Source organism: Numenius arquata, chromosome 1, assembly GCF_964106895.1.
Source record: "Numenius arquata chromosome 1, bNumArq3.hap1.1, whole genome shotgun sequence".
NCBI lineage: Eukaryota > Metazoa > Chordata > Aves > Charadriiformes > Scolopacidae > Numenius > Numenius arquata.
The window spans coordinates 21678002-21750090 of record NC_133576.1 but is presented as its reverse complement, the minus strand read 5'-3'; the positions used below and the strand labels follow the sequence as shown (position 1 = coordinate 21750090).

Genomic DNA, 72089 nt, shown 5'->3' with positions numbered 1-72089 from the left:
CCATCTTAAAAATAAGTACCACCCTGTATTGACTCAATAAATCCATTCCTTACACTTATTGATTGCGAACAAAGCAACTAACAAACTCGAGTATTTAAAACTTCCATCTTACAGATTGAGAAATCAAAAGGCACAGAAGAGTCAAGAAACTTAATCTTCATTGTCCTTTGGGCAAACAGAGTCCAGAGCCCCAGTCTGAACTGCCTCAAGGGCATGTTCTTGCACATGCAGCTCAGTTCTTGAGTCACTGTACATGAGAACGGATTAGCATTCAGATTGCAAACCATACTGAGCTGCTCCAGTGACATGGCATCAATCTGGTGCTCAGCCCTTCCCAAGCGCAAGCTAGGCATGGGAAATAAAACAAAGAGATGATGATTTGTCAATTCTTTCCAATAGGCCAAAAATGCATAGCATGAAGCAGCAAGCATTAAATTTAAGCATGAAAGAGTCTGCACATTCAAAGAAAAAAAAATTAGGGGACTGCTAATCAGCTGGCAGCTCTTACAGGGTAACAGACAATGGCTGCTCTGTTTTGGTTTCGTTTCTTTCATCTGACAAAGACTGGAAGCTTCAAGGAAAGCAGTCAGATCCCATCAGGAAAGCAGTCACATCCCATCAGATGCCCAGATATTTAACCATCAAAGGCTATGATATGGTTAGAACTGTATTAAAGAGATCTTCCAGATGCCAGACTGTTAAAGTGATGGATAGTCCTCTTAATTTTATCCCACAAGTGCAACAGTGGATTAATTTTTATTCATATCTTTAAGCCTCTTTTTATTCTCCTTACACTAATTTCTCAAGTTAATTGTATGTTAAATAGATCGCTTCTCAATTCAATTTGTATGTTAAATAGATTGTATTTCACTGTTCAGGATGACTTTTTTGTTGAAGCCTTTGTACTAATTGTTAGAAAGCAGCCTTTTATCATCACATCTGCAGCAAAGTCTAGCTTTCTAGTGTGTCTATTTGTCATGCTACTTAGTCACAGATAGTCAAATTAACCCATGTTGTAGCTCAAACAAATGACACTAATCAACAGAATGTTATTAAGCCTCAAATTTCAACAATTACTAGCTATATCGCTTTGTATTATCTTTTGTTTCCACATCAGTACTTCCTCCATATACAGTTGCAGCACAGGGATAGGGATCAGCATCATCTCACCAATCCTGGTGTCCCTTTACAAGCTTGTAAATTTATCTTCACAGGATGATAAAAGTATGTCTATATGGCATACAAAGTGCAGAGATCTTCCAACATAGAACACATTTGTGCATTGCCACTTACTTGAAAACATAACAAGAACTCCTGTTTTTTCAGATACAAGCACATCTACAGTTATATCACTGGTCTCCCTGGTTGCAAGGCTGTGGACTTGTCAGAAGTAGCAGTTAAAGACACGTTCTGCAGAAGTCTGTCTAATCAAGAAATGGGCAGGTGAGTGCCTGTTTGCACTGTCAGTACGTTTAGCTAGATCAGACTAATTTGTCTCATCTAATCTTCACAGTAATGGAATATTAACAGGATGAAAAAAGCAACAAAACCTCTTCTGTTATGTTAAACATTCATAAAAAGAAAGGTCAACATACTGTACCAACCCCCTAAAAGCATTAAAGGGTCATTTATGGACAAAGAATCACCCTAGCTGTAGTGACGCTAAACTTCTTAGAGTAAGCTTTGCTCACTACGCAAAGTACATTCCCCATATATTACTAAACGCCACACACAACACAGCATAGCAAGCATAACATTGCCAAGACATCTAGGAGCACAGTAATCACGTTCCAAAAGCATAGGATGCAAGTGCTAGCAAGTTAAGGCTGCCCCACAAATGCTCTTCTAAACCAAGTGTCCTGTGTGTGCCAGAACTGAGGGAAAAATGGGATAAACAAAAGTGTCTCTCAAAGCTCCGAAGTCCTCAGGATTCAGGTCATTAACAATCCAGATTTTCTGATCAGAAGATTAACATCGTAAAAGCTCTTCACTAATGAAAAGTGAGCCAAATAGTTCATATTAACTTGCCCAGCAAAAGGAGGAGAGGCAGGAATAACACACATCCTATTGATAATTATCTAAAACTATTGAGGTATTTGTATTTTAATAAAATCCTAAAAGAATCCTTTAGATATTCTTAATGCAGTCTCATTAGGGAGGACAAAGCCTAGAACAGACCAAATCCTCTTAGGAAAACTTCTTCTCCCTATCAAAGAATTACCCTGATTTCCCCCACTGCCCCTTTCTGGGTGGGAGGTGGAGTGGAAATAAAAGAGGTACAGAGAGAAAGGGAATGCTTATAACTGTCTCAGACACAGTATCACATGGTAGTTCACTTTTCTTTCCAGCCAGGAGAAATCTGTTTGGCACTGGCTGGAGTTATTGCCATTAAGGATTTTTGTGTGATTTAGCAATGAGTTCCCATTTACCAGCAACCTGATTTTTTTTTTTTTCCTGTTTCTGTTACAGAGTTCTTTTCCTTCTTTTCACATCTTTTCTGGAAGAGCGGGCAAACTGGAACTTTCACACAACACAGAAGAACAACCACCATTTAAATCATAGAATCACAGAACTGTCTATGTTGGAAGGAACCTTTAAGATCATCTAGTCCAACCATCAACCTAATTCTGATAAAAAAACATTGCTAAACCATGTCACTAAGCACTATTTCAACCCATCTTTTAAATACCTCCAGGGATTGTGCCTTAACCACTTCCCTGGGCAGCCCATTCCAATGCTTAATAACCCTTTCAGGGTAAGGCTCCTTCAGCCTCTCCTCATAAGACTTATTCTCCAGACCCCTCACCAGCTTCGTTGCCCTTCTCTGGACCCGCTCCAGGTTTTCTGTTTGAAGTATGTTCTGCACTCATTTACCAGGCAGTGAAGTGACTCTTGAGGGCACACAGATTTTAATAAAGGAAAAAAGTTTTTCCTGATGAAAAAATGAGAATCTTCATATGCTGTCTTAAGAAAACTTTGTGACATTTCCAGAACAAGTCAGTTTTGGCTAAACAGATGCATAGTCCTTTATAAAGGAGAATCCCTAAGATCTGAGGCTAGTTTTTCAGTAGAACTCTTGCATAGACCCAGTACAGTTACTTCACTGTCTACCCCACCAGCTTCTCACATAGGGATGTATAAAGGCAACACTTTGTTACTTGGGAAATAGTGGAACAACTTTCCATAGATATTCTCATCAGCACAGTGATGCAGATAATTTAATAGCTCCTCTATCAAGGGTTGATATTTGCTGCTACAATGAAGTAGACGACCAACATAGTAAATTGTCCTTTCAAGAAAAGTTCATCCTGAAAATTCTGCATTTACAAATTGTATCCAACATCACCATACTTACGCACATGTTTTCTTCTAATGGTTATTACCTCATAGATTGGTAGATGCCAATTAAATTGTGATGGAAAATAAAGCTTGGTCAATCAGGAAGTTAATCTTAGATATTTACTCCCTTTGAGCTTTAACCCAACAGATGGCCAGTTTAGCTGACTCAATGATCCTTTTAATTAGGACTCCAAAGAAGTGCTGTTTGGAAGGAGGATGCAGTCCCAAGCTCACTGCCGCTTCTCCCCTCAGGAGCCACGTCCATAGTACACACCAGCCCATGAACAAAGAAAGAAGAAAACCACAGCATTAGCAAGTTCAGCAGCTCACCTCAGGGTCATGCAGGCAAAAAAAAAAAAATCAAGTCCAATAAAGATACTAGTGCCTAGTTCTTAATTGGACAGGACTGCTGCTTCTTTTAAGAACCATTTCAGTTCTGCTTGGCCAAGTAAAAGGCAAGCAGCCCATATGGCTTTTGGTGAACAGTTGCACTGACAGGACAGCAGAGCTGACCAGTGCTGGTGGGTGGGGAGATGCACAGGGACCCACCAGCTCCAGGTGTTCCTGTGTGACTAGGACATGAGCAGAGCAAGCACCCAGCAGTAACCCACAGCAGCTTGTCATCACAGGACACACGCCCCTCCATGCTCTATATTCCCCCTTCAGCCTTAGCTACAGGCTTGGCTGGTAGGGCTGCTCCTCATTAAGATTGCCTGCTAGCTGTATGCATAAAACTGTTTTCCAGGGCTGGTCATTTTGTAGTACTTTGATCATTTAGAACAAAAGCATTAGGTTTCTCCCTCAGCTTTTTTTGGGTGACCTTCTCAGTGAAGGGTGGATACCGTGGCACATTGCAGTACAGAAAGTTTCAGCCAGTCTTACTGAATCTCCCATGAACAAATTATGGAAAGTTATTCAATTAAAAGCTAAAGAAAAACATGTGTTGTAGGAGGGAAAAATCAGGCAGCTTGACCAGTGCCGTAGTTTGGAGCAGAAGACCAACATCTACTATTTTAGAAGGCCAAGGAAACATCTATCCTCAGAGATCAGTGAAAAAAAAAACACCAACAAAGTTAAGACGAAATTTCAACAATTATTTCAACTCTTCATTATAGTTTTATTTTAGCCATAACTGAGCTAAGATTATTTTCTGTTAAAAATGCCTCTGGAACTGTAACACTTCAACTTTTTCATCAGCTCTGGCTACCTATAAACTAGCATCCCACAAGCTGCTCCCCACCAATAATTCATCCTGATGCAGGCAGGAACAAGCACCACATCGCAGTTGTTCTGCATTGCTTCAAAGTGAGATCCTGGCCATCCCTCCACATTTCAGAGGAGAGAGCTAAGACACAAGGTGGGATCAACAGAAGAAGACAGAAAAGGCTCCATGGACCACCGGAAGAGTCATGACTGAGGAGCTGCCCTACGTTTCCCCAGAGATGCAGGCTGCCCACATTCTCCACACCAGCAAAGCACTCTGCCTAGCTTTACATAATGTACTGGTTTCTGAAAAAAATGACTTTTGGTGGTGAAAACTTTTTTAGTATATCAAATCAGCCTTTAATGTACAAAATTTTACCTACAACACCAACGTTTATGTTTTAAGATTAAAAATGAAAACTTACAATCTGGGATGCAAACATTGTTATTAACTGTCTTTTTTTTTTTAATATCACCTTTCAAAGTACTGAACTAAAACACTTTTTCTAATTTACTATTTTTCAGCTCTCTTCTCCAAAGACTCAACTGAAATAGAATCTGAAGTAAATTCAAATTAATTGGTTCCCAACTAAGCTTAATTCTTTCCTCAATAGCAGGTTCACCAAAGCTATGTGAAAGAAAATATAATCCCCCATGTTCTCCAAATACAGCCATTTGACATCTTTCCTGCCTACATTTGCAGGACCATGACACATCAGGTTAACCTTCACGCTCCCTCAGGACAGCCGCACACTCCATCGCCCACCCTAGGGTTTGCTTAAACCCATGGACTGTTGTTTCAGGAAGCTTTTTTGGCAGGAACCACTTCTCAAAAAAACCCCCTCTAAACAATCATCATCAACACTGAAAAGCTTTCTATCAGGTTAGCTTGCTGAATGTGGTCGTTCATACTTGGAGTGGAGGAGAGAAAACAGGGGACAGAAGAGGTATTTGATTAGCTTACTTATATTACAAAATGGCACCCATAACTATTGTGGGTGCTCCTGCAAAAAAGGGCTTGTTTACCCTCCAATATAGCAGTGGATCCCTACCTAAGCGACCACAAATTTCCTCTAGAAGACGAGGAAAAAGTCAGCACTGGGGAAACACTCACACTAAGCAGCCTGACCAGAAAGGGAACCAATCTAGGAATACAGTTTGATCAAAAAATTACAAGTACGCCTACCTGTTTCGTCACAGCTCTTAATTATCAAAAGATGGAATAACCCAGACAGCATTAAGTAAATGCGTTATTACCAAGACCCAAAGGAAAACAGAACTGCCTACTCTTCTGCACATCTCATTCACCCAGAACTTTGGAGTCTGGACTAATAATGCACTCTATAAGCACTGATAGTTGGCAGTGAACATCCGCCAGACTGCTTTGCTGTCTCAAGACAACAGGCACAAGCTTATGATCTCAGGAAGTGGATCTTGAGATAGAAAAAGTGTTTCACCTGTCCTAGTACAAGTAATCACGTATAAACTTGAACTGGAAGATGGTGCTGTATCTTCAGAAGCAGAGAGACTTCGACTAGCACCTAGTTAATTGTGATACTGCAAAAATTACTTCGAAAGGCAAATACTCAAAATGAAACACTACAAATTGGACATACCACAATGTTATGAATTATCAACATGTAAGTACAAGCAAGAAACAGGTTAGGCTTCTCCAGCAAATTCCTTAAATAGCTGATTTACTTTGAAAGCAGACTAGAGACAATGCTGCAGCTTTTTCTCATGTTCCATTTCTCAGGGGGAAATTACAAAACCAACAGATGCAGATTAAGAGATGACCAAAGAAAATAGTGTCACAGATGTACATGATTTCATAAAATTGTTTAGAGTAAAACAGCTTGAGATTAAACACATACTATAATATGCAATATATTACCCTGCCAAGGGTCACGTTCACAATCAAAATGTTTAAGCGTTCATTTTTAAACCCACATTCAAAGAGGATTAGTCTGCAGCATAATCAAGAGAAAACCCTCTAGAGTTTCACACAAGGTCACCACTTGGAAGGTGGTTAATTTTGTTGACTACATTGTATGCATGTAAGTTGATGACATTTTAGTTACTTGATATTTGCCAATTTCTCATTGCAAGAGATTCCTTCTCTCATGACATTGCACAGGAAACCTCATCTCTTTTCCTTAGACAAAGCTATGCTCGTTTAGAATTTCATCTAGTTTTTCCAATAGAAACAACAGAAAAGGCTGAGCTGTACAAGTGATCGCACCCAAGCCCTGGAGGATGACCCCAAACTTCTCAGTCTCTCAGTTTTGAGCACAAAGTTAAATCCACATGTAAACACCAAACTGGCGTACCTCATGAAATACCTGTCTTAAACATCATGCATTATCAGTTCTAAGGATTGAACCAACAACGAGTTTGTGATATCTAGTAGCATGCTTCACATCGCATTTAATAGCTCAGGGAATCATAGGATAATTTAGGTTAAAGAGAACCCCAGAAGTCATAGCTACCTCTTAAAGATGATGAAAACTAACAGCTCCAAAAGCAGAACCATTCACAACAGATAAAGAAGTAGAACTCTGTACAGATATCCTTATCTTCGTAAGAGAGTTATTAAACTTCCCCACTCACAATACCATACAATGAATTAGATCCAAGCAGTTTATTTTCTGTGTATGCTATCAATTCTTTCACTTTAAATAGCCCTATAATGCCAACATTTTATCCCTTCTGTTTAAAAATAAGTATAATCTTTTATTCTTCAAATGCTGCATTTCTGAAAAGTGCAACAAAGTAAAAAAAAAAATCCAAAAATCAACCAAACAAAACCAAATAACAGTTTCAAGATTTTGAGTGCCGACTTAAAAGTTAAACCAAGTTTTAGGGTTTCAACTGTTCCAGCACCTTCACTAGAGTTACATCTCTGCTCCTATGCTCAAAAGGGAGGGAGCAGGAAGGGGAAAAGAAACAAAACCAAAGCCCAGTTGAATCCATCACTCCAGCAGTGAAAACAAATGCACCCAGAGATGGACAAAAGCAGGCCATGCTTGTCATATCCATACACAGGTATAAAGCATAGACCAAAATGCTTCTCTGACCTGAAGCCTACCTTTCACCTCCCTTGAAGACAGCATTGGCTTTCATTGCTATTCAGCATCTGTATACACATGCCTCAACTGCAACCTGTTTTGTACAATTCTTTCCTTGCACCCTGCTACTAATATCTCCTTGGCTCCCCAAAAGGTTGCTTTGTGAAGCACCACACCAAACATCCACTTCAACAAAATAATCATTGGATTAAAATCTAAAAGAAAAAATAAATTCTCAAAACATCTATCCAAAATGTTTTTTTTTTCCTGCTAACAGATTGCATGAGGTACATGCAAGAAAGGCATAAGAAAGCACACTAACTTTGACCACAAATAAACAATGCAAGCATTTTCAATAAAAAAACCTCATTTTAAAAGCAGCATGACATTGCTGAAACAACTACTCATTTCCTTGGTTTCTCTCCTACAAACAACATGCAACCAGTATTTTAAGTGACAGTCAGTGGCAACACACCTAACAATCTACATCATAAAGGTCTGTGAAACTTTGCAGAATATAAGTTGTTACAGCAACAAAAAGTTGATTTACTACTGTTTGCTAAAACAGAGAAGGATTTATTTACCAGAAGTTTAAAAACCTGCAGCTGCCTGAATTTTCTACGAACACTGAACTTCCTTTCTGTCCCCCTTCCCTGTTCAAATGAACAGAGTTATATAAAAAGTTTTTTCTACTTTTGGGGGGAAGGATGCTACTTCTAATGAAAACATTGCATTTCAACTGTTCTGCTTCAGATAATACAGCAATGAGTGCTATGGTACCCCCACAGGAGGTGTATAGCCCCTTCTCTATGTGCTTCAAGTGTCCTTTGGTTATCTCTTCCGACACAAAAGAGTCAAGTTACTCTGTTTCTAGGGAAGTGTCTCCACATGTCCTCTATATAACACATACCCAGAGTTGTGACAAGCTAAGGCACTACCACAAAAATCAAGTCTGTACTACTAATGACCAGAGTCTAACATCCAGTAGTAGAACGAGCTGCTACAGTACTTGCCCCTAAAATCTTCTCTCTTGACATCTACAAGAGATACTAGATTATTTTTTGTTCTTTACAGAAGGAAAGTCAGCCAGTTCCTAATTAACTCTAGGGTCATCTACTGTTTGCCTTGTTTGTCAGTTTATCAATCTGTGACCCAGAAATGATGACACCTATGCTTGGCAATTGCTTAAGTTAAAAGCTCTGCATAGGAGCTAGGAGTTACGTTATTTTAAGTTCAGGTGGAAAGGCGCTTATAAAAATTTTATAAGCAATTGTGGTATTACAGTGTCTACAGTGCAACATCACACACTGGAAAATTTCATAACCACGCTGTACTTCTTTTTCCCACTAACATGCCATACATAGGTTCCACCATAAAAGACATTTCCATTTAACGGCCCTCCAGCTGTTAGGTTTGTTTACATTAAATCTTTCTCCTGACCTACCTTCACCCTTGCTTAAACAACCTGAAAAACCTCAGAGAGGATCTCAGGATGTCACAGCTACCTGTTTTAAAGACAGTGAAAAGAAGTAGATCAACCAGCTACAGACTCACAGCTGCGTTTCCTGGAGGTTAAGCTCTGCCTCCTCTCCCGCCAGGGACGGGGTCCATGTTAGTCACAAACAGGTGCTCGGGCCCAACCGGGCGCTGACGCCCGAAGGCAAGGCTTCCCACACGGCTGCGACACTTCAAGCAAACACCGAACTGTACGGACAGAGATGCCTCAGGGCTCAGCCGACAGCCAGAGCACCGGTAAGGACTTCACTAAGGGCGAGGGGGGGCGGGACACGACACGGGGACGCGACGCCGCCAGGAGATTCCCCTCAGCAGCGCCAGGCCCCGCAGGCCCTGCCGGCGGGGACAGGCCCCGGTGGTTCCGGCACCCAAACCACCCCACTCTTCCCCTTCCCTGCCCGCCGCCTTACCCGGGATGGCCAGGTTGGAGAGCGGGTAGGAGCGCAGCGCCGCCGGCAGAGAGCCCATCCAGTCCGCGTTGCTCTCCGCCATGGCCCCCGCGGCCCACCGCCGCCGCCGCCGGCGGCCGCCCTCCCTCCCGGCCGGTGGCTTCATCCCCGGCCTAGGAGAGCCGCGTAGGGCCGCAGCGGCGGGAGCGGGGTCGGGGCCGGGGCCAGTGGCGGCCGCCCGGCCCCCTTATGTAACAGGTGCGGCCCGGCCGGGCGCGGTGCCGTCACAGCGCTCCGGCGGCCAACCATTGGCTGTCCGCTGTTGGCCCCGCCTCTCTCCCCGCCCCGGCCGTTGCCGGGGGTGTGTCCGTGAGGGCGGCGGGGGGAGCCGCCGCTCCGTCACCTTGCGACGGCTGAAAGCGTGGCCGTCGCCCGCCCACCTGACAGCCGCGCAGCGTCCGTCCGGGTCGGAGCAGGGGGAGAGCAACCACGCGGCCTGGGGCTGGAGAAACGCCAGCTGGGGGCCTGCGGGTCCTCCCGCGGCGGGTGGCGCCGCGCGGGGCTCCGGCAGTCCCACTCGGCCGCAGTTCCAAACCCCACGGGCCAGCTGACCCTGCCTTGGCTGCTGAGGGCACCAGCTGTGAAGCTTGCAGATGCCCATGACTTCCTACCAACGCGTGGTGCGGAGACACGCTGCTGCATGGCACACGCTTGGGGACACGGACTCGGCTAACCCATGTAGGCCAGGAAATGGCTGGGAGCTACAGTTCCGATATTCACCCTACAGATTCCGATACTCACCCTACAGATTCCAGTACTCACCCTACAGATTCCGATATTCACCCTACAGTTCCGATATTCACCCTACAGATTCCAATATTCACCCTACAAGATTCCGATATTCACCCTACAGTTCCAATATTCACCCTACGGATTCTGATACTCACCCTACGGATTCTGATACTCACCCTACAAATTCTGATATTCACCCTACACATTCCAATACTCACCCTACACATTCCGATATTCACCCTACAGTTCCGATATTCACCCTACACATTCCGATACTCACCCTACAGATTCTGATATTCACCCTACAGTTCTGATACTCACCCTACATATTCCGATACTCACCCTACAGATTCCGATATTCACCCTACAGTTCCGATATTCACCCTACACATTCCGATACTCACCCTACAGATTCCAATATTCACCCTACAAGATTCCGATATTCACCCTACAGTTCCCATATTCACCCTACAGATTCTGATACTCACCCTACGGATTCCGATATTCACCCTACAGTTCCAATACTCACCCTACCGTTCCGATATTCACCCTACACATTCCGATACTCACCCTACAGATTCTGATACTCACCCTACAAATTCTGATATTCACCCTACCGTTCCGATATTCACCCTACACATTCCGATACTCACCCTACGGATTCTGATACTCACCCTACAAATTCTGATATTCACCGTACAGATTCCGATATTCACCCTACAGTTCCGATACCCTACAGATTCCAATATTCACCCTACAGATTCCGATATTCACCCTACAAGATTCCGATACTCACCTGTTCTAGCCCCAGAGAAGCTGCCCTCGACGTAGAGGGCCAACGCCACGGTCTTACAATGTCCAGTCGTCAATCAGTGCATTAGCTGGAGCAACTCACACCCTGCACGTGACAGGAGTCAGCACCGCAGTGGAAGACTTTATGATCGAGATGGGGCAGCCTCGATCCCTTCCGCCTGCTCCTTCAGCAATTCCCTCTCCCTGGCAGTCTCACACTCTGCCTTACGCTGCATTTAGCTGTCGGGTAAAGCACTTTGTCCCAAACAGTTTCTGGGTTTGCTGTGACACATGAAATGAATCCTCTAAGATTTTTTTTTTTCTCCCTTGCATTACTACATGTCTTTGAAGGATAACGCTTTGTGAGCAAGTTCTCTTCTTAACTGCTTCCTACAAATACATACAAACATATTTTTTCCATACTCTTCACACAGGACACAGAGATGACTAGGTATACAACACTGGAGTCTACTCCATTATGCGGTAGTGGAAAAAACAATATTGCTCTGAAAGATAATTTTCTACTGTCAAATGACTAAAGGCTCAATATTAAATAGTAAGGGTATATATTTCATGAAGCCCCTCTTTTGTCTGTAAGGAAACATTTTAAAATAAATAGTGTTTTAAAATACATACTATTTAAATAGTATTTTTCATTGTCCTGGTTTGAGGTAAAACAAAACCAATTTTCTGTTCGGTAACTTTTCAGTTAAGCCTCTTCTAACGGACTGAACTCTCTGAAATGAACAGCAAGTTGTCCGGACACTGTTCTCTCCCAGAGAGATAAGACCTGACTGTTTAGAATTTATGGCAAGAAATAGCATGCAGAGTGCTGTTGCTTATACTTATTGCTGTAATAACCAAGGCCAGCTGACCTTGTTATTTGCCCCGTTGGAGGGTCAGAAGCGGAAAAGCGTAGAGGGGTCGCATCTGTGGGGAGGAGCGAACAGGACAGGTGACCCCAATCTAACCAACGGGATATTCTGTCCCATCTGCCTCATGCTCAGTGTAAAATCTGAGGGATCAAAGGGTCACCTCTCTTCCTTCGTGGCTGGTGTCTGAGGAGGACTCTGTCTGTTTGTCCTTTGATCATGATCCAAGCATTCCTGACTCCAGATCTGTAATCCAGTTCCCGTTCATCACTGAGTCCAGTCTGGGACTTTCCCAGTGCCTGCCTGGGACATGATCATCATCCTGGGAGCTTGATATGGTTTTGTATATATTGTATATGTTTCATTATTTTCTTTTAATTATATTATCAATATTTCATTAAAGTAGTTTAGTTTCTTTTAAATTCATAAGTCTCTTTCTCTCCTCCTCCTCTCCCTGAAGGGAGATGCTCTCCCTTCTCTGAAGGGAGAGAGGTCAGAGACCATCTGTCATTTGTTTCAGTGGCCAGGCCGGCCCAAACCATCACATTCATTTGACCTATTCAAGTTTGCACATTATTCATAGAATGTTTTAATTAATACACAGTAAAACTCCTAATTGAACTATATATTTAAAATAAGTATAAAATTAATATATCTGTAAATACGTATATATTAAGTATGTATTTTCACCTAATACAACCAGAATCTATATGCTTCCATAAATTTGCCTTTTCCCTTTCAAGGAAGGGAACAAAGACTTTTTGCTTTTAGAGCTTTGATATTGAACAATCTTAAAAATAGTGCAATTTCAATACTAGGTTTTCACAAAGCGTTCCTAACCTAGGACTCCTCACTCTCAAGGACGAATGTAGGTTTGATGGGCATTCAGCTGTCCTGCAGCCCTGCTCCTCCTTCCCATTAAGACCATCTAGTACACTTGCCTCTGATGGAGGAGAGAGCAGGCCACACTACGCAAAGCCATAAGCATGGGATCATAAACAATTGTTCTTGTAATTAAATTTATATCTTGAACCAAAAGAAGGACTGTTATGTGGGAACTCCCAGTATTTTCCATTAGTTACACTACTGGTCTATATCACCGCAAGTTTATCTTCTTTAAATTACTACTTTACATTACTTCACTCTCTTTCTCATGTTCCCACCATCACAGCTTGTGGCTGCGCAGTAAACCAGTGCAGGTGAACTCCTTAGATACGTTTGGCAACCATCACTGTTTTAGTGTAGGATAAGGGTAGCCATTTGACCAAGGCTGATATGTTCTCGAGGACATCTTTGTGTCTTTGGGGTGATATTTCACTATGGCCAATGAAGCCATAAACATCAAAGCTGTAGTCTAGAGCCAAAACTAGTAGGGCTGAGCACTGACAGGGTACTCTTGGTGTCCTTGCCAGGCCCTGTCCTACACTTCCCATCTTTCAAATGACATAAAGGAGATGGAGTGCATGTGACAGACAGCGGAGTCTGAAGGGGAGTTGGTAGGGTGTGCTCTGGTGTGGGAAAAGGAGTCTAACTGCCACTGCCTTGGGCAGCAGCCTCTACCATCAGATCAGCTAGCCCCCCTAAAGCTGGAGTGGAAATAGTCTCAAACCCGCTCCCTTCACAGCCTCCCAAGAGTCTCTGAACCTTTGCCATCACTTTTTAATAGTACCGGAGCATGTGGCAGCACCAGGGTACTTCAGTGCTCCCGCAGCACAGCGACTGTCTCACTTGTTCACAGCTCGCTTCAGCATCCCCACGCTACGACGTGCAGCATGAGGACACCCTGGCTCTTGCAATTAAGATGGTTTCTAGATCTCCAAGCTGCAAAGGATATTGAGACTGTGTGGGATGCTGACAGCTCAAAACCGGAATGTTGAAAGGAGGAGGAGGTGCATCCATTCAGCGCTGCGGGGTGAGACTTCAGCTGTGAGCATCAGATGCAATGCACAGATACTTGGCAGCAGTAATGGATAGCAGAATGTTCTTATGGTCCAAAAATCCTTCCTGTGCTTTTCTAGAAAAGAAGAGCATTAAATTGCCTGTTCCCTTCCCCCAAACCTCAACTTCCTTCCATCTCCACAAAACTCTGTAATTTTCTTCTGTAATCAGTACCAAACCCTGCAATGAAGAACATTAATTGTGATGGCCAGAGGGAACAAATGTGCATTAATAATACAATTTTATTTTCCACAGACTAAACCCACAGATTATATAGGGTCTTGTCACTTGAGACCATTCGAATGCTCCACTTCAAGCATGTGTTTAAGTGGCTGCAAAAATGAATACCTAAGCAGGCAGGAAAAACATTATACTACTGACTTTTTTTTTTTTTTTTAATTCTATAGCAAGGTCAGTAGGTTGTTGTATTTTTCCACATTTCTGGAGTATTCATCTATGAATCACATTCATATAACTTTACTATCCATTTTTCCCTATGGATTATGTAGCCATATTTATGCCTTATGTGGATTTACTGAAAGAGCTCAGCTATTCTCTTGTGCCTTGGTGCAGAGTACAAGCCAGTGTCATGGGCAGCCCAGACAATCTAGCAGCTCAAATTCCATTCCCGTACCCTTAACCCTCCTATTTTCAAGCGCATAGTAAAAAGATTAGCTGTGCAGATCGGGCTAGTGCTATTTAAGCGCTAAGAGGCATATGAGTTTCGCTGTTGGCCAATTCCAAGCACACAAATATGTTTTATTTCAATTTTAACATGTGGATATGTTGCCATATACAGAGTATAAAGCCAGAACAATGAAGGGACTCCACAACCTCCCTGGGCAGCCTGTTCCAGCGCTCTGTCTCAAAGTGCTTTAAAGCGACTGAAAACAAGTTGATAACATCAAGTGCTACAGGGAGCTTAGCCGCCTTCTCTTCACCGGCTTGAACACCCTGATAACACGTCCCATTATTCAACAGGAGGCATTACTACTGTTAAAAAGCTTTCAGTTAATGTTTTCAAAATCTTCCATTTCAGTCCAAAATCTACTGTGCCATGTAAATTCCAAATCCTTACATGCTATTTATCAGCAGACAATAGATTAAATAAATTATTGTAACGGCTTCTGTGTCATCTGCATATTTTAAAGGTCACTTTGCTACTGATGAGAAAAGAACTGCAGGATTCACTCTCACAGAGAGAAGCTAATTGCTCAACATTTCATGTAAGTATACTCAGACTCTTCCAAGCTGTTCATTACCATTTTTACCCTGACTGTAATGGAATTATTTAACATTTAAAACGATCAGACACACTCAATCACAAAGCTCTGCAGACATCATTGCATTTAAAACGCCGCTTCTTCAAGTGCAGTAGACCAGATAGTGTTCATTTCCCATTTTACATCGTCAGAAAAACACCATGACTATCACAGCACTTTTTGCGTTTCCTAAGTCCATTGCAAACACTTAGATGTCTATCATATAATACACCCTTTGTGATATTGACTTCCCCCCCCTCCTTTTTTATGTCCACCGCTCATAGCCTCAGTCTCAGTTCATATCAATATATTACCGGCTTCTCTCTCTCGCCTTTGTTTGCTCATTTCTTTAAGCCAAGCCCTGGCATCTATGAGTCGCCTGTTTGACAACAGTGAGCTATTCAATACTTCATTTACACCACATGAGGGTGTTTCAAGCTGTGTGGGATGCCAGAGTTAATTTGGAAGTCCTCCTGTTTGGAAAGGAACCAAGGGGCAAACAGATACATTTTTTTCCACTGGCTAAAAATCTTACCCTGGCAACCTGGTACGGGAGACTTTGAAAGGACAGAGATAAAACATAATACGCTAGAAAAGAGATGGAAGAGGAGTTTTAAGGACATAATCTGATGTTCCCTGAAATCAAATAATCTTTGCTGGGGACTTCCCTGAGCTTTGTCTTGTCCTTAAAGAATCATTTTAAATATAATATGATTTCATATTATTTCCATTAAAATCTACTTAGACAGGATTAAGTAATCATTATCCCCCTGCAGAGCTTTTTAGAAGCTTTCCAATGGCTTATTGCTCAAAGTTAATTGCAGAGTCAGGAAGAATTACCTACTAACATGAACAATAAATAAAACAAAATTTCTCCTTCATATACTGCTTCTTCTGCAGTTGTAGTGTACACAGATCTTTCTAATGTTTGCTTGCTCTGATAAGTGATGGCTTTAAATCCAGCCAAGACTACATAAGGTAACTAATACCCTATTCTGGTTAGCAGATATGATTTCTGTACCCAGCTTTTTAAAACAAACACATAGATGAAAATGAAGCCGGAGCACGTCACGAGGCTTTCAACACAGCTGCAATGGGGAAAATACCTCCCTGAAAGAGAAAACTCTGTGGGTCCGTATTAAGATGGGCTGTTTCTCCAGGAAATCCCAGGCAGCAAAGCCTATTACCGACAATTCTTAACTAATAAGTCCAGCTCTGGGATGGCCAGGCAGCCTGTGCTCTCCCACAGCCTGCTCCCAGGCACCGCCACACTGTTGCCTGCACGGCAATGGCTCAAGCACACTGTGCAAACTCTAGGGATGCTTCTTAAACAAACAAGCCAAGCTTAATTAATTTACCGGACCAAAAGGTGCCTTGTAAGAAAAGCCACCTCAATACTGTTTAAAAAAGAGGCGTGATTCAGAGTGAGGCACACGGATTAAGGCTTGGTGGGACGGCTGTCAGGAATGCCAGGACCAGGGCGTCCTCTAAACTCACAGCTGTCCCCTCCGCTCACAGAGGCTGAGGATGCCCGCCTGCTCCATGTGCCCCATGGGCTTGGGGCTGGTAATCGTTGCCCTGCCCCGGTTAGCCAGGCCCAGCATCACAGGGACGCAACTGGCAGGAGTACAGACTGCGGGACTGGGAAAAGTCACTCGGTCCACTGAAGCTCCCGGGCTCTGCCACTGACTTCGCAAGGCACATTAGTAACTGAAAACAAATTTCTTGCTTTTATTCTTCCTCCCTGTCAACATTTGCTGTCTCTTCAGAAGCAGATGAAAACCACCTAGCTGCTTAACTTTCCAGCGTGTTGCTTTTACAGTGACGTAAAGCACGTATTAAAGACCATATAGAGCAGACCCAGCTAATTTCACAGTATTACATTTGCGTTATAGGTGACCTCAGGTTCTGACCCGGGTCTGCCTGACAGGTTTCAGTGTGTCGTGTGTTTCCATTTAGCAATGTAGGGCTCAAGCCTCTTTTAAAAAACTCTTTTCTGTACCCACACAGCAAGCTTAAACACCTTCCTCTTACAGCAAAGCTTTCGGCTGACACTCCCATAGCCATCTTCAAGCATCCCATAATTTAAAATTGAATCCGGTCAAAATTCTTCCAGAAACCAAGTCTAAGATGAAAGATTTAAGCCCACGTTACCGGGGCGGTTGGTACCAATAAAATAATGGCTTGAGAGGGCTTTGGAAAGACGGGGGCTGGCGGGAGACCTCGCTACACCCCTCAACCCCCGAGCCCGGAGGGGGACGACGGGCGGGACGGGGCCGCTCGCCACCGGCTGCGGTGCTGCAGCGCCACCTGCTGGTCGGCACAGGGAATGCGGCTGTTGCGCCCCCCCCGGGACTTCCCCAGCTGGGATGGGGGGGGTCTGAGGAAGAATCGCTCCCCCCCCTCCCCCCCCTCCCGGAGAGGCTGGAGATCCTTACACTGCTGATCCGGGTTTGTGGAAGCAGCGGCATCCGTGGGGGATGGGCGGGCCAGGGAGCGGGACAAAGCTCTTGGTTGCCGCCGTTGCGGTCTGGCTGCGTTAGCAGGTGGCATGGGACATCACGCCGAGCCTGAGAGCTTCTCAAGGCGCGCCGCAAAACAGCAGTGTTGGAGGGAACATCTCTGACCTGAAGGCAACCGAGGGAATTAAAATATGATCATCTTGTCATCCTCATCTAATGACAAGGAAGGAAGCCCTGGCTCTCCACGTCCCTTGCAATATGGCTATCTAGCTTTTTTTTTTTTTTTGTTAAATTTCTTTTTTTAAGAACAAAAAGCTGCCTTCTTTTGCAGTGACTGATAGTATGACAAAAGTTAAACTACTTTGCTTCTGCAAACCCATACAGACAAGAAACGCTTGAATTAATATTGAGCCTTCCATGCATGTAAAGTCTGTATAGTTTTGTAGGAACCAGTGTTTTCTGTTCAGCACAGGTACTCCCTTAGTGACAGATTTAGAACTGCTTGTGCTAAAAGGTAAATAACACAACAAAATACTTTAAAAGGGTCCGACCGATTTTTCTTTCCAGTAAGTCGTTCATTCATTCAAAGTCCTGGGAAATACAGTGCTCTGAACCCTGATGCTCATCGACCAGTGTTTAGCAGTAAATAAAGCAAATCCCGTTCCTAAATCAGAATACCAATTTTAAGCTTGACATGATTGAATTTTGGTTGATTTGCACTAATTACAGAAATACCATTGCGGTAACAATACATTTTCAAACAAGCTTGGAGGGACACTTTCTTGGCTGGCTGAAGGTAACGTAAGACCACACTGCTGCCAAAAGCCGTGCTCCTGCTGCAGCTCTCGTGCCTTGTATTAGTGACCGCACAGCTGCTGACCTGGCTAAGAACTGTGCAGCGAGCTGAGCTGATCCCACCCTTGTCATGGTCATTTAGTCGTTAGTGTCAATGCAAGGAAATACGCAGCCTGGGCAGGATAGAGGTGAGACTGGATTGTCCCTTCCACAGGCTTAAGCCACCAGGGAAAAATGTGAAGATAGCAAATGACAGAAGCTCATTAAGACCAAGGGAGAACAAAATGATTGTATTCCTTTTTTTTCTTCACATGTACAGTAAATATAATTTCCAAAAAGCAGATTCAAAAGTAATTATTGTTTCAAAGGCAATTCCAAAAGGACTGGCATTTTCCATTATCTTTAGGGTCTTTATTCACTTCAGTCCTTAAGTCTCTGGTCCACAGGCGGCTTGTACCTGAATCCAAAGTTGACTCATTCTCATGACTTCACCAACGGCAATTGTGTTTTCCTCATGAACACATCCACCAGGCCTGCACTGTGCCCTTTCATCTTACCAACTGTCCCGGTTTGAAGTAAAACCGAACCAATTTTGTGTTCTGTGATTTTACATCCTAGCTAGGCCTCCTCTAACTCTCTGAAATTAACGGCATATTGTGGAGAAAACTGCTCGTTCTCAGAATGATAAGACCAATGTTTGTGCTCCGTGCCAAGGAATGGTATGCAGGGAGGCCCTTGCTTATACTTACTGCTATAACAACCAAGGTCAGCCAATTTCGTTATTTGCCCCCTTAGAGGGTTGGAAACGGAAAAACGTAGAGGGGTCACATCGGTGGGGAGGAGGGGACAGGACAGGTGACCCAAACCTGACCAACTGGGGTATTCCATCCCATCTGCCCCATGCTCAGTATAAAGGCTGAGGGATCAAAGGGTCAGCCCCCTTCCTGCGATGGCCGACGTCCAGAGAGGACTCTGTCTGTTCACCTGCCTTTGATCCCGATCCGTGTGTTCCTGACTCCAGAGCTGGAATCCAGTTCCCATCTGTTGCTGAGTCCGGTCTGGGACTTCCCCAGTGCCTGCCGGTGATGTGACTGTCATCCTGGGAGCTTGATACGGTTTTGTATATATCGTCTCTATTTCATTATTTTCTTCTTTATTTTTATTTTAATATTAATTCTTCATTAAAGTAGTTTAGTTCATTCTAAACTTCTGAATCTCCTTATCTCTTTCTCTCCTCTCTCTCTCTTCTGGGGGGGGGGGGGAAAGAGGGGAGGGGAAGGGCCATCTGTCGGTCTGGTTTTGGTAAATTTGGCCGAAACCACGACACCAACCCCTCCCCGTGATCCTGTGCTGCAACCCCGGTGATGACAGATGCAGGCTATTTTCTTCTGTGTAAGGTGCTGATAATTTTTTGTTTGGTGTCACAGCGATAGGAAATTACGTATTGGGTCATATTAGTCAAGATTTGTATAGTGAAAAATATTAGTTGTAAGAATGGCTCATGTAGTTATGAAAAACCATACGTTAAGTGAATGTTTCCCGTGTAATTGTGGCATCCATACGGCAGAGCTGTCGTCTCTATACACTCAGTAAAACAAAAAGCTTCAACACTCTTCAGGCAGGCTGGCGGAGTGATGTGTTAATCTGCTCCCATTAACAAGACAGCAAATTCCCAGTTGATCACCCCGTTCAAATTAAGTACTTGTAATCTCATGGTGACACTCACAATGGTGTTAGCGTAATTCATACACAGAGATAGACAGGATGAAGTAAATGTCCTCAGGGGTGCTCAGCTTCCAACATTAATGTCATTTAGGCGCTCTGAATTTAATATGGGTCATTAACACCGAACTTCTGTAGTCACTGTTTTAAAGACAGAGCCTTTTAACTGTGTCAGTCTTCTGCACGGTACACAAGGGGTGTAAGCTATGTTACAGGTTCTCCAGTTCGTGGCAGGATGGGGGGGTCCCATCAGACTCCACCATGGAGGCGTACTTTATTGGAGGTGGCGGTGGCTTGAAAGATGGAGGTCTGTTCATACTGAAACAGAAGAGAAAAAACCCACTATCACACAAAAGCCATATAAAAGACTGTTGTAAAATGTTCACAGAAGGAGGTAGATGACAGTAAATCATTACAAGAGCACCTAACATTTGCTCTTACATACTGTGACTTCCCTGTTTCCGTTCTATAGCTCCAGCACACCTTCTGGTACTTCTTTGGCTTTCTTGGCTCCCACCTCACAATTTTATTTTATTCATGCTTTAAAAGAGCAGATCATTGTCCTGGTGAACCATTCAAAACCCCTGCAGGGATCTTTCGCTCACAGTGCTCTCTGAAGGTATATCTGAAGACTCATAATGAGTTTTTTTGGCAATTGATAGGCCATGATAAAGAAAGGTCCCATCCTAAAACAGTGAAAAAAATAAATCCCATTTTTTCCTTCAATATACAGGACTTGCAGTCATGTTTTAAAAGGGTTTTCTAGAACCACAAATGATTCATTATCACCTTGATTTTTCAAACATTTTAGTAATGTTTGTAAGATTAAAAATAATTGGCTATTACATACTTGGATACTACATCAGTAGATCTCCGAGTGCTTTAGTAGGGAATTAAGCTTTGGTAATAATTACAAACTCATTGTTTCTTTGACTGGGATTAAGTTTCAGGTAGCCTACTTTCACATATATTATTCGCAACTCAAATAAAGCTTCCCTAGAAGTACAATTTCATTAAAACTTGTCCTCAAGTAACCATGCAAAATGAGAAAGTAAAAGCAGCTGGCAGGGAGGCTAATAGAAGTGAGGGGCTCTGGGGAAAAAAAATTGACTTGTATTCTTCCCTCACACCCTGAAGCTGCACCACAGCTCTTATTTTTTAAAATTTATTTTATAGGTAACCCATGGAACAGATGAAAGGACTGAGAACGCACCACATTTCATACCTCTGTATGAAAAAACCAGCATTAGTGATTCATGTATTTAAATGTCTTGTGTGCTACGGGTAGTCTCAAGTGAAAATGCAGAAATCTAAACAGCTGGGTTAGTTTGTGCTGTCCCCTGTGCCACCCCTCCCGCCCCTGCGGTTCCCTTCCCTATACTTACATCTCTTTCTGGTACTGACACCATTTCCTGATGCCTAAAGCTATTAGAAAACTGCAGAAGAGGAGCAGGACGGCTACCACTGTTGGCCAGGAGAAGCGACCGGCTTTCGTGTTCTTCACGCCACCTGGAAGGAACACAGGAGACAGAGCTCAGCTGAATGTCCTCAGGGAGGAGGGAAATCTGCTTGCTGCCTGTGAGTCACTGCTTCCCCCGGGCACAGTACGGGTGACAACGCAGCCCCAAATCAACACCCAACTGCCAGCTTCCCAGCTGAGGATCCCAAACGCTGAGCACTGCAGCTCTAATTTGTGGACTTAACTCATTTTTATTCTGACTGGGTTTGTGGGCTGATGTCAGCCACCCATCAGTTTGCAGGTCGAGAATATTCAGACACAGCCACCTGGCAAGCGTTTCATCCAAAAACCACTGGTTTTCTCTGTTGCCTCGCTAGCTTCTCTGAGAAGAGGAAGCATATCATGGTGCAGCTGGGCACAGCTGCCCATCCCAGCCCTCCTACCCACCAGCTTATTTTTCATGTCTCTGACACCAAACCCTGCCAAAACGTCTGGCCAGGAGTGCAGCCACCTTTTGGGCTGGCCTCTTGCTGGTGGCACAGTGTTCCTGCCTTACCCCAGCTGCCTCTCCCCACTGTGGTGCCAGGATGCCCCCACTGTCCCCTCTTGCGCAGCCACCCGTGGGGGTGCTGGTGGCTGAAAGAGGTGCCCTTGGGGTCCTGGCTATGGGGAGGAAGCAGAAGAGGAGCATGGTCCTCCTCCAACTGCCACAGAGGGTGCAGCAGTGGGCTGGGTGCTAGAGAGGGCTGGAGCACAAGAGTCGCTGGGTGATACCGGTGTCACCTCCCGTTGTGCTGGCGTCAAGGCCCTTTGCAAGGTTGGTCATACTGATACACCTCCCAGCCTGGGTCTTAGCCACAGTGGCAGCCAGCGTCACAGCCACTGGTGGACTGTGTGGATGTGGTGGACCAGGTGCCAAGTCCACCATACTGCATGAGCTGTGAGTGGCCCATGGGGACAGAAGTGTGACCAGCCAAATTTTGCTGCTGGAATAAAACATGCCCTGGGGCATTGCTTGTGGATGCAGGGAGAAGGCAGGAATACCAAAAAACTGCAACAAACCACGGTGTGGGGACACAGCAGCTGTCTTTTAATCTCTTTTCCCTCTTTTGAACTCCCCTGGTCAAATGTACATGATGATGCAGGTTTCACACTTTTCTGTTTTTCTTGCTTACCGCAACGGTATGCTGAAAGAAGAAGATTTGTAGGATAATGTCTCACCAGTACTATTGAGACTGCTGGTAGTAAAGAAACCTTTCCCACTGGTAACTGAAGTTGGCTGGTCTGTGGTACTGAAGGACAGGTTACCTAAAAAGATACGGGTACAGAACATTTTTAGTAATTTATTTGGAACTTTTTTAAATGAAGGTTGTGTTTTGAAGCCACCATTATTCACCCTGCTGAAGACTGGAAGTCAAATTCCAGAATCAAGGTGTCAAAATGCACTTGGCGAGACAGCTACATTTTGGCTTACAACCCTGTGTTAGACAAAAAGTGTGCTTTTATCAAATTAAAGAATATTAGAAGAAAGAAGGAAACAAGGACTATTAGAAAACACCTATTAAGACGTTCCAGCAAGCCAGTGTTGAGCCGCATAGACGTCTGGGAGAATGATAAGCTTTTTACCTCTTTGACAGTAATGAAAAAGCTAAAGATATTAAGTGCCTTAACAGCAACAAAAAGATTCTGCCTGTGTTGGGACTGAGTGAAACCTCAGTCTCCTCTGTCAAGTATTGTGCCTGAACCACAAAAATCATCTTTCACCTGTTTGTAGACAGATATTTTGCCTTTCGTAATATAGCTAAGCTACCTATGTTTAAGATCAGTGCTGCCTAAGGATACATTCCTGTTATTTCTAGCTACCTCCTTGTTTGAGTCTTCTGAAATAATAGCTAAAATACGCAACTAAACAATGGCAAGCATCTCCAGAGCTGCCACGGCACTTACGATGCACCAGGGTTGTATTCTCAGAGGAGTGCGTGGCATTCCTGAGGCTTTGAGGGGATTCGGTGGTGGAATCATTCAAATCTGTACAAAAAGAAATCATATCCTTCAATTGTCTTACAAGCCTGTACGTGATTGCTTCATTAGGCTTAAGTGTGGCTATTTTATATCCTTTGCTTTTCTCTGATGCAAACAACAAATGAAATAACAGAGATACCTCTAAGTCTCTAGTACAATTGCTGATTTATAAATCCAAGAAAAAAAGCCCCATTGTTTAAATTATATGAATGAGTAACTGGGCAGAGCCAGGAAAAATCTCTTTCTCGTGAGATGCTGGTTCTGATTGAAATTGAGCACTCAAGCATGTGTGTGTGTGTGTGTATGTATGTATGTATTAAAAAGCCCTACCAAAATCAGTACAATTCTAGGGCACTCTAAAAATTCACTGAGAGTTTTGGACATTAATTCAATTCAGTTCTTCTTTTCTCCTTGTTTATTAGGTGTTTAATTTTATGGGGATAAGCAGGGTAGATCCGGCATTTTAAAAAGTTATATTAAAAAAAAGGACATACACTTAGAGATCTGCTGTATACAACATGCTGACAAGCACTGCTTATTATTATTTACGTAACGGCTTGTGTTAGAGGCTCAGAGAATCGAATTGATAATGGTAATCCCTGTTGTGCGAGCCTGGTGGCCCTGGGAGGGCACAGGGAAACACATTGGTACATCTCAGCGAGCTGGGTGCTCTGAAATTGCCCTCAACTACAGCTGCTGGACTGAGGACCCTTGAAGGCCATGCCCCGGCTGGTGGTCAGGCGGGCATGGCTGTGGAGAAGATGATGAGTGGTGCAACGCCCGGCACCTCCTGCGAATGGCAGTGTCATTCAGCACGCTTTTAGCAAAAATCTCAACCCGCAAGCTGTGCTAGAGCAGGATGGTGAAGCATTAGAAGTTGTCACAAGGTTTCAGTCTAAATGCGTGGTTGTGGGTTACATGCGGGTAAATAAGCACGGGAGTGCTGCCAAAAACATATTCAGAAAATGGAAAGCGGCTGCTACGTTTGTGCTTCAGCCAAAAGACGACGGCCATACAAATGCAAAAGCGCTTTGACAGGTCCTGCCTGTTCTGAAAGCACAAAGACAAACCAAGATGTTAAAAAAGAAAGTCACTTCTGGCTTTCTGCTGCTGAGCAGAGATTTTCTAAAGAGAAAGATATGTGAAAAAGTGCCCACCCCTGGGTTTTTTTCTTGATTTATTGATCTTTAATGAGGCTGCCTTTCGATGTTCTATTAGCCAGCTTTTATTGTCCCACATTATCTCATGACTTCGTTGCTGTTCTGTGATTTTATTTAGCTTCTCTAGTAATTTATTTCATCTATAAACTACCCTCAGTACTCACTACATTTGCCTAGCAACTCTCTCAATTTTAATATTATTAAATTAAATACGTCTAATAAAACCAGGATACTCAAATGCTTTCCTTGATGGTTTGGAAGACTCAAGTCTTTATCTTCTAACTCAGTGCAACTCAGCAGGGAAATCGATTCTGTGAAGTACTGAAAAGGTGCTACAGATTACACCACCTGATTTTTGGCCTCTGCTTGGAGACAACTTTTCCATGTTTACTAATAATTTTTGAACGGTGATGTAATCACTATCAACTAGTAGCTGAAAATAAGCACCACAGAGCTAATCCTCTTGGCAAAAGCATCACAAACTGAGGACCATGTAGAGCCGAGTATCTGCTGCTGTACTTTTTATAAGATACTCCAGATCACTGGAGATTTGCAACCCTAAATTGGTGCCACATTTGCACTTGGCAACACCTGTATTCAACTACATAACTCCCCTGCTGCAGTCCTATGAAGCAAAAAAGATGTATCAACTACTCACATGCTGTTGTCAAACTCTCACTGACTGCTGTGGTGCTGGCATAGCTTTTTGTCTCTGTGGTAGAAATCAGCACTCCTGTTGAAAAACACACAAGCTTGTGAAAACACCTGTAGAGGACCCCATCACTTGTTCTTTATTTTTCCCTCTTTCTTCCCTGTTTCCTGACTGAAGAAGTCAAAGACTTGTAACCTACCACCTGAGATGCTGGCTTCCCTCAGACAAGCACCACAAAATTTTCTGTCAGGTTTTAAAGTCTGTCACAAGCGAGAAACTAAAGAGACATTTGGTGAGATGGATAAATATACTTTGAGAAAACATATGAGGCATTTAAGCATATGTTTTTGAATTTCAGCTGAGTTTCAGCTACAACACAGTAGTACTGAGTTCTCTGGCTCGTTTTGACCTGAAACCAATAGAGAGTGATGAGCAAATGTACATAAATCAGAATTTAGACAGGGTTTCACCAGCTCCAATGAGACAAAACTGTTTTCCCAACTAGCAGGGAAAAGAGGACTATTTCACATTTACTAAAAAGAGTCTATCTTTCCCGACACCTGTCTCATTGGAGAAGTATCATTAAGCAATCTGAGGAAACCTGAGAAGGTGAAATGCAGCTGTGGTCCAGCACTCAAAGCCTAAGCATCTCTGAGTTCAGAGACAGAGCTATGGTGGCAGCTAAGCAAAGACAAGGCTGCAGTTCTAACAGCCTTGGCTTTGTCTCCCCTCCTTCTCCTGCCTATAGCTGTGCTCTCTTCTCTCGTATCAATTCTCTCGGATTTTCATTAAAAACTTGCAAAATAACAGGCACTGAACTAAACCCCTTTGTACAACAGCAGACTTGGACTTGATGTTCTGCCTCGGCTGCAGCCCAAAGAGTCTGCTCAAGGAGCTGATGGTGGCACCAGTGCGGGAACCAGCAGTGAGCCAGAGAGGAGAAGCACTACCCTATGGTTGGCACACCACAAGTGCCACACATCAGAGGCATTGGTTAAAAGGCAATGTTTCCTGGGCTACTTACAGAAGAGAAATGGCTCGGCTCCGGCTTATACTATGACTTTGACCTCTTACCTCCTCAAACAGTGAAGATATATAATCCAGTAAGGAGAATCCTCTGTTTACACTGTATATTTATAGCCTTTGTTGTGAAATTGTTTGTTGAGACAGAAGGGCTTTCAGTCCACAAGGACAAGTGCTTTGCTGCCTGCTGTCCACCAGGCTAGGCAAGTGTCTCTACTTTGGGGATGGGGAATGCAGCCTGAGAAGCTGCAAACTTTAGCTGTAATCTGTATTCCCACCCTGGCATATCTCGATCCAGCCTCTTCATGCCCCAGGGCTTTACATTGAGTGATTCAGCTGCCAAACAGCACTCCGTTGGGGCAGGATGAAGCCATGTGTTCAGCATCTTCTTACAACATTACCCCACATACTGCCCATCACGTTACTCGTGCATCTCTGGGTAAACACTGCTATCATGTAATGTAGGTTACTTTAAGGGAAGGTTGGGGGATTGAATTACACAGTTTAAGGAAGACGTTCAATGCCCCACAAGCTTGTGAAAGTTAGTCTGTTGCAAGTGATTTTTTTTATTTGTTTGGGAGAGCAAGGCTGCCGCAAATACCAAGGGGCAAATCCACTCTTGCCATCCGCTGCCCCAGTGGTGGACCTTTTCTGAGGCAAAGCTTTGGTGCTGCTGTGAAGGGGAAGATGGCATTTGACAGCAACTTGCCACATTGCCTCTTCCCCCTGCTGATGGCTCTGCCCGTTCACCTGGGCTGTTTTGTCTCTGAAACAGGAGCATGTGCCATGCCTGCATTTATTCAGGCTGCGTGGCAGCGAGCGCACACCTTGCTGCCGGCGAGGGCAGCCCCAGCGCCCTTCTGTGCATCAAACCAGCCGGTCCTACAGGGATCAGCAGCTGAGCTTCAAAATGGAAAGAGACTTTAAAGAAAAAACGTGTTTGCAGATAGGCTGTGCTGCGAGAAATTGCACTCTGCTGGGACTGGCGGGCATCAACCTTTGATTTTGGGATCAGAAGGCAGCAGGTGCACAGCCTCTCCTGCTCTCCATTCAGGCTGCTGCTGCTGCTGCGCTGCTGGGTGCGTGCCAGCCACCGGTGCACATAGCTCTCCCTGGGGAAGCCAGCTTAAACCCTTTTGAGTGAGTCACCCTGCCCTCCACTGGCCTCGGTGTCACCAGCCCGGGGAAGAAATCACCGATTTGAGTCATCTGCTGTAAATATTTTGTTTATCGGTACTTTGTACTTCTACTCCTGTGCTCCGATGTTTGGGCTGCACTATTTTCTAGCTCTAATGTCATTCTATTTTTGTATGATATTTAACTGAAGAGATACAAGGAATAAATATTGTAAAAACACATTCTCGATGTCTATTCACTTGCTAAAACTAATGCATATATCCTGAATGGAGCATTAAAAAAGATGAAATCAAGACAGTACTTTCTCATATATTTAGTTTTGAACTGTGTACTTCCTAGTGTTTAATGCATGAGGAAAAGGGCTTCAGTGGACATTAAATTGCTTGCTACAAAAAATGCAAGAGAGTTACTGTGTTTATATATCTTTCTCCTATGTTCTTGAGGCAATAGAGAAAACATTTTGGCTGAATTGATTACCTTGTGTTGTGGAAGCAGGAGCCAAGCTTGCTTGACTTGTGAAATCTGGAGAAGCCAAAGATGTCGACTGGTGCTCTAAAGACAAACAGATTACATGGTATCATATTTAGTCAACAGGATCTTTTAAAAATAATATTAATGTCATAAAACAACCTGGATCAAAGAGCTTGCGGTAGCTGTAGGGTAAATGCAGACTTTGCAGCAGGAATCCTGCTGTCAGAGCTAAGGTGAAGTGCTCAAAACACAACCCACAAGTTCAAGGGGCCATCAGAATGGATGACATTATTATTGCTGACCCTTTCATCCGGGCTATTTATCTATTTATGTTTTTATACACAGGGTTCACTTTAACTGCTGTTTGGTGGATTATGCACTCGTGGTGGTGCTCCCCTGCCTAGCTAGGGCCTTGCCAGAAATGGTCCCAACAATGTGCTGCAGCCATATACGCCCAGGAGATCACCTACTCTTGCAGGTTTTCTTCTCAGTTGCTGAAGATAGTTTTGTATAGTTATCCATATGCATGCTCTGGTAAAGCGGTGTTATTTATCTGATATCATTAATAAATGGGAATGATGCGTTACTATTGGGTCAGGGAAAAGTGGTGGGTTTAACTTTTCTATCACGTGCATATCTTTGTTACAATAGGACAAATTTATTCATAGTTGCATAAGGGTTTTTATTCCATTTTATAAAAAGACATAAGAATAATATGTGATATGCAGCATGTCATCTTAGATACTGTCCTAACACGACAGCTTTAGCAGGATTTGTGTCAGATCTCTTCTTGGGTAACTTCATAGTTCACAAATGCCTGTCCAGCAGCACATAGGTACCATCAGTACCAGAGCACACTGACCTTTCCCTGGCATACCTCTGGCTCTGTGTACATGACATTTAAGCAATGGTCAAGCAGAAATCCTACATGTATTGACTGAGTAATAAAGAAGGAGCTTTCTTTTCCCCTTACCTGAGGTAGTCATGACAGCAGATGGAAGTGCTGAATTTCCAAGGTCTATAACAAATATAGAACACTTTTACTCAGGGAGACAAAGGTGTTTATTCTGCTTTAAAAAAGTGGGTGATTCAAAGATGTAAGAGTGAGGGAGTGCATCACACTTAATTTCCAAATAATCTTTCAATGCACAACTCAGCCAAGTGGTCCAATGAGAAGCATGGAGGACCAAAGGTAACTCTGCTGTGAAATCCCTAGGGAAACGGAGGTTTTGGGGAAAAACGTTTGGAGACCTGGGCACCTCAACTCAAAAAGCAGAAGTGTGTTACATGGTTTTATCCCATACGAACAGATGCATCTTATTGGCATGCATGTTGAAACAACATGTATGACCCAGTGGTGGCACCTGCATAGCTCCATCCATGAGGCACTTCAGAGATTGCAACTCTGACAGAAAATTTCAGGGATACTTTGCACTGCAAAGTGCCCACCAAGTCCTCAAAGAAGAGGAGAGGGAGTTATTTCTTGTAATTAAAGGACTATTAACCAGCCAGCCAAGCACAGCAGAGACACCATCCTGCTCAAGCAGCATTTACAACCTGAATGAGACCTCTCACTTTTTTTTTCTTTTTTTTTTTCCCCAGGAGATGAGGCAAAGTACCCCCTGTGTATGTTGGGAAGAAGGTTTAAATATTCCCAAAGGGCTTCATGAAGGAGGTGATCTATGAAAGCTCACACACCCCCATTAGAAGGACATATCTGGGAAGGCAGCCAGAAGGTACCTCTGCCTGGTCAGGCTTGTTGGGAGGACATCGAGTGGGGAGCAACCCTCTGCAGAAAGGATCTTAGCATACGTGGCTAACCATCAACTCTCCAGCTGCTTTTCTTTGCAAGCATTTGTACCTCCTTTGGTAGTTTTGAGTGTTGCTCTTCCATCTGCATTTCATCTTAGCCTTGCCTGCGCTAACAGGGATTTCGTTATATAGATGGACTCTTTACCAAAGATGCAGCAGGTCTAAACACCAGGTTGATGGGGCACCTTGAGGTGTGCCCAGCTGCCAGTACGTTTCTGCAGAGCATGCAAGGCAAAGCAGGGTGGAGACCTGATGCAAGCTGCAGGGGCTGCTTTGAGACATCACCTTGCAGAGGCCAGCAGAGGAAAAAGTCTCTCTCTCAGGGACCCTTCGTACCTGGTATGGCTTTCTGGTGCCCAGCAGGGTACTGTCTGAACCCCCAGGGCCTGCCACAACCCTCACTCACAGAAGTAAGCTGACATAGAAAACCACACTTCTTTCCATGCCGTTTGTCTACAGTGTTTCTCTGACACACTCAAGTAACCCACCCCTGAAATGCAGCTGCCTCCCGTGGGGAGCAGAACAAGTTGCCCCAGGAGAGGTGTCTCCAAAGGGCTTCCGTTGAGGTGTGGAGGGAACCATTTATCTGTCTGCAATAAGCTGATAATAAGACAAACTTGCAGGGGCAGAGTGCGGATTTACCAAATTTACACAAATGAAGAAACATCCCATCAGTTCTTTAATTAGGCAAAAGTGTTGAGGATCTTGGCTGTGTACTTAAGCAGAAGAACCATTACTAGGGCTGTTATTTTTAATTATCAGTTCAGTGCTGAAAGAGCTATATTCAAATGCCAGCTGAAGCATCAGAAATAACATTAAGTGCCCCTCAAGGCTGGAGTTTAATTATGCTTGGGCTTAATTATGATAGATTATGTCACCAAAATATCTGTTTATTGTATTTTCTCTGAAGTCATAGCTAGAAAAAGGGATACCTTACTACCCATCCAGAAACAAGTTTGCAAAACTATTTCTCCAACAGCTTTAGGAATTTACAGATTCACTTTTAACCTAACCCAAATTATTTCATTCTCTAATTTATCCTACCTTCTGAAGCTATGGTCGTAAAAGCTTTAGATGAGGCTTCATTAGACTTATTGTCTGTGAAGAAAGAAAAAGAAAAAAAGATTAAAGCAGTTCTTAGAAGTAGTTAGGCTTTTGTTATAAAAGCTGAAAATTTAGTTTGGGGTTTGTGTCATACTGTGCATTAGTATGGCACCTTCACAGAATATAACTGAGAATTAATTTCATTCTTTTCTTTCTGTCACATCTAAATACATTAACATTTTTATACAGAGTGGATCTATCTTAACGTTAGCATAGCCTGCAGGCAAGAATGTAGACTGCTTTAATTGACGGCTCTCCGATTTGAATATATTTCTACAAAACTGCAAATTGGGTGAAATGAGTCATTTTGGAGAAAAATGATCATTTATCTCCCTTCCCTCCAAAGCTATATTTCCAGAGGAGTGAGCTCTGGCTTTTGATGCAGTCTTTCTTTGTGGAAAAACATACCAATAAACATATCCACAGCCACAAGTGGATACAGCTGAGCTTCAAGCAGTCACCATGGTACGTGATGTACCCGTGGAGACTGCTAAGGGGCCAGCAGTTCGGTTGTATTATCTGTGCAGCAAGGAGCATACATAGTACAAAAAAAAAAAAAGAAAAAGGTGTAACTATGCATTTGCACCCGAAGAGGAGGCATACACAAGAGGATGCTGAAGTAAGTCAGTCTGCCCTTTTTACCAACCACCCTGCATCTTCAGAAATGCCATAAACCTCTGCACTACCGCTTTTCCTGCTTTCACCAACTACTTGAGACAGTATTTCTCCATACTTCCTTAATTGTGTAGCTAATTCTTATAGTACAGGGGAGTCTCTCCATTGTCCAAAGTGATTCAACCGTTTTAGGGGCCTTTTGCAAGTTTCACTGAAGATGTACAACACAGCCCTGACTCTGACGGTTTGATTTTTAGGAGAGCTGTGTTGCACACATGCAGATTTTCTGCCAGGAGTGCACAGTGAGAAACACATGATTATGATAGCTCACTGGTGCCATGTGGCTAAGCTAGTGTATTTTGGGGTATAAGAACTGCAGCAAGATACTGCCTAAACAAACAGCAAGCATCTTATATTTGTGTAGGAGTTTCTTAGCTCATTTAGAGGCTTGAGCAAAGACTTGAGCTAAAAAACCTCCCAGAAAGTTCAAGCTGTGCGATGAACTTATACAATAAAGCTTCCATACTCTTGGCATTTCTTCTGTATTTTGAATAACAGAGAATACATGTGTTTGGTGTTCTTTACGTTTTATGTTTTGGATGTATCCTATCTATGAAAAACCTACCGAAGGAAACAAATATTTCTTCTGATGAAATATTCCACGTTTCATTCCTAAGGAAGGAAAACAGACATGCACACGAGAACGTCTTATGTGTCTGGTGGGTCCCTTGCAACAGCAGCGTCGATCTCAGATGATAGAAACCTTCACTATCTTGCAAGTCGTCTTGTTCAACAGGAATTTCTTGGGGAAAGAAAAAAAAAAAGAAAAGCTGCAAGACCCTCTCATTACATTCCAAACTATAAAGCAGAGCTGTGCAAAATACCGATACTGAAAAGGAAGCTCATATGGCTGCAGGTTTCTTTGCTGAGATGTTATCAAAGATGGCAAGAACAGCGGGGTTATTTCAAGCCATTGTTCCCATCAGTGGCAGTTGCAGGGGGATATGGTCATGGTTCTTCACCAGCTGTTTTCTTTGAGGAGGGCTGATCCTCCCCTTCACCCTGATGGACAGCCACAGGCTTCCCATGGCAGGAGCAGATGAGAAACCATCGCTTTTCTTGGGAACGACTCCTACAGCTGTGCCATTGTCCTATGAACGGGTTGTATTACCTCCAGGCTGCTCCATCAGGCTCACTCTGTCCACGTACCACTGGAGGCTTGGCTTGGGAAATGCCTTCCTCACGATGCAGCTCACATTAGGCTGTGAGGCAGTAAAAAACAGTAGTTAGCCTCTGGCATTTCTCACCTGGCTGCTGGCTTCCAAAATCCCTTACAGACAGAGCTTATTTACTCACTCACTTCCTCTTTATTGCATTTCTTCCCCCTTCCATTTTTCTGGTTGCAGACACCATTGAACAAGAGCCCAGGGATGCCCCCATCACCCTGGGACAGCTGAGGGATAATAGAGCTCCAACACCCTCTGGTCCTGTGCCGTGGCCAGAGAGATATAGAGTGATACCCCAGCCTCCCTCCCCCCAGTGCCTCGGTGACAAACACCCACATGGAGAAACACTGGCATTGGTGGGTGTGTGTGGAGAATGAGACACCTCCTGATTGCCATGTAAGTCCTTCCTTCATTAGGGAGATAAGGAGGCAAACCCCCAAAAAGACTGCCTAGCACAATGATGTGTTGAATATACAAAATTTTCTACCTTTGTAGAAGGCACAATATGCAAGAGGTTTCTAGAGGTCACAAGGAATTGCATGCTCAGATGCAGTACTCCTGGCTGTATGCCAATTGCTCCAAAAATCTGTGTTTGTGCTCAATTTAATTTCTCATCAAGCAATAGATGGGAAGGGCCTCAAAACCAAGGCTGGATGAAGGTTTGTGCACTAGCAGGATGGGACGTCTCATCCTTATGCTGCCTGGATGTTCCCAATTACATTACATAACATTAACTTAGCAGCTTATGGCACTAAGAGAAATTGCCTTGCCCAGTTAAACAAAGAAAAAAAAAAGAAAAAAAGCATGTGCTACTCATGCAGCACAAATCCCTCTTGCTCCCACTTTCGAAGAAAGTGGTTCACACATTTAGTTGAAAGCAAGCTTGATGCACTGCAGCCAGCAGAAGTCAATCATTCAGTACGAAGACTGAAACTACTGAGCTGAAACTCTTTCCTTGCCATGGTAAATAGCCTCGAAACTTGTAGTGTAATGGCTTTCCTCTTTTTTCTCTTCATTGTTCCCTAATTTTTCAGGCACTGTTAGTTCATAATATGTTTACATATGCTTCCTATGAAGAAACACGAATCTGACATCCAAAGTAGATTTAAGTCCTGCAAGAAAAGGTGGAAAAGAGAAGGAAAGGAGTCTGTGTTTGTTTGGGGGTGAACAATGAACAGAGGCTCTTGGAAGAGTTTTTGTTGCCCGGTTGGATGATAGCAGCACCTTTTGCTCTGCTCCGCAGGACAGTGCAGACAAAAGCCTGCAATATCCAACACCACACCTGGAAATAGGTCACCAGGAAAATTATACTGGTTTTGCAGAACCAGCTGACTTATGGCTTGCCTGACAACACGTGGGTATGGTTAATACAAGGTTCTGTCTGCCCGCCAGCACTCTTTCCAAGGAAAACTTTCTTAGCTTGGAATGCTCACAGATCAAAAGCTTCAACCTGGATGGATGCAACAGGAAGCAAAGCGTCATAGCTTGCTAGTCAGTCATATGGGCCACAAACATGTGTTATGCTAAGTACAGCCAATGTGGTACAGCAGACTTTCTCTTTAGGTTTTGCCATTGCCAAGGAGGTGATAAAATAAAGGCCCCAGAACACACATGTAACTGCTCAGCTCTAAGTAGATCCAGCCCCTCCATCGGCATCTAATTGCTCCAGCTGAGTTCTGCTTGCAGCATGCCACATTATGCCTGAAAAAATCATCACCTTTCCATCGACACACTAGACCATGTCAGTGCCCCGAGCAGAGCACCTGCTCCTCCCTGTCCCCAGGGGTCTGTGTGCAGGTGAGGACTGCCACTGCCTACCCCCTTGGAGCAGCATCCCAGGTAGCCAGTGGCCTTCTTTGGAGAGGGATTTTATGCAGTGAGGAGAGGGCAGCTTGAGGCTGCTGGGCAGTAGCCAGAGGGTGGGATGGGAAAGGGAGCGTTGCAACACCAGCAACGTTGCGATGGGAAAGGGAGCGTTGCAGCCCCCTGCAACACCACTGACTCCTCCTCACAGCCTCTCGATCCTGTCCCGGACCTTTCCCTGGGGCTAACGCAAAATCAGATTTTGCCCACGCCACAGAGAAGCCTGTAGCTAGCTCCAGTTTGTGCTCAGTGAAGCAGCTCGCTGCTGCGGGGATGGGAATCGCTCATAAGGAAGGGGACAAATGGCTGACATTAATTCATTGACTTGCTCGTCACCCTGTGAGTTTGGCCAGGTTGGAGGTCCCGCCTACATCTGATTCAGCTTAGCCTGCCTGGCCCTGCTGGGGTGGCACGGTGATGGTCACGGGCATTACTCTTTGCTTCAAAATTGCTCACCTTCTGCGAGGTGCCAGCTGAGCCCTTCTGCAGGCTAATGGAGATCTCGGGGTAGGCTGGAAAGCAAACAGAAATGTGTTAGTGAAATGGATACTGAAGGTCACAGTAACAGCTTCTAATGAGATTTGACAGCCCTGTTTCGTAAAAAGAGAAGAAATGAAATCCTACATCCACCTACACACCTAGCAAGACAAAAGCTTGCACAGCTCTGATATGAAGTCAAGGAAGTGGTTTATGAGCATATATCAGCAGCTACTACCACAAGATCTGTGAGGTACTTCCCTGCCTATCTATCTAAACTACTCTTGGGTGGCTTTGCTGGAGAAGCGAGCTGAAACCATCAGTCATGGTTCTGGTAGCAGAGCCACCATTCCAGGGCCTGCTGAAATAAAACACTCCCCAGTTGTTGGTTCCTCCATGTGTTTGCCAATCAAAGTCGTCTGCAAAGGCTTCAGCTGTCTCCACAAACATTGATTGATTTTGGGTACCAGCTATCCACATGCTGTCACCTGGGCAGACATGTGACAGTGTCACACCACAGACACTTCCTGCCTTGCTGGGAAGCCCAGAGCTCACCTTTCCATCAGAGCAGTGGGTCTCTGGTGACCACATCCACAAGAAATGGAAAAAGTGTTTTCTTTTTTTTTTTTCACAGCATTTTGGTTCTATGCACAGCTGACTGTACAGATAAAAGCTACCATAAGCCTCTCTACATTGGCATTTCTAAATTAGCCATTGGGGTCACTGGTTTGCAGTAATATTAACTGACTTATTAAGTAAGGACTATTGAAACTGTGCTAATATATATCAAATCTCAAAAGCCTTGGATAAATTGTGCTTCTGGTCCTTTCTGAGCCTTAAACTGGACTGGAAACAAGTGCAGCCCTTGGATTACTTATGAGATCCATCATTCTTTCTCTTTCCAACCTAAACCTCACTTTATTCTTTACAATTAAGATAATTTTATTTTCTTTTTTTCTAACCCTGTTAACTGATATAGGGTCACTTCAGTTCATTACGTTCCCCTCTGAGTTGAACTGCTCAAGTTTCCCTGTTGTTTTATATAACAAATCCATGAAGGACTCTCCTACCTTCTTTTTTTAATTTCCATTTTTCTCCCTTTTGTTACCGATGGATTATGCCTGGGAGTGACCTATATTTAATTATCATGAACTTATGTTTTTCTGGACTTGCAGTACTTTTTGGGTGGAATTTCCTTTGGTGTTTTTTTTTTCTTCTTTTTTTTTTTTGGTTTGGTTTCATTTTGTTTTGTTTTGGTGAATTCTTCCTATCAGAAAATGGATGTCTGAGGATTCCATCTTTGTTTCTTCCTTGCCAAAACTGTACAGATGGTAGCAGGGCTGGTAGAAGACAACCATACTTTTTCAGATGTAAGAAAAAGTCTGGTAAGCTAGATCCTCTAATCTCAGCTAAAAGTTGGTTGAGAGACTAAATAAAACCCAGTCTAGTGCCTGCTCTTCCTTTTGCTTTTTGATGATAACAGGTAAAGTATGCTTTTCCACATCTATATTGGATGTTGTCCTCTGCTTTCTCAGAAGACATGGTTGTTGGGTAACTGTTCTGGCAGGCAGCTTTCAAGAACAGCTCTGAATGGTCTAATAGATCTTTTCCATTTAACATCGCAGCCCCTGTTAACAGTTTGACATTCATTTGTCTTGCTAGGATATTTACCAACATTTTGGGTCTAGCAGAAATTCAATATTTAGTATAGTAGTTTCTGCTGCTGAGCTTTTACTCTTACAAAAAGGAGAAATCAATATTTGGCAAAGTTAGATGGGAAAAGGCTATACATTTTCTCAGAAACTTGTATCTAAAAGAACTCTGTTCTAGGAAAGAAATATTTTGAAACATTTAGGTCCAAAAGTACGCTCTTAAAAAAAGGTCTCTCTCTTTTTATTTAATCTATCAAGACTCTCAACTTCATTGAAAGTCTTGTTCCTGTCTTCCCCATTCTCTCCTGCTCTGCTCTCAGTCAGACTCAGGCCACCTCAAGCATCTGTGGGGAGGTGCCACTGCCACCCCTCAGACTTGGGCTGCCTCCACTGTGTTTAGCCCTGAAGCATTTGTCAGAGGGACCCTGCACAAGGATCTTTCCCCTTCCTCTCCTCCTGCGCATTACAGTACCATGGTGCACGAGCTGCCTGCCCTCCCCTGCCGTTCCTTCATGCCACCCAGCCCGTGGGGTTCAATTGCACAGGTGTTTTGGTGACAGCAGGGTTGCTGGCTTGCTGAGATGGGAAAATATCTCCAGGTTTCACTTGGCTTCGGATCTCTACCTACATCCTTTCTAATGGCCAGGATGACAGATATAAGTAATATAATATGCTGTTGACATTGTATGGGTTTACTATCATGCTTTAGATCCTGCCCTGGCCGTCTGAGGCTTGGTCTACCTGCTAGGGCATAAATGTTCATTTCTTGGTCAGCTTAGGAACAAGAGGGGTGCTGTCATCTGAAGCGGCTGTTTGTCTGTCCCCAGACGTCAGCTGGAGATTGCTGGATTATTCTGGCCACTGTCTCTGCTTGTTCTGCCCTGCCAGCGCATGGGGGTGTGGGCTGGCACAGGGGTGGCTCTGGACCATTTGCTCTTGGTCTCCCCTCCCACTGTAGCACAAGAAAGGTAAATGGAGAAAAGCTGGTACGATGCAATCATAAGCAGTGTGACTTCAGCCAATGGTAACAGAAAAGAGCGAGACAACATGCAAAATAGTTATTTTACCCAAAATATATCAGACATGAAAGGGTTAAGAGCAAAGCAAATGCACTTCCTCCGAGATCTTGACCCTGTTGGCCTGAGGTCTGAGAGATCTTCCTCAGTACCCACCACAAACTAGCTCCTAGGGAGCCCCTCCACCTACCCCTGCCCTCAGGAGGCCTGTGAGAGAGGCTGATGGCACAGCACCCCAGTCCAAAGCCAGCCGGCACTTACTGGGAGCATCACAGGCTGCTCAGCACCAAGGGCCACGGTTGCTTTCTCTTGTTTGCACTAATATGCTGGTGTGGGTGTATGCACAGCCAGCCACATGTGACACAGTAATTCAGAGAATAAGCCAAATAAAGCAACCTCTTAGGCTAACAGATACACAAACCAAGGCGAGAACATCAGCAGGGTTGGGGGAGAGGGACAGTTCAAGTCTGTCAGTATACTTGAACGACTGGCCAGGTAACATTGTAGCTGTTTGACAAACGTTGACTTTTAAAAGTAAGACCCATGTCTGAATCATGCAAACGCAAGAGGAAATTTCAGATTATTAACTTCTATTTTTATTTCTCTTGCGTCAGTGACGAACAGCTCCCAGACACAGGTTTTACTTTTTTTTTTTTTTTTTCTGCTCTCTGTTGGGTCTTTCTTTGCATTCAGAGCATCAGCCTCACATGGCCGTGCCAGCCCTGAGCCACGGGCTCCCTCAAGCAAGCAACTACAGTCAAGGGACTGTCAGCAGACCCACTGTTTGACACCCATTCATTGCAGGAGCACTGGAAATATGTGCTTACCAGACGCACTGCCCTATAAGCAGAAAACACAGCCCGGTTTTCAGTGGGCAGCACCTGCTCTGATTCGGTTGTCCCTCAGCAATTGTAGAGCAATTACTAAGCCACTAGAAAGGGAACAGAGCAACTAACTAAAGATGGGGAAGGCTTCCAGCATGAAACACCAGCCCACACATTTGCAGTACGCGCGCCCTCCCATTCCTGACCCATTTGAGACCCCCAAGCAGTCAACATCACATGCCTTTGAGGATGTGATTTTGCAACAATGGTAGTTCCAAACTGTTTTAGCTAAATTTTGGCCCTGATTTCCTAACCACAGGCTGAATGGTCATTTTGTAATGGGCAAGGAGATCTTGATGACTGAGGTGCTTACCTGTAAACTGCTAAGTGCCAACATAAGCTTACACATTGGGGTGAGATAGTGGCAATGTACATGCCAACAGTGTTGATGTATGCACAATGGATCTAATATTTTTCATGCCAGAAATTGAATGAATGGCCTTAAATTCTTCCCAAGAACTATGGGGTTATTTACTAACATTTTGACTCATTGCAGCTGAAAAAAAATAAAAATGTAAATATGTATATATAAAAAGCCCCAGTGTATTAAAAAAGCTTTTGCCTTCAGAATGAGGCAGGAATGTTATCCTTCCAAGTGCAACTAAGTGGGTAGTTGGCATAAGCCCCTTACCGAATACTCTCACAGTGGTGCTGCTCTTCTGGACTCTTTCTGGGTGGTACACCACATGGCAGGAAAACACCCTGCCATCATCCGTGATTTTGGTGGGGAAAATCTTTAGAGCGTTATTCAAACCCAGGTGGACTCTTTGCCTGTACAGGGCACTGCTGTTCCTGTACACTGCAGGGCAGGAAGGCTCCTTGGTCACAAGTTCCTCTTTCCTGCCCTTTTCCCCCTGTGAAAAGAGCAACCCACACAATTTGTGAAGACCAGACACCCCCCCCCCCCAACCCCTTCCCAATATTTATAAACCAGCTCTATTCCCACTATGAAAAACTTCCGTTGCACCTCTAGCATTGCATAGTAGTAGGTGGATACTTCGCGACGCCTATTTTTTTCAAAATATATTCTCTCAGAACTTCAAAACCAATAGCACTCATCACCTTACCAATAAACTGGAGTAAATAGCTGTGTTTGTGAGTCTTGGTCTCTGTAGCCTGCAGAGAGGGCAACAGAGCTGCTTTCTCACTGCAGCAATCTTTAAGTTATGCTGAACATCCCATACATACTAAATACACTGAAATTCCAAGAAAATCCCTGCCATTTTAGATTTTAAGTACTGAGAACCTGATAATAATAGCTAGAAATCTTCTCTTTATGCCTGTGTGCCAGACACCCTTAGACAGAGGTGCAGCCGGCACATCCTGGACATCTGTCCCTCGGAACATATTTGCAAGCTGTACTCTGAATGATGCATCGTGACCCACATATGTCATTGTGCTGACCTTTGGGGTTTTTTTTCCCCTTCCTCTGCTGCCTTGTAGAGTGAACTAGCAACACTAAAACACAGTAAGGAAAAGGATGTTCCCTACAAACATTTTAAGGATTTTAATATTAAGAATGCACTGCAAAGGGGAGATCTAAATAGATAATGAGCTGGGACAAATGACTAAAAAACCTAAAATATTTGAAAAGCACCTCTAAGAAAACCTTGTCCCCAGTGACAATTGGTAGAAATTAACAGGCAAAGCTCAAGGTCACTGCTGGCTGTTACTTATCTCTACGTACTGAAATTAATGCTAAAAGGTTACATTAAAACATTCATGTAAATATCTATCCAGAAAGTGAGATGCAGTACAAAAATATAATGAGCTTTGTATCTGACAGAAAATTGCTTAAAAATAGTTTTTATGTGGTTAGCTAGATAACTGGGTTTGCGTGTCATCGGCTTGCCTCTGTGACAGGGAGGTTAACAAAAACATTAGTCAGCCGTTGTTTTTCTTTTCCATTTCAAAGCAGCCTGATATCTCACTACCGTGAGATACACAGTATAAAATACACAGTAATCGTATATTTTTCAGAGATACTAAAGCTTCACTACAGCAAAAGTCCCTGAGAAATCCAACACAAGAAATATTTCAGCTCTGTTACATTTGCTAAGTTCTTTGCCACTTTCCACGGACCTCCTTACAGGTATTCCTGAAAAATTAGAAGCAATTGAGACGGAAATTTCCCTCTTTGTTTCTTTAACAGCTATTGTTTGTGGTGTCTATGTTGCAAACATAGACAAAACCCGACATCATAGTCAAACCCGACATCATAGTCAAACCCGACATACCTTTTGATTAGTAGATTCTGCAGAACACAGTAAAGTCTAACATTTCTATTTCAATCTGCAAAAATACCCTGTAGTTCCTTCTGAAATTTATACCTGAGATGAAAAATACTTACCACTAGCCATTTCAAAGGATAATTGGACAAATTTTCTGAGGTCAGGTCCTCGAGGCATGGAATTTCTAAAGTCTGGTTTAACCGCACTTCCTTCACGTAATGCTGCTCCTCTTTTGTCATTGCAACAGCAACAAAGACAACAACAAGAAAAGGCCAAGAAGGAAAATCAGAAGCATTGTGTTCATTGTGCTTTAAAAACCAGTGCTGTCTCGTCTTCTGTTCAAGGAAGAGGGACTTTTTTGGTTAGAAGGGAACTGTAATTTTTGACCATTACCCATAGGCACATTTGTTAAGTGAAAGCCCTTGCATCTGATGTTGGACGCAGTTTCATGACTCTAATTCATGGCTTTACCTGAGATTTTGGGCAGTTCATAAAAACCTTGGCTTAACTGCAGGATCAAGATGTCTCCTTTTGGAGATGAGAAACTTCAATTGAAGCTTCAATTTTTCTCTTACATGTTGTTTTTTTTTTTTTTTCTGTGGCAATAAACCTTCATGTCAATTTTGCGCACTTGTATTTCCTTTTCTCTGAAGATATCCGCAAATCTTCTTTTAAGCAAGGTGTTCAGCATGTCAGGCAGGTTAATATTAACCCTGTTTTTCAGTATAAGTGCTCCTTTTGTTATTCTCCAACCTGGACACTACCGGAAGCTGAGAACTTGTCACTCTCTTCGTCATCTCTTTAAAAAAGCATTTCAGCATCTCCTACCCCACCCACTCCCAGTCCAGGGCTCCAGTCCCTCTGTGGAAGGGCAGAGCAATGCCCCAAACAGAGTGCAGGTGTGGTCCAAACATGGGGTCTGAGTGTGTGAGTGCAATTAAATAGGAAGAGCAGTGGTGATGGCCAGGAGATGCTATGAGTGCCTCGGTGAGCTCTCATCTCTCCGACCCTCAGCCCAGTGTAGGCAGGCACAAGCCCACACCGTGGGAAAACTTTCAAACTTTGCTCCCCTGGTAGCTCTGGCTTGCGTGTTGAGGTAGAATGGATATATATTTTATTCATTTTTTTTTTATCTTGAGGGGAGGGAGAACACCTAGCAGTCCCAGACTGTTAGGTTATTTGGCAGTGGGGACTTTCTGATGACTGTAACTTCCTTTCTGTCTGACACTCAAGCACAGTGCCAGCACACAGCCTGTGCCACACGGATGTGAAGAAAGGCAGTACCCAGAGTGGTGCCCAGGAGACACAGCGGCAGAGCAGCTCATGTCCACTCTCCACCAGAGTGAAGTACCAGTTATCACAGTGGGACACAGAGTGCACAAGCCCTAAAGGGGCTGGATATTGTGGAAAGGACAAAGAAAGGGCAAAGGAAGCAAATCTGTAGCTTCCCCAGGAAGAAAATTGCACAGGAGACTTTGCTCGGACAAGCTACCATGCAAAAGTGCCATGCAACATATGAGAAGTACAGAGATGAGTAGTCACCCAGGAACTCAGTCTGCAAACAGCCTCTGCCTGTTCTCACAGTCATGTGTCCCAGCTGCTTATTTTGCCCCCATTTTGGATTCTCATCTCCATTAACAGTCTGTTGGCTAAGGTCCTCTGTGTTTGTTAGTACTATGTAGGTCTTCTGCTCTGCGGACTTTTTGCAGTATCTACAAGTGGAATCCATCTGGATTCACTTCACTTTGATGTAGTTGGGAGCTGTACTTCATTAATGACTAGTACCCTTCTCCATCCCACTTGTAGGCTGGATTAAGGCCTTCTTTGGAGTGGAAGTGGTTCACTGCAAAAGATCTGGTTACCTTAAAATACAAATCTGCCAGAGGTATGTCACAAACTGAACTTTTTAGTTCTCTCCAGCAAGCTGTTATCAGTAGCACAGCTTGCTGCATCATGTAGTTGCTGAAAAAAGCCACAATGATGCTGATATGAACCAGAGCTGCCCACGTTTAACATGTAGACAGCAATAATGGCATTGAACACGCTAGCATCAACCAAGGGCACCAGAAAGAGAAAAGGAGCAATGCCTGAATAGTGCTATTATTATATTAAGGAAGAGACAGAGAAAAATCCCATGAAGAACAGAAGTATGGGAGGGTTTCATGCAGTTACCAGCACTGTTCGTACCCTTCCGCTTCATCCATCCCATCTGCCCTGTGAAGTGTAGGAAAAATCCCAAATTCCCACAGCACACCCCTGTACAGCAGGTAAAGTACCAGCTTTGTCCTTGACACAATTATCTAGCATACGCTGATTAAAACTCCCACCCTCTATGGGACATGCAGAGATGCTGGATCTAATTTTGCCTTTACAAGTTCATCAGGGCAGGAAGGTACCCCTGCACTGCTCCTGAGATCTGACTGGGATAACAGCACTGAAACACTTGGATAACAGCACTGAAACACTTGGAGCCACTGCCATGCAGGGGCCATCAGGGAGTGAGGCAGCAGCTTGGGTTAAACTTCTCTGTGTATGAAGCTTGCATAGGAACCAGAGTTTGTTTCTCCAGAGTTGCCAGCCTGCTTCAGAGGAAGGCCCCTGCTGTGGCTGCTGAGGAGCTGTGCCCTGTCCCTGACCCCATGGAGTCAAGGCTCCTTCTGCTGCAGGACCAATGGGATCCAGCCTGAGGACCCACGTCCCCTGCCACCAGTCTGGCCTCAGGACGCAGGCCAAAGAGGTGTTGGGAGCGCTGTGCCCACAGATGCTGCTGCCCCACTGCTCTGCTGCCCTCTGCTACCCCTTACATCACCTGCACCAACCCTCCTTCTAACCCTTGAACATGAGCTGCATCTACAGCCCTGGGCACAAGCAGGCTGAGTACGCTGGTCTTGCAGCTCCAAGCTGAAACTGTGCCAGGTTTGTCGCATTTACTTTAATCCTTCTTGGCTTGTTAACAGAAACCTGGGGTCATGAAATCCAGTCCCCCATGTGCACAACAACAAGATTGCCCAGCTTGCCCAACATCCCTGCCCAGCTCCATCTTCATGGCAGTTTGGACTTTTGCCCTCGCTGCTGGCATTAAACAGCTGTTCCCAAAGTTGCTACACTAATGGTTGCCACCATTGTTTAATTTGTAGTCAAATCCGTTCACATCCTATTTAAACCCATTTGTTCCTTTGCCAGGATAATTTAAATACCCTCCCTGGAATTCACGTTCTCCCCTGAGGCTCACTTTCCAAGAGCAGTCATGCTGCTTTTCAGCTTCCTTTTGGCTGACAGAAGCTGCCAAGTCTCTGTTCCTGTGTTTGCCCTAAGCAATCCCCCACTTTGCTCCAGTTCGTTTTTAACGGTGAGGACACGGATCCCTCCATTGAGGTAACACCCAGCAGGTCCTGCAGATGCCAGTCCTCAGCCTCGACCAGGCAAGGTTTTTTTTTTCTCTTTCGTGTGCCCAGTGCCGCACTCCCACAGCAGCAGCACAATGGGGTTTGGAGATCCAGCATCCTTGGACCTACCATATCCCGAGCTGCTCGCCCACCCTTTTCTGCATCAAGTTTCTCCCAAGCAAAAATGTGGAAACTGCCCATCTCACCACCTTTTTTCCTTGCTCTGTAACTATATATTCCTCCAAACAAATAAGGTTTGCTAATCAGAAGCTGGATAACAACAGCTAAAGAGTGCCTGGTAAATAGGAAACTATGTAGACAGTGGCATTCAGTGGCACCATTGCAGACCCTAAACAAGTCACCATTACTGACCAAGAAATGGTCATTTAACCTGATATTCCACACCCCTTCCCTTGTTCCTGTTATGAAAAAGTGACATCTCATTCATTCATTCATCTCACTTACCTTCTGCCTTGACAATAAGTTGAATAGTTGCAGCCTTTGTCCCATAGGGGTAAGTAGCAAAACTGCACTCGTACTGCCCGTTAAGGGAGAGGGTAACATTTTTCAGATACAGAGTCCACTGATTGCACTCAGATGTGGCGTTTGGATCGGGGGAACACAAAGCCTCTGTAGCATTCCAGTCGCAGCACTTTCTCGTGCTGAAGGACACCGAAAAGTTGTAGGAAGCCTCAGGAAATGTGAAGTAATGGGTGCCATAAGCAGGGTGATAAACAGCTATTCTGGTAAGCTGGTTGTCATCAGTCTTGGACCACTGTGTCTGTATAATGTGGGTGGTGTGTGGTTTTGGGAAGGTGCACACCAGGGTCACGTCAGTACCCGGCAAAGCGTGGACCACTTCTGTTTGTGTAATGACGTCCGCAGTCTGGCCTTAAAAACAAAACCAAGACCATTTTCAGTGCAAGTAATGTTTAAACAAAGCTTTCTCCAAAGCCATCTTTGACATGCTTTGGTGCCTTAGCCACAGTCAACCACGAAGACCCTACAACTGTGTCAACAGGCTTTCCAGTGAGGAGCTTAACAGCAGATCTCCACCAGTACAAACTGCAGATAGAGAACCAGGAGAGCAAACAGACACGCGTCTGGAAGAGGGTGGGGAGCTCTCATCACACTTGTGGGAGAGAAATGGGAACTCTGAGGGCCTCTGTGAAAAAGGAAATCTTTCAAGTGATATAAATAAAGCAGAAGCTGGGGCCCTTTATCCCCTAGCTCTATTTGCAAGAACAAATGAGTTTTATGGCTGCTGGCTAATTCTGCCCCACACTATTCCCTCTGCCCACTGACATTGCCTTGGCTGCTTCAACAGAGAAAGCTGTTCTTTTACCTCCACATTTTTAAACAGCTCCTGCATGGCCTAAACGAATGCCCATTTCAGTGTCAGAGCCCAGTAAGTGCAGTTTCTTCCTCAATTAATTTCATAAAGCATGTTGGTAGTCCTTAGTGTGCCATATAAAGCAGTAATGGATCGGTGAAATGAAAGGGCTTTCAACATGAGCCTTTACTACTTGGTTTTGCTGCTGCTATAGTAAAACTTATTTCTCTCCCTTCCTCCCTCCTATGAACAAGAGGCTCGCAGTCCCCAAACTCCTGTATGCAGGGCACTGACAAACTCAAGGAGATGAAGAATTTGTGGATGGGGGAGTCGTAGTGAGACAAGTAAACCGTCACACCCACAGAGCCATACACAAAAAGGACCTTTTACAAAAGGCATGTGGATGCCCAGAAAAAATGTGTTTGCACAAATGTTCTTAGTTACAGACTTTTCACCCCCCATCTTCATTGGATTTTATCCTCCCTGTGGATCAAAACATCACTGTAAATTTGCTTTGGGAACTTGCCCTGCAGCCCCACCAGGCACACCGCTGACTCCCCATGGCAGTGAGTGCACACTGCTCACCTTCTTTACTTCAAAGAAGAGGGTACCCATCTCTTTGCTTTGATGTCTGCTCTGCTGTGTGGTACAGAGGTCTGGGGTGCCTGAGCCAGGGGATGTCCCGCCAGGGGCCAGGCAGCCTCCACAGTGCCCGCAGGGGAGGTGGTGTGCCCTGCACTCTGCCAGCTCAGCCCTGAGCCAGACTGGGACCTGGTGCACCTGCAGCTCCAGTTTGGCAGGGAAGAAGAATAAGGGCAGAGTCACGCATTCCCGTGGAGCTGGCGGAGATTTGGTACCTAACCACTGAAGTGTGACATGAACACATAGAGATTAGGTGCATGGAGAACAAAGGTACTGAATGGCCATGGCCAGTGTTAATCTCTGTGTTTTATTGCTGTGCATGCTCCATTCATCTTTTAATTGACTTCCAAGAGATGGAATGATGTAAGAGGGTAAATAAAAATAAGCCTGAATGAGAAGTGCTGTGAGAAAAATTACCGAAAATTATTTTTGTCGGTCCAAGGAGCCTATTATAGTAAATGCTCACTGATTTCATTGCAAGTTTTGCATCAGTAAAAATTAAGTAAAAGCAATTAGCTGTCTTGTGATCAGACTAGCAGGCAAGGAACACCTAGCAACTTACCTCTCATATTCATACTGATGCTGTATTAGGTCAAAGGGCCATGAAAAGAATGCCTACTAAGTATTACTTAGTATTACTAAGTACTACTTGAGTATTTTATATTAATATGAAAAAAATTCATAGGTAGAAGCAACATTTTAATTTATGCTGTTTGTTAGTAGCCTAGGTTATTTTAGGTAACCTAACTAATAAAGTTATAAATAAATAAAAATTAAAATATTTTTATAAATTTATATAAATAAAAATTTATAAATAAAATTAAAATGTTGCTTCTACCTATGAATTTTTTAAATTTATTACTTTATTAGTTAGGTTATTTTAACTCAAAGTCTTTCATGCAAAAGTGTTCTTAACTTTTTCTTAGCATCTCAATATAAGTAATCTCATTTTATGACAACTTTATTTTTCTAAATCAAATGCTGTCATTAGCCCATATTTGTGCTCCATTTGAAGTTTAATAGAATAACTCTGAGACATTTAGATGTCTGATCTCCACAAAAAGCATGGTGGTGTTCACTTATGCCTTTGAGAGATGTCAGTGAGGATTTCATCCTCAGGGGAAAAAAAACAAGTCCTATTTTTTCCTAAATAGTATTATTTTCCTGCACGTGCATGTCTTAAGGCCTCTAGTTCTTTCTCTGCATCTGAGAACTTTTATTGTCTATGAATACACATATGAAATATTTTCCTTCCTTTTAAAATCCAGTTTGCCCCAGTGGTATAGAAAATAGGAACAGCCTATGCCAGCTTTTGAGATGCATCTTACCATGCCAGTCAAATGATTTTTTTCCTTTCTTAACTGGAAAAAAGGTGTATCCTACAAAATTCTTCTTCCTAGCTGTTACTAAGTGCTCCTGCGTTGGACACAGTCAGCCTGTTGGGGAGGGGGGTTGTGAGCATCAGGCTTTTTCTTGTTTTTTCTTGAATCATTTTTGGTTTAAACTCCCTCTTATTCCATCTGATGGGGATGCAATTCTCCTTACTCAACTTTTCTGAAAGTTTTACTCCTAATGACAAACTTGTTCCTCAAGCTTTTAATGCAGCATGTAGTGCTGGGTGGGGAAGAGGAAGGTAAGATTCTATTTAAGGGGTTGCAGCTGTACAATTTATCCTTGCCTTTAAGTGTTTCAGTTCTTCCTTTCTCTTCATACACAGGTATGGCTGTGTGTGTGGAAGAGAGAGATATCTTTTTGTTCTTTGCCCATTGGGTATGGGCACATGTTGCTGTAAATACAAGTGAGTTCATCTGATTATTCTGGTGAAGACAGGTTAGACATTTTGAATAAACTCATCTGCTAGTCAGCACAAGCCGTTTTCTCCTTACTAGCTGCACATTATAACTATGATTATTAGAAAGTTTTCAGGAAAAAAAAAATAATTAACTGTAGCTACAGCTTGCCCTAGTGAGACACCCCAACCTCCTTCTGTACATGCCACCCTGCCCCTCACCACCCTCCATCACAAGCTGACTCAAGGCGTCTGGATGACAAGCTTACCTGTAATGCTGGGCACCGAGAGCAAACAAAAGAGGGAGAGGAGCCACCTTTTTTCCATCTTTGCTTGATGAAGTTTTGGTAGATACGTAGTTCTCTTGGACTGCTCCCGGCAGTGTCTCGGAAAAGGAACTCAAAATGTTCTACCCTGTGCAGACAGGCAGATGTGCAACACAGTCACGATCATCATTTCAGCGTGACTTCAAAGAAATGCTTCATTAAATGCGAAAGCCTCAGTTTCCTGCCGCAGCAATAAAATTAGTACATCTTGTGAAACCTTTATGTTGAAAACACTACCCATACTGCAAGCCCATGTTCAAGACTATTCTTTTTTTTTGCTTTTGACTTTCAGATAAGCTCAGAGAAAGCACTTTACCGGGTTAAACTCTCTTGAATACTTGTCAGGTGTCTAAAGTTGAATATCTGTTACATAGCATACAAAAAAGCCGACTTTTTTTTTCCCTGCTTCATTTCCTTCATGTTATTCCAAAATAGCTCAAATACACTATTTCTAGACTCTTCACACTCCCTATCTTTTAAGAAACTAGCAATGTAACAAAACCAATTCCCCTAAGTTAAAATGCAATGAATTGAGAGTTTTCTAGATTAACCTTTTACATTTTTTTTTTCTGAGAAGCAGACCATTAATTATTTTCTGCAGGATGAAGAACTACAGCATCCCACATGACAACATCACTTGGTGTAGTCAACCCCTGTACCTCACTCTGTTCAGCTGGTAGCTTTGGTGTTGGCATGTGGCTCCAGCCAGTCCTGTGACCGATCTTTATGGAAGGTCACCTGCAAATCCTTTTGTTCTTGAAAACATATTGCATTTCCATAAACTAGGCATACACCTGTCAGCAAAGCATCTCGTTGCAGACAGGTCTTATGCAAATTGGACCTGCTTCTGGCAGCTTTTCAGAGATGACAAATTTGAGTTCTTGCTTATCACATCTCTCTCCCCAAAACTAAAAGAGCACAGCAGGACACCTCACATATACAATATGAGTGTATGTTAACTACTGGCTCTTCCTGAGATGGGATGGGAGTTTGGAAGCCCAGCTGGGCAGGAGTCTGGTTACCCCAGTAGCTCCCTTGCTGGGGGCCTGAGGACATCCCACTCTTTGATTCCGGGGAAAGCCAATTACAGTCCATCCACCAGAACAGAGGAAGTGAGTGGCCTGGGTGACACGGTTCCTTAAATGGACACCTCTCTCCACCAGCAGTGGTCTCCCTTGGGTGGCTGCTCTATCTTTGATTGATCCAGGTCCTGACATTTCTTTCCTGAAAGCATTCCTAGGGGGCCTTTGTCGGCCCCTTTCTTTTACGACACCCCTCTCTGCGGCTCAGGCAAGGCCCATGGAATCTGCCAGCCACAGCCTGCAATTTTTTTTCCCAATTGTTTTCCATTTCTTCCCCAACTATTGACTTTTGCTAGCCGTAGCTCCAATGAAGGCACAGAGTTCAAGGTAAAAAAGAAAGACCTCACTGGTCATTTCCCTATTTTATGCACCACCAGACTTCTATACCACTTCCCTAATTTGTGCACATGGAGTCTTTTGGTAGTGCATTTAAGCAAGTTAAAGTCTCCATCTGGAACAGGTGGTTGTGCTGGCCAGGCTACAATCAGACCTCCAGACACATCTTGGAGGATAAGTGCTGCTGCATGTCTCCTTTTTTGTTTGCCTTGCTCCCCTGCCTGAGGAAACTCACTAAAAACAGTCATGCGAAATGCACTGGATGCGTTAATTACTACTAAGGGAATACCCTCTGGGGTTGAAATGTCTGCTTGTCATTCAGAAGCCTGAAAGAGAAATATCTGTCTCGGAGGATCAAGGGGTCCTGAAGTTGAGAATGAACAGAATATTCAAGCCATTGTAACTGACAGCCACAGAAGGGAGTAAAAACATTAAAGGTATATGTTCCCATTTCCAGTTCAGAGAACAGACCACAAAGAACCTGGAGATTATCTGCAAAGGCTGAAGTCCAAGAAAATCGGACTTCAGTCTAGAATTTGGGCTTTCATTCATGAGTGCAGTTACCTTAGCTTCTCCTGCTGATCTGCTCAGGGAAGCTTTGTACCATGAGAGAATATATTTTGTGTAACATGGGAAAAAAAATGTATCTCAAATGAACCTCTTTATCGATCTGAAACATCCATTGCAATTCAACAAGACAGCCCAAGTGCTGTGTAGTATATTCAATAGCCACAGAAATCCCTGAGTAGATTGTTTGAGTAACTAGATCGCTATGTCTTGCCCTTAGAATTTGTTTCCCCCCCAAAAAATAATCTTAAAAATATACTGCTGCCATGTCACATTGTGTTGGCTGAATGCAGCCACCCAGCGTTGTTGCTGTGCCTAGTGATGAAAGACAGACAAAAAAGAAACCTGCCAGCTCAATGGATTTTTTGTTCACTTCAGACCTATGTTTTGCTCCAACTCTTACCTTAAGCCCAAAGTCTGAAAAAATGGTCATGCACCTTGCTGCTGACATTGATGTGTGTGAACAGCTAAGCCCTGCCTCTGCATATGGCATCAAAAAACACTTCTGAGATGTGCCACTTATCTCAGCCTGCTCTTCCCTGGAGCTGGACGTGAGGTCATGCTCACAGCAGCGCAGATTATTACAAGAGGTTCCTCCCCTGCCACCCCTTCCCCCAAAAGTTACTCACTGTCAGCTTGGTAGGTGTTGTGGTGGAATGTTACACACCAGGATGGTGGAGATGAGAGGAGGTAGTGACACATGCCCTCAGTAGCAGGAGGGAGGACACATCTGTAATGGGCTTTTTCTTGTTGTAGCAGCTGTAAGGGTGTTTTTCTCAGAGTCGGGCTGCACAGGGTCTTCCATCACGCTACACGTCCCTTTCCAGAGAGTCCCAGAAACCACTGCAAAGCTGGGAGGTTTTAAAGAAAAAGAAGCTCTGCCCAGGCAAGACACATATGTTGTCAGGAGATATGTGAACCACAATGTTCCCTTTTGGGCTGGACAAACAGCTGGCCTGGCTGGTCCTCCTCAGTGTCCCAGGCACTGGCAGGAACCTGTGGACTCTGAGCATCACCCAGGATGGGGCCCTAGTGGGGCTCTGCCCCCTGCTCAAGGATGCCTCTGCTGCCTCATGTGACATTAATTTTTTTCCCCTTGGATGGCAGTGGGAGGTCCTCTAATTATTTTCTGCAGATCCGTTTGCCACTGGAGGAGGCATTTTTAAACACTACAAATGACTCTTTCTGTGGCAATCACCGCTATTACGCGTCATGCTCACAAAACCCTGGGCTGCAATACAATTCCTCTGCCTCAATTACAGTAAGCTGCACCAAAGGAAAAAGCAGAGCTGCAGTCAGTCCCACAGAAAAAGAAATCTTGAACTCCAGAGACAAATTCAATTATTCACAAAGAGAGCCTTTTCAGAAATGCTAGTGAGCGAGCTCTTCCTGCCAGAGGCGAGGATGATTACCCTTGCAGACTGGTGTCCTCTAAACATTGCTTAAAGAAAGTGCTGCTCCCCAGTGAAAAAGAGATGGAGACTTTGAAGAAGGAATTTCATTAAAGAGTAAACTAACCTTTCAGGTTTGCTTGGCACAGAAACTCCCACTTTGCCATTGTGTTTTGGTTTTGAATTTCTTTGAAAACCATACTAATGACTCTGTAGCCAGCAGGCAACTTTGGCCCCGGCACCTCAGGGAGGTGGGTGGCAGGGGCTGGGAGCACAGTGTGGCAGGGGACAGGGCACTGAGGGGGCGGTGGGATCCCCACTGGGCTTTTTCAGGCATCCTTTGCTTCTTCCGTCTCCCTTCCCATCCTTAGCTCTCCTGCCTCTTGCCTGCTTGCAGCACTGTCTCTTCTGCATGAGGAGCAGAGAGGAAGGGTGTCTCTCCCTGTACTTTATTCTCCTCCTCCTCCCTCACGGCTACATGTGCAGCATGCTGTGGTCGACATAATGCAGCCCCGATTTCAGCCAAAGTGTTTAAGCAGTATGGCAAGGTGTACACACTTCCCTCTCAACCGCAATTTTTCCATCTGAAAGACATTTAAAGATCTGAATGGACTTTTCAACCCTTCTCCCTCCCTGACAACTCTGAGTATGGGAGAAAACCAAGAGCAGCTCAGCCCCAGCTGTCTCCCTGCTCCAACCTGGTGGCTGCTCCATCACCTTCCCCAGCTCCGCCACTGCCAGCAGAATTCAAGACAGCCCTTTCTACAAACGTTTCATTTGCAATTACATCTTGCAGACATTTTGAGGCCAAATCCAACCAGACAATGGCCCTTTAATTACACCTTTTACTCATCCCACTGGTAAATATTGCTTTCTTCACTTTGTAAAGTAGGAAGCTTCTTTTGAATGGCCTCACCCAAGACTATGATTCAAAATGAATGGCGAGGCAAGAGCTACAGCCCTTAAATCCTCTCTTCTTGCTGTCAGTGGGAAAAATCTCTTTGTGACTACTCCGTGTTTACAGAGCCTTTCAGATAAGGCAACAGGATGCCTTTTGGGAAAGCAGAAGGATCACAGGGAAGTCTCTTCTAGTCCTGAGTTCCTCTGCATGCACACCTCTTAACTCTCCATTTCTCTAAGAAAGGGACTGCAAAAACTTGCAGCAGTTTTTTCTAATTGCGAGGCCTGACTTAGAGTACACATTTCAGAGGAGAGCATACGTTTGGGGATAAATTGAAGAGAATCAGCTCCCTCACCTCTGCCGTTCCAGTCAGAGGTCCCTTTGTGGTCCTTTGCTCCCATTTGATGCCATTTCTGATCAATGATGATCTGTCAGTGTAAGCTGTTGAACTAAGCATTGTGTAAAGACTCTGCTTGAAAAAGGGCTTTTCATAAACGTAGCTTGTGGGGCTTTATTTTGAGGTCTGCTTGAAAGAAGGAGTTACCAAGACAAGCAATAGAGCACTTGATTAGAAAGGAAAAGCTTATGTTCACATCCAAAGAAGTGCTATTAACCTAGATGGGTTGTACAGCTCGTTTTACTGTGCAGACCATCTCTAATGGATTTTTGTTCCCTATTAATTTTAATTCCTCCATATTATTGTATGCAAATACCATCTTGCAGACACACAGCCACCTGGCCAGAGCTCAACACAGCAGACTGGTTAAAATTCCCCTCTAAAGAAATACATCAAATAGAAAAGATTAAAGGTGTGAAAGTTAACTTCAGATACAGTAGCAGTGGCAATTTGAGGGCAGCAACTGCCTTTTTATTACAAAAAAAATTCGAATAACTTACAGCAATAAAAGGCCAAGTTACACTGACATTGAGATCCATAACTTGGATATTTATTTTTTTTTGACAGAATACTTTGAAAACATCAGACGTTAATGAGTTTGTTTGTAGACGGTAACTTTGTAGCCCTGTAAATACCTTTCATGCTATCAGCATGTCAGAAGCAGCCACAGGGAAGCAAGATATCTCTCCCATCACATCCATCATCTATTAAATTGTCCACTACACCTTAATTCTGTGTCTCTTCAGACAAGGTGGTGAAGTACAAATGAGAAAAACAAAGCAGAGGTTGTTTTTCATGTTGAGCCCGGTTCTGTAGAGAAGAAACTATACCTCAGTGGAGCCCGTGTCTGGACTCCCAAGGTGCTTTAGCCTGGAGCCTCGCAGAGCAGGACACCTCAGCCAGGTCCTGGAGTGTGCGGGAGGTGGTGTTACCTCCAGAAGGCAATTCAGAGCTGAGTGCACCTTATATGAGGGCAGCATAGGGCAAGTGCTTTTCTAAATCTGGGTATCTCAATAGAGTTAACAGCTGGCAGTTGGATGGGATGATTACAGCTCAGGAGTAGCTAGAAGGTAAAATGGAGAATAGAAAACTTCTGGGATATTTCTGCATTATGATATTTTCCAGACCATAAGCAGACTTTAGTAACATTTAGTTACTTCAGATGCGGATCCTTTTGGTTCACTCCATGCTAGAAGGCATAATGTGAACCTACCCTAAGGATCCTGCAAGTACTTGCTAGTGTGGCAACGTGCTCTGCACACAGATCTCCTTCCAGGAAACTCTTGGCCAAGTAGCTGAAGAGAAGGATGGGGAATTAAGATAGTTTTCAACAGATAATTTTTTCAGCATTCAATATGAGTTCCTAAAGTTTCAACCACCACTAAAATTAAGAAAGATTTTGAGCTTTTGATTGGTTTGTAAGGGTCACTGGCCATGTAAAATAGATGTTTAGTTTCTAGCTGAGTCTGTCACCTCCTGAAGCAATACTAGGAAGGGCCTATACTGCTTCTTCTTGTTTCAGTGAAACACAGTATCCCAACTAGCAGGATTTAAGAGAATCCCTGATCTCATGTTTATTGTCCAAAGTATAGGGAGGGGTGATCATGTCATGAAAACCGTTCCCAAGTGCCACTTGGCCTGGAGTTATGGTTGTGAACCAAGAGTAGGCTGGTAGTCACCTCCTCCCAGTTTGACCCCTTGTCCTAGATAGTATTTCCATCCCAGTCACTGATGTGTGACCGGCCTGCTCCAGGGAGCATCCTCCTGACCTACCAATCCACCGGCACCACTCAACTGAACACCGCTCTCCCTCCTGCCTGAAATGAGGTTATGCTTTAACTGCTCCACAGCTGATTAAGCTTAGCAATGCTGCTAATGGCAATGAAATCATTTGAGACCTTTACCAGAGCAGTTCACTTCTATTTTGCATGATTGCCTCCATTTTCAAAATGAATATGCAGCGGCTCAGTAGGTTTAAGGGCCTTACCAGAGCACTGCCCAAGTCAATGGATGGCACCTGGGAGCTTCCAGACTGTGTACCCCCAAAAGAACACCACTGTGTAAACAAGGGAAGACACCTGTGTTCCTGAAGTCTTGTTTCCCAAAAGGCTGAAGCCACCTTCTGCCCCTTGGAAAATCAATGATTCAGTAAATTAATTTCAGTCTGTTACCGTAATCGGATTAAAAAAAAGAAGCATCTTGCAAGACTTTCCGTAAAGTCAGTAAGCTGGAGAATTGCACTGTGACTGAGCACAAATCAAATACTTCTAACGTTATTTGACATTTTAATTGCAAATAAGGAAAAAATCTCTCATTACAGAACTGAATCAAGTTGGCTTGTCGTGAATCAGACTCTCCAGAGGACACTTCCCTCCCCTGCCCCCTGCTCAGCTGCACAGCCGCCAAAGCAGCAAACATCATGCAAACTAAGGCAGCCGCAGCCATTACCAGTCATCCTTTCTCCCTTTAAAATTACACTGACTCACATGGTGTATTTCTCTAACAGATGCTGCCGTACAGCACAGAGCTTGTCAAGAAGAAAAAAAAAGCCCACCACAGAGTTGCACGAAAAAACAAGTTTAGAAGCACTATAGATCTGTTTGCAGGAGGGCTGGATCAAAATCATTTTAGGCTCATTTCAGTGATTTACCTGAATACGCCAGAGATGCATTTGACTTGCAGTGCTTCTGGGAAGTCTTGGCTGTGGTCTTTCAGGAGGCAAGAGAAAGTACCAGGGCTGGGGATCGGTACAGCTGACCAGCTGCTCAGAGTACAGGTACAATTTTAGAAGTCTGATTTAATATCTTGTTCTACCAGCAATGCTCGTGGCTAAATGGGAAATAAAACTAATCTATCCTTATTAGATTTGGGCTGTAATCTCATATCACCCTCAGATATTGGACTTCCCTGGCAGGCTTCCTGCTTTGCATTGGCTCTGGTTCCCAGGAAGCTGAAGAGGGCAGGGTGGATAATGAAAGAAACGTAAGTTCAAAGAAAATTCATATATAGTTCAGTGGTTTGAACAGTAGAAACACTTAACAACCCATATATGAAACAAAAAGGGAAAGAAGCAAGAAAAAATATTTTATTATACCAATGTGAACGCTGCCTGTATTTGAATACACTGAGTGCAATAATTTTATTTCTTTGAAACCTAGGGAGGATTTCCCACTTTTCCCGAACAGAAGTACATGAACAGCTTTATGGGATCAACACCTCCTTCATACACTAGTTAGCCACAGGAAATAACTAGGATTTTTTCAGAGAAATAATCTGCTATATCAAAATGGACAAAATATTGAACTGAGCAAGTATATTAGCTATCTTATGCATAGAATTACTACCTATAAAAAATATTAGCAAAAAAATAACTTAGGTGGAATTAATCTGGCTTTGACACAAAATGAAGAATTAGATCTCCTGACAGGCTCTCAACTGTGTTTTCCTGCAATTTTTCCATTTTTCAGTTGCAATGGCAACTTCCAGCAGTCTTTCTCTACAACTGATTTCTTCTTCCACCAGAATGGTGTTTTGCCACCCCCTGACCTTCTCCTCACACAGTAGCTCAAGTAGGAGGCTCTGGCAAGGAGGTCCTCAGACCTAGGAGAGGGTTACGTCTGCATGACCTCACCCACCACCCCTCAAAAGGCTAGGTTGACTTCCTGTTTTGTTATGTAAACCCCTCACACCAGTTCTCAGAAAGAAACTTCACTATCAATCGTCTATACGAAAAGATCCAAGTTTCCTGCTGAAAACAACAGCTTTTTCATAGGACTTGAAGCATACCTAAGAGCTCAATGTTTACTGCTTTGCATTTTCTAGGAAGCAGGATTTAGCAACCCACATTTAAACACCATGAAGAAGCCTATATTTTTTTTCCTGGTTCCCCGTGCTGTATTCTTTCACTTTGGGAAACTGCCAAAGTCTGTCTCAGGAGGTTGTTATTTTGCTCCAAGAGGCCAAAATCTATCAATCAATCTGTGGCTTGGCAGCGCCGGAACAGAAGATTAGGACTCTCAAGGCAGATTATAAACACAATCCCCTCAATTAACTTCTCTGGGATGGGCTAGAAGCGGTTAGATCCTCGTTAAGTCAATTATTAACACAGATGGTCAATGTGCATACTTTTTATGACAAATCTTATTAATTTCATGTGCAAAGCAGTAAAGCCAGAGATAGGTTAAGAAGCAGGGCCGCTGCCTTGCTTGCCAGGGCTCCAGGAACAAGCTGCTGCCACCAGAGCCCATTTGGCACGGGTCCTGCTGCCATGTGCAGCATCCCCTCCGGCCAGCAACACCAGGGCTTGTCCCGGCCCCCTTGGCTTTCAGGCATTTCAGACCCCACACCCTGCCAGTCCTTCCTGAGATACATTATAGAGATGTCAGTAATGGAGAGGGCTCTGAATTTTACAGCTGATTTGTTTGGTTTGGGGGAGGGTCCGGGGGGTGTCTTTTGTTCTTTTGTTTTTTTTTTTCTGTTTTCTAAAGCTACTAGTCTGCAGGCCAAGGCTAGCTCTCTCGCTTTGTGGCAGGGAGAAAGGTGGGGTCGGGCGCCTGTAGCATCGCCTTTCACAGACAAACCCTCTTGTGACTGTCAAACAAAAAAAGCTCAACAGGCACCCTCACGGTCCCTGCTCTTTGCATGAAGAATCAGCTGAAGGAAACATTTTGTGCCTGTGCAGATTAATCCATAACTACGTAACTCTCAGTCAATTTTAAGTACCCGGTCTTCTGGGCCTGAAAAAGCTTGCTAGCACACGGGCATTTTTTTTTGCAGCTGGAAAGCAGGCACCAAACATTGCTCTGACAACTTAGCCCTGATGCAGCTTTGCTGCCAGTACGATCACCATCCTCTGAAAGCCCTTCTGTAATACCTCATTGCGTTTTTAATGATTCAACTTCATCTGCCTTCTTCCAGACTTTTTCTGGATTTATCCTTAAAATGATACCAGATAGAGTTCGTCTCACTACAGAAACCAGTTACTTGTCAAGAGGACAGAAGCTAAGTATGCCAGTCGTCTTTTTTGGATCTCAAACCCTCCATATAAAGGCCAGTTTCCCCTGCTGATCTGTGTCTATGAGGCAGCTTCCTCGCCTGAGTTAGGGGATCAGACTCTCTGTTTGAAAAATGAAGGCATTCAAGGTGCTGCCAAGGGGGGAAAAAACCCAAACCCTTAACAATGAGCATGGATTGAATTCCCCTGCAGGAGTTCAAAGGAAAGAAGCTGAACTGTGACCCAGAAAGAACGAAATCAGTTTAAAAATGCCCTGTTGTATGACACAGCACTATATTCATGCTCCTTGCTCAGCAATAATTTATTAAAACTGCTTCCTGCCTGAACAACATTTGAGGGTGGCTAAATGAGCAGCCGCACTGGCAGGCAGTACCCTGCGCTGTCCTATTGAGTAATTAAAATGGTGCCAGACAAGTGTCTGATTTAACCTTTTGTCAGGCTCCTGTAGTGCCTGTAGTGCATCACATTGTACAAGATACTGGCAGTACCGCTGACCTCCAGAAAAAGAGCCCCAAATTGTTCTCCTGTGAAAGGCCCGCAGATGGACCGGCTCCGGTGGCTGATGTACTTGGCACAGCCTGACGAGTGACTGGGAGCAACCCAGTGAGGAGAGGGAAGGGCTGGCAAGCAGCTGGAGACATCCTGATGCTCTCGGCAAGGAAGACGGCATGTCAGCAAGACTCACCAGTGAAATATGTGACTGGCTAGGAGCAGTGACAGCTTAAGGCTGAAACCGATTCTTGCGTTCATCCATCTGGATAAATATTTGTTGCTGTTATGTGTGCTCACCAGTGGGAATACATGATTAAAACATTTCTAATTTGCAGTGCCTTCAAATGCATTCAAGTCAGGCTCCCTTCTCTAGGGGATAAATAGCATTTATAAATCCCCAATCTTTTTCTAACTTCAGGTATTATTGCAGGTGACAAATCAGAATATTTGTACTTTAGCAGCCTGTTAGGCTCATGGTGTCATTTGATGAAGGTTCAGGTGTATATTATATCTGCAATCTCAAGTCAAGCTCATCTTCCCAATGAATATGTAATTGGTAGGGAGTGACAATGGAAAAAGGTAGTAGGTAGTTTTTGTGAAAAGGTAACCTATCTTATCTTATTCCTTTTTTTTTGTCTCTGGCCTTCTGTTAGCATCTTTTCGGTCTGCTCAACACCCCAGCTTTACAGGATTCAGCATCTGACATGTACGACCAGGGCTCTTACCTTATACTATTGACTGCTATCAGTGGGAACATTTTCCTTCTTACACCTCTTTCTTCTGCTCTTTTTATAAAGGCTAAGGTAGCACCAGCCAGACCAGAAAAGCGGGAAGCCTAATTACTAGAGCTGTGCAGCTGAAATGATGGAGTTTTTTAAGATTACAACCGAGATAAGAAGCTGACTAATAAACAAACAAGCAGGATGCCTGTAGTCTGTCAGAGAAGAAATCGAAGCCTGGATAAGACACTTGGGGTACTTTAAGACAAGGCTGTGCAGACTTGGAGAAGTCCAATTACAGCATCTCAATTTATACAGAATAAATTGAAGGCAGGGCTGATGGTGACCAGACTTGGAAGGAAAGCTGAGCACTTGGCAGAAGGCAGTGATTGACAAGGAAACACACAGTTCCCTCTGTAAAGAACTTATTTAATTTAAATAAAAGGAGAACCCAACTCCAGCCTCTAGACAGGCATTTCTACAGCGCTGGACCCCACCAGGTGCAGTGTTGAATTTGCTACTTTTCAGCTGTTCTACTTGAATCAAGAAAGTTGGGGATGACAAACAGAGTACTGAATCAGACCTGTGCTTAAAGACAGCTGAGTAAATTAGTATTCCTCTTTGGGGACTAGGAGGAAGCAGAAGGGGCAAGGACAGCCTGCTGAGCACTCATTATGACTAGCTGGTGATTTCAAGCAGCCAGCCTTGGCAGAGCTCGTCAAAGCACCAGTGTGCTGGTAATGATCGGTGGGAGAGATGGCTCCTGGGGAGAAAGCAGCAGCCGTGGCTGCATATCAGTGCTTGCGAAGTCCAGCACAGCTTTCTGACAAACAAGATTTAAAGCATTCATAATTAGAGAAGCGGCACAGTTGTGAAGATTTTATCCATGCTAATTTCTATCATGGTTTTCCAAAAAACATAGATGGGGCCACCCAATCTTTTCCTAATATAAAAATTAATCTGGGAAAATGAAAAATTTTTAATTTTTTTTTTTTTTTCCCCAGGTATATACCTGAGCTGCTCAGGCTGAAACCAAAATACTTCCCCCCTGCTCCCCATGCACTGTTATACTTACAGTCCTGTTCCTGGGACACCAGCACCAGATACATCGAACTCCTGAATGCCTAAGACAAAGGTGGGGGAAAGAACATGACCCCAATCATTGTGCCCCATGAAGGGACATGGCCAGCCTCTATCCCAGCCCTCAACATCCCTGCAGTTGTTCCCCAGCTTTATCAGGTTTGTGACTAGCCTTGAACCTTTCCACCTCTCAGCTAAGGTACAGGTAGCCGCTGCCTGTAACATCATGTTACCACACCGCAAACCTTTAGTTACTCAAATGAAAAAAAAGATCTGGAGGTCCCAGACACCTCCTGAGGCTAGGCTCAGTTGAACCCATGGGGCTCTCCTTGCTCCCCACCCCCGACCAAGGCAGCCCTCATCTTTGTAATCAGTGCCTCAACGAGATGTTAATGAGTAAGACAAGCATTTCAGAGGGTCACATTTTTTTGCAGCTAGCGATGCCATTACTCCACAATTAAAGGCAAAATTCTCAAAGGTATTTAAATCCTTGTTTGCTGCCAAGACAACTACACTTCTTGGAATGATAGGCTTAAATCTTTCAACAGAACTCACATTGCTGTGCCTCTGTCATTTATGGGCTTTCCAGAGATACAGCAATTGTTATGCTTCAGGTGAAACTGTGTAAAACAAAAAAACTCCCATAAATCAGAAATATTTCACTTCAGGAAAGGTAGAGTCATTAATAACAGCAACACTGTAATACATGTTAATTCGATTTTTAGCAAATGTTTTCAGGGAAAGACACACAAGGCTGTGCCACAGTCCACGCTATTAACATTCAAGGCTTTCTCTTTAAAACTGAGGCTTGGCTTACAGATATTTTGCCTGGCAGTAGCGTGTCCCACCACCTCAGCCCGGCCATCAGATGGCTGCTCTCACATTTTTGTTCACACTAGTGGCTCTCTCCAAGCTCTGTCTCCACAGGGCCAGGCTGAGGTGGGCTTTCTCAGCTTACCTTCATTTCTCCAGTTAATTTCTTTGGGCTCTCCTTGTCCCATACTGCTTTGAAAGCCAGCAAGTATTTCACTGCTGGTTACCTTATAACAACCCCTTACCGTTTTGAAAACTTTCCATCTTCCATCCTTGGCGTTTGCTATTGCGGCCTGGGAAGTAATTAACAGAAATTGGATTTTTTATTGTTATTGGTTCTTTGCAAAGATGGTTTTGCTCTTCTGTTCCTCTAAACTAGGACTTTTTAGTATGGAAATCTTGTTTGCAGGTTCAGTCTTTGCAGAGGACTTACAGACAAATTAGCTCAGGTCTGGTTATGCCCATCTCAGGGAGAGCAGATGCTCCTGAATGACACATAGTGACCTGGATTACTTAATTCACATTTGTTCTGTTTCCTAGCACTATTCTCAACCCCAAATCTACAGAAGATAAATCTAGCAAACTCTCCATCCCCTCAGCGCTCTGCAGAGAGTTATCTCCAGACTCTCAACGCAGTCAGGTGACCCCACCAGTGCACCTTGCCCTAACCACACAGACACCCAAACATCCTGCCTGCTGTCAGGTCGCCAAGGAAAGGCCATCCACCTGAAGGCCAAAGGCAGGGGGAGCGAGAGCGGATGCAGGCTGGCAGCACTGCAGCCCGGTGGCACCGCGAGCCATAAGCCTGGCTGGAAACAGAGAGGCAGTGGCAGAGCACTGCTCCTCACCTCCTGTCTTGCTACTTCTATAGGCAGTAAAGCGTGTCAAAGTGGGAAAAAAAGGGTTGAACGCCCGCTCCTATCCTACACCCATCAACAGCCCATCAACACGCTCTCGCTGACTCTGCTTGGGGGTAGCAGGGACTACAGACTGAAAAACAAAACGAAAGATCATAGAGTCATCTAGGTTGGAAGGGACCTTTAAGATCATCGAGTTCTACCGTTAACCTAACACTACCAAAACTACCACTAAACTGTGTCCCTAAGCACCACATCTACACGTCTTCAAAATACCTCCAGGCATGGTGATTCAACCACTTCCCAGGCAGCCTGTTCCAATGTTTGATAACTTTTTGGTGAAGAAATTTTTCCTAATATCCATCATAAACCTCCCCTGGAGCAACTTCCCAGACTGCCTTTAAAGCTGGGGTGTTTCCCTGGCCCAGCCGGCAATACCGCAGTGGTGTGGTTATACAAGGGCAGGAGCAGGGACACCTGGAGCCCCCATGGTCACCAGGAAAAGCACGTCTGCTGAAGCAGGCTGCTGGCACCACGAGGTGGGGACATGGAGTAAAAAAAAACCAACAAAACAAAACCCACACATAAATGACCTCTTTGAAAATATGCCAGCAATTTCTTTGCACAGAAAAATCAAAATGTGTCTTACAGGAAAGCCTTCTCCATCTCTCCCTCAATGCTGCCCTGCCCGCCGAGCGCAGGCTGTCTCAAAGCTTATGGTTCCTGCTGCCTGTGGTTTTTCAACCACAGGGTTTTAGCACCATAAGCCTTTGTCTGGGGCTTTGTCCAGAGGAGATATCTGTGACCTGCAGCAGAAGTTGTTTTTCCCCTTTCCAGTTTATCTGCTTATTGGGAGGCTCTATCTCTGAGCCCATCAGTTAATTATTTTTTTCCTGCCTGTCATTTAGCAGTCACCTCTGCTGGTTCAATAGACCTAGTGACAGTACATTTTCAAACAGGTTTAAAATTTGAATTGACTCAAATTATCCCGAGGTAATTTACTCATAAACTGCCAAGGTAAGAGCACGGTATCAGGTTCAGGTATCACCAAAGGTAAGGAACAAAGCTACCTTGAGTACACAGGAGCAAGCTCCTCGTTGCTCACATCTTGAATTGCTTTTAGTCCAACAATTCACCTTAAAGCAGACACACAGCAGAATATCACCTAGTCACTGCCTCCTAATGCATTTTGCAATGTATTTGATTTTAATATCAGAATATTACAGTTTCCAGTACCAAAAGATAATAGGCAAGACACAAGGGCTTCCACGGGACATTGGTGTATTTTGTCTTTTATATTTGCTCTGTGCTTTGCTTTGGTGGTACAATACACTTATATGCCATTACCATAAATTCAATTGTTTGCAAATTCTCTCTCAATTTTCCATCCTCTGGCAATAAAGCTACATTTAGAAAGGGCTGTCTTTAGCAATTGCTTGCCATCCTTTTATTGATGGATTCTCTGAACATCTCATTGCACTTTTATTCTATTATCCATTTAATGGTTTTTCATTTCCTCCAACATAGACAGCCCAAGGAATGTTTTACCACAATAGCTGCCACATCCACTCTCCACTTGAGGGTAGGCCAGGGATAGAGGGGGAATTATTTCCAATTTTTTCCATTAATTAATTTGTAAAATGAGCTCTACTTTTATATACTTGATGTTTGCTGTCTTGAAGATTCTTCTTCCTTATTTCTCCTCTCTAAAATATAATGATTATGCATTGAAACTGACATTTAGAATTCTGCTAATGTAAGTGTTGACTGTTTAAAACATCTGATCTGTACCACAAAGAACTCAAACTGAATAATTTATTTTGACAATTATTTCAACTGGAAATAAAATTTTTTCTAAATTAATTAAATTTACCCAAAGACATTGATATTACTGGTAAAATCATGGGATAGATACCTAGTGAATTATTATTATTTACTGTTTATTTCAATGTCTCTCCTTTCATCTGGTTGCCCAAACAGGATATGCCTCAATTAAGAAGGTGCAACGTTTCTTAGAAACATGGTGGTCCTCAGATATAAGTGAGATCTATAAGAAAAGGGAACGTCTTTCACAAAACTAGTTGATACAACTGTAAAAAAAAAACCAAGAGCTAAGCACACTGCTGGGCACACAAGATTCCTGATACGCAGTATAAGAAGCTATGAGCAGTTTTAACTATGATACACAAAATTTCTAAAAACAGAATTACGGTGGACAAACCTCAGTTTTGTTATTCCAGGCTTACTTATTTTATGAAGCCAAATACTTCTGTTGTTTAATAAACAGTCTAATTTAACAATTTCTAGAGAAATGATATCTTCTCCCTCTATGGTTTCCCCAAAGTCCCACATTCTGAAGGAATCATTTCCCTTCATAAAGGTGTTCAACGTTCATCTCTCTGAATATCGACACAGGCAGCCCTTTCATGACAGCGAAGACATCTTACCACTGTTTTGGTGGTCTTGCGTGGAGATGGCATTGCAGCATTTGGAGAAAATGCATCTATTTTCCATTATGTATATAGCAGGATGTGTATTTCTTCAGGAGGCTCCATTCACCCACAGTACTCCATGAACTACTGCATAATGAACAGTAACATAGGAGTTATTCAAGGTGTTTTCACAATAAAACTCTCTTCTCTCTTATTAAATGCAGTTTGAGCAAGCTATTTTCCATCCTAACAAAGTACTGTGGACAGAGATTATCTCCCAAGCTCCCAAACAGGTGAGATTTCCATCCAGGTCCGTGGGAAACTCAGGCACATGAGATCGGTGTCATCAGCCTCTGAGGAACTTATGCAATGTAGCCTGCTATTGGGAGGTTTCCACCACATAGGATGTAGAGAGAAGTGAGTCCTGGCCATTAGAAGGGCACATCATTGGCTGAAACATTTAGCGCAGCACACGAAATATTAAAGACTGAGTAGAAACAGGTATGAATTAAATCTGTTAAATTGTAGGAGTACAGTGTAATACCTAACATCAAAAATAACGAATTAAAAAAAAAGGCAATTAAATCTTGTCTTAAGGTTAAATGATTACCAGTTTGAATTTTGGATTAAAAAATATCTATATAGCTGAAACTAGAAATAGCCATCAAAATAAATCTCCTTCCTCTACAGATATTTGCCTATCTTGTTTGAGGGGGTTTTTGTCATTGAAAGACGAAGCTAAGCCACACGCTAGATGTCTTCTTCAAAAGTTTTCATAAAAAATAGCTGAAGGCTGAATAATTCTCCATAGCATTGGGGTTGAAGAAAAAAAAAAAGTAAAAACCGACCAACCTCAAGAAACACATGACAAGGAGAGGTAAAACAACAGAATTAGAAAAAGAACAAACAAACAAAAATACTACCCTTCTCCTACTGTTTTTTTTCTAACTCTCAATGAAATCATCTTCCATTTTACGTTTCAGTGGGGCTGTGTACAGGGGACAGAGTCCTCTGGGCCCTGGGGGCTCCTGTGTATGTTTAGCAGAGGGACAAATGTGGCACCTCTGGGCCAGTGGCCCTGACCCCGCTTGCTCAGAGTAGTTATAGGTGAACCTAAACTGCTGCTAAAAAAGGGAAATGTAATCTTACTAACAAATGGCAGGTTAATAATACACCTCGACTGGGCTGGCTTGAAGCCAACTGCTCATCATCTGTGGACCAAGGTGGGTTTTATTAACAGACACGGGTATTTTGCAGTTGTTTAGAAGGTAAGTTAATTTACAGGACAATCCTGCACGACACAGACTGCCTCATCCTACCTTAGTTTCACACTACACAAAACCAGACTGACTGAACCCGAAGAAACTGAATAATCCTTCAAAGAGTGAGACTATACTTCTGTGGGATCAGAAGTTTCTGCTTGACCACAGAGAAATCATTTTATTTTCTTTGCACTGTTCTGCAGCTGAGAAAATCATCATCTTGTCATGAATTTACAGATCATTTCATTCATGCAACAAAGGAAAAAAAACCCTGGGAAGCACGATCTCTTTGTTTGAACTCAATCATTTATTCTGCTCAATACCATTTCAGGCTGAAATTAAATATTTTCCTCTTCTCCACCTAAATAAAATGTGATCCAACGTATTATGCAGCTCTAATCTATTTTGGCTAGCTACATTTTTATGCTGATAAGGGAAAATTAATTTAACCATATATGCACAGGAATATCATCACATTGTGCGTGGAAGATAAAAATCTCACAAGGCATTTGGCTCATGAATGTAGCTTCCAGGAGGATGTTCATTTCCAATTGCATTTTCTCCCCAATAGATTCTTAATTTGCCTTGTTCTATATGGTTTCCAGTTATCATTTTGTACAGCAATAAAAATCAGTGAAGCAGCAAAAGCTTACAGGCCTATGCCTAGGTTTGATTTATATAATGGATGGTGCAATATCGTCAGTCTGCATAATTGAAATTCAATCAGCTCCCACTGTTTATAATGCGGTTGTAAAGTGCATTATGTATTTATTGATAAACAATCATTTTATTTGCAATAGTGCTGGAAAAATAAAGGTGTTGCCTTCATTTTTTTTATTCCATGTATGCTTTGTACGTATGAAACTTGTAAAGCTATATAAAACCTGTTTATGACTATCACCTTCTGCTTCAAAGTCTTTAGACTCATATCTCCATATAAAGCACAAGTGATTAAAAATCAGGCTGTGGCAAAAAGTCAGAATTTTAAGACTTGAAGTAACACTCATCTATATGTAAAGAATCTGAACAATGAGTAAATTCAACAGCTGACCCAAACGTGTCTCAGATACTCTGCATTCTCCCGCAGCAGGAACGCTGCAGCTACAGCCACTTTTCTGAAGTTCAATTTTCCCCTAATCAGGGGAAAAACAATCAAAATGTCATTTTCTGAGATGTTTCCTGTAAGGATTTTTTTATATAGCATTTGTTTAAAGAAAACACTGAAGCCTCACTCAAAAAATTCGTAACTGTCTCTTTCACAAATTTCATCAGGTGTCTTAATCTTACTGTCAGAAAAAATTGCATGCACTTTTTTCTTTTATTTCCCCTCTTCCTTAGAAATGTTACATGTTATATTTATAACTGTGAAGATATCACTTTACAGTCACATTTCCCCCTTTATTTTCCCCTTTTCCTTATGGTGCAATTAGACAAAATCTTATTTTCCATAAAAGCTGTATTAATTCTGGTGAGAGTCATTAGACTGACAGCTTTGAAGTAAAGAATTTTTCATTTACCCTACAAGAAAGCAGCAGAAAAGCAATAACATGCCTTTATCCTAACCCTGAATGAACCGTTTTTGAAGATTGGTCAAAGTAAATACAGTCTCGAGGGCCTGCTCCAGTTCATGACATCTCTCTGGGAATGCTTGCAAGGATCAATAGTATTTCCTGTACAATGAGAATTCAATAACATGTCCCTTTCTATAAGGGGTGTTCCTGTCTCCAGAAAACCTATTTCACATTGGCCAAATCCAAGTCACTGAAAGGTGATTACTTTAATTTACCTCTGCATTGGACTGAGTACATTTCAAGTCCTGTTTTCAAAAATGTGGCATTTTACTCCACCAGAACCTGGATTTACCACGTGAAGGTTTCAGCAGGTTTTACTATGTGGTGGAAAACCCAGCCAATTTATTGCATTTTGTTTTCCATGGCTTCAACTGGAGCTCTTTGGAGATGTCTCAGTCCAGAATTTAGACTTGGCAATCTCCTGCCCTGTGTCCTCACCTTGGGATCTGCAACCACAGCTTCCAACGTATTCTGCTTCTCGGTAAATGACAAAGATGAGAATTAATACCTTTGGTGCCTAGAAACAGTGCTGAAACATGCTGCAAGGGTAGGGTGGAGAGAGTCACATTGTTCCCTGCTTATCCACATTTCTTAGGGGGAGGAGAGGTGGTGGTGTGGGGAGAGGAGACTTCCCTCTCCATAGCAACTAAAATTCACTTTTCAAAAGCATCGACTGAAGCATTGAACACAAACGTGTGCCTTTACAGCAGACTGTTTGCAGTGCTAGAGGCGGGAACTCCCTTTTACTGCTTCTTGGGGACAAAAAAAAAATAAATCAGTTCTTTAAGATTTCCTCTTCAACAATAAAGCCTAGATAAGGACTCCATTATCCTGATATTTATCTCTGGAAATGTTCCACCTGTGAATGCAAGGCAGGTGCCTTTATGAATTATTGCAGCCTGGTATCTCTTGACATCTTCTGACCAATCCTCCTCTCCTCTGGCAATCTAGAGGATTGATTTATGGTGTTCAAAAGCCATTCCCGACATATATAGAGTCATTGGTATTGGCACACAGTGCTATTTCAAATGGACCTTACTATTTTTTCTCTTTTAAATGTAGCTGGCTATTGGATTTATGGTCCCTTATGAGGCAGCTTCAGCTGCTATGCTCACAAGTATACATGGACTAAGCTACTTGCTTATTTACCTTTGATTTCTTGCCATTGAACAAAGATTTAGGAAGTACATGGGGGACTGATTGGTACAGCAGGGTACCACACCACTGCTTTCAGGTACCAGATCCCTCTCTTGGGGTTTTCCGTTGGTTTTTTTTGGTGGTGTTTGACTCCAGGAAGCTGGCCTCAGGGCCTCCCTCCGCGCCAGCAGTGATGCTCTAAGCACAGGGAAAGCCCCAGGCATCTGAGAGCCGGATGCTAAGAACAGAAAGTCCTGAGACAAGAAAACCTCAAGAATAAGCTGCTCTGAAAGCAGACCTGGCAAGGAGCCACCCCACACCCCTTGGTCACAGTGTTTATGACAGAGGGAGCCGCAGGGATGGCGAGATGCGGAAACCAAAAACGTGTCAGTGAGCAGTCTTTCATAGCGGGGCCCTGGCGGTTCATCTCACAGTGGCAAAGTGTCACCAGCACAAATGAGGAGCTGTAAGTCTGCTCCACTGTGACTGAAGTCATGCTCTAGTTGGGTTTGGTCTATGAGGTGTCGGAACTGAGGCTGGGCCAGCCCATTTTTTTGAAAGCTAATGAAGTCTGGAAATCAATGATTTCCTCGTTCACCCATTTCACCCACAAACGGGGGAAAAAAAGAACTAATTTTGCTTCATGTAAACAAAACTCTACATTTAGGACGGTTTTAAAAATTAGAAGAAGCTGGAGCTTGAAGGGGTTTATGTAATTTCCTTTTTCACATATTGAAAAGTAACATTCTATTACAAATATTTTCATTTGTCAGATTAAACTAAAAGCTGAATTTCTCAATTACTTTGGTCATCTTTAAATTACTTGAACTATTCAAACATTCATTTGAAACTTCTCATGAATCTTTAATGACATTTAGAACAAAAAGGTTTTCTTCTTATACTTCCCAAGTGCTGAAGTCTTTTTTGCTTTCCTATGCTTTATTTGATTTTCTCTTTTGAATCCTTACATCTTCTACATGCCAGCTTCACTGACAAATGTATACGTGAGCAACTATCTGTGATTTTTGACTCAAGGAAAATAATATGACACAACATACTTAGTGCACTGTAAAACTGAGCATAGAAAATTGCACGATCAGTAGGGAATACACAACCTGGAAGGAACATATTTGAATGTTTAGAACTTAAAAAGAGATAACTGGGATTGGGGATTTTTTCTCTAGCACTTGCTCTTCTCTACCCCTAGAGAATACAAATAATTTTTTATAGTTGTCATTCAAATTTGTAGCATGTACATTTATTAGTGCTTACCTTTCCTTCCCCTTCTTAACCATGAAACTTTGTTGCTTATAACACAAAACAATGCTCAAAGGGCTTACGAAATTAAAAAAAACCCAAAGTATTGGGAGAAACTGAGAATTCTCCCTCTCTACCTCCAAAGAATTAAAAAAAGCCCACAACATTCATTGACTCTACATGGGAATAACACAAAAACTCTTCTGGAAACCTGGAAACTCAGGTACATTGCAGATTGATGCAATTTGGCATGCAAATTTCAAGACACTCTAGCATATACTAAATGAAAAATCCTTTTTTCAATAATATGCCGAAGTAAATAAGCATTTTTAATTTTAAAATGACACACTGCAGAGAGAGAGCAGTAAAGATTAACAGTAAAAGTTTTTAAACACTTTTAGAAATGTTTTTCTAGGAAAAAAACCAGTTACACACAAGAATTATTAAAACCCAGTGGGTAGGTTTCTCTCTCTCAAGTCAGTGGTTTGCTCACCATTTACAAGACTCTACTGAAAGCAAGAATCTGGCTTTTGTAGCCCATTTATTTACAAATTAAAATGGCAGAGATTAACATACTTAAGCCCTTTACTGGCATCATAACCAAATGTATGAGACTTCCTCCCCTTCCCTGCAGCAATACTGACTGAATGTGCTATCTATATATGAGATGACCACAATCTAGTTGCACTTCATTAAAGATGATGCTACTTTTTTGGATGACTCATCACTTTGGAGACTATTTGCCCAGTAGGTGACTGGGATGCCTGGCAAAACACTGCCAATATTTTTTAAGGAAGTTTCTACAATACAACTGATGCTCCAAAGCTGTTGACCTGAGCAAAAAAGTTTGTGGCCTGCTAATACAAAACTCTTAATGACTAGTGGGAAAGGCATAGCAGTGACTGGTTACTCGAAATCAAGTTTCATGTACGCTTGCCAGAAATATTTGTCTGTCTTTCAGGTTATCAAAGAAAGCCTTGAACTGGTTAGGAGTCTAGCTGGGAAAACAATATGACGGTGAGGCTCCACAGCTTGCATTCGGTCCTTTTTGTGTACTTACATGACTAAATGTGCGTGCAGATCCATGAGCAGAGATGCGTGTCCAGATATGGTATGAAACTAGGGAGCAACAAGTTCATGTAGCAAGCTGAGCAGCACATAAGATGAAAAGAAAGTTGTATGGCACCTAATTTCTTGATAAACTATTGACTAAATACAATTAGGGAGAAAACTGAATTTTTAAAAGCTACAGTTGTGATTATACAAAGGGACTGTTTGTTTCTGTCATCCCACCCTGTATCTGGGCACTAGAGATGCCCCAGCGAGTGTCATATCACAGCCTCTTCGAACTGAACCACAGCGTTTCTTGACTTCTGAATGTAAAAAGGAGACACATCCACAAGCACTGTTTCCAATGAATAATTCAGCATGCTCCAGTCATGAAACCCACAACAAGCACTGCAAGGAAGATGAAGTATTTTCGTTGCCCATCATTATGTATGTTCATGCCACAGGGATTTTTCAATTATTGAACAGTGTAGAGTCGCCTTTGTTTGTAGAAAATGTCAATTTGAATTGTGTGTCTTCTACATATCCATTTATGTTTGCCAAAGGCTGCTTAACATTAGCTTGGCTTTTTACTTCTCTGCCACATGAAGTTGCAGATCAAAAATACTGAATGATTACTAACATTTTACGAGGCATCTTAAGTTGGATGCTTTAGCTGTCAAGACATTTCCAATAATTTCTTCCTATATTTTCTTATCAGAAAAAGCTTTATTAATCTTGTTTTTATTCACCAACCTAACCACTGTAAACAACTGCTAATGCTACAGAAGTTTAAGTGTCACAAGTAACAAGAAATGAAGGGTGAAGTAGCTAGTGTTACATTTATAAGCTAATATCCTGGAAAATATTGCTGCTTTTATTTTATTCATATTGAAATTCAACCCACAGCTTAAAAAGAAGCTGTCTTTTCAATTTACAGAGGGTATGAGAGCAGTGCTTTGAGCAGGCAACAGTATTTTGCATGTAGATATACTGAGCTTCAGTTTGGTGATGTAAATAACTTATTTTAGCTAGTGATGACAGAAATTAAGGAGTTCCTGATGTGTGAGCTTGGAGGCAAGCATGTACCATTTCCTGAGGCACCAGCAAGTATGGAAATACACCTTGTAAATTAGCTATGTATATTGTGTGGCAAAAACTATTTTATTTAATTTATTTGTGAGATGTGAGGAAGAAACTCAAGTTTGTTCTATAATCATAATTGTAATGTAATCAAGTCTGTGCCTGTTGGTACATCTTGTGCATTTATGTCCTTAATTCCTTGGGTTTGAGGATTTTAGCAGA

The 72089-nt window shown here is 43.2% G+C and overlaps 2 protein-coding genes across 2 annotated transcripts in view; both read right to left on the bottom strand.

Annotated features, from left to right (window-relative positions):
• Positions 1–9680, bottom strand: part of PLCXD2 (phosphatidylinositol specific phospholipase C X domain containing 2) — an 18777-nt gene extending 9097 nt beyond the window's left edge. Inside the window, exon 1 of the mRNA XM_074156357.1 lies at positions 9536–9680. Within this exon, the coding sequence (XP_074012458.1) occupies positions 9536–9680 (145 nt within the window). The remainder of the gene's footprint in view (positions 1–9535) is intronic.
• Positions 9681–20358: 10678 nt separating this feature from the next.
• On the bottom strand, positions 20359–48430 carry CD96 (CD96 molecule). Its single transcript, XM_074156262.1, has 15 exons — positions 48373–48430; positions 44805–45230; positions 41073–41182; positions 39354–39576; positions 35150–35205; positions 32776–32866; positions 32230–32406; positions 30930–30983; positions 29047–29091; positions 28080–28154; positions 25449–25523; positions 23556–23636; positions 22830–22916; positions 21535–21658; positions 20359–20467 (listed from the first exon to the last, which is right to left on the bottom strand). The coding sequence occupies exons 1-15, from the start codon at positions 48428–48430 to the stop codon at positions 20359–20361; spliced, it is 1791 nt and encodes a 596-aa protein (XP_074012363.1).
• Between the last annotated feature and the right edge of the window lie 23659 nt (positions 48431–72089).

Excerpts from the sequence above, each read along its gene's own strand:
- CD96 (XM_074156262.1), bottom strand. The coding sequence starts at position 48,430 with ATGGAAAAAAGGTGGCTCCTCTCCCTCTTTTGTTTGCTCTCGGTGCCC. Across the intron at positions 35,206-39,353 it reads CACCACTGTGAGAGTATTCG|CCTACCCCGAGATCTCCATT; the intron begins GTAAGGGGCTTA and ends TTTGCTTTCCAG. Across the intron at positions 20,468-21,534 it reads TGTCAGTACCAGAAAGAGAT|TATGAACAGACCTCCATCTT; the intron begins GTAAGTATAGGG and ends CTTCTGTTTCAG.